This window comes from Oryctolagus cuniculus, chromosome 1 (genome assembly GCF_964237555.1).
Source record: "Oryctolagus cuniculus chromosome 1, mOryCun1.1, whole genome shotgun sequence".
In the NCBI taxonomy this organism is placed as follows: Eukaryota; Metazoa; Chordata; class Mammalia; order Lagomorpha; family Leporidae; genus Oryctolagus; species Oryctolagus cuniculus.
In genome coordinates, this window is record NC_091432.1 from 7,645,651 (window position 1) to 7,714,587 (window position 68,937).

The 68,937-nt window shown below is 51.7% G+C and overlaps 3 protein-coding genes and 3 long non-coding RNA genes across 10 annotated transcripts in view; 2 read left to right on the forward strand and 4 right to left on the reverse strand.

Annotated features, from left to right (window-relative positions):
• Positions 1–5,118: 5,118 nt before the first annotated feature.
• Positions 5,119–9,136, reverse strand: LOC138848649 (uncharacterized). The gene is made up of 2 exons (XR_011386729.1): positions 8,865–9,136; positions 5,119–5,377 (listed from the first exon to the last, which is right to left on the reverse strand). It is a non-coding gene; the product is annotated as an uncharacterized lncRNA (long non-coding RNA).
• Positions 9,137–16,136: 7,000 nt separating this feature from the next.
• Positions 16,137–18,949, reverse strand: LOC138848650 (uncharacterized). Its single transcript, XR_011386730.1, has 3 exons — positions 18,017–18,949; positions 16,774–16,927; positions 16,137–16,391 (listed from the first exon to the last, which is right to left on the reverse strand). It is a non-coding gene; the product is annotated as an uncharacterized lncRNA (long non-coding RNA).
• Positions 18,950–20,959: 2,010 nt separating this feature from the next.
• On the forward strand, positions 20,960–35,706 carry LOC100358731 (phospholipase A and acyltransferase 4). 3 transcript variants are annotated; one of them, XM_051833163.2, is made up of 7 exons: positions 20,960–21,360; positions 23,256–23,349; positions 26,862–26,967; positions 27,816–28,084; positions 30,926–31,034; positions 33,459–33,733; positions 35,203–35,706. In XM_051833163.2, the coding sequence occupies exons 2-7, from the start codon at positions 23,341–23,343 to the stop codon at positions 35,266–35,268; spliced, it is 834 nt and encodes a 277-aa protein (XP_051689123.2). In that variant the 5' UTR covers positions 20,960–21,360; positions 23,256–23,340; the 3' UTR covers positions 35,269–35,706. The 3 variants fall into 3 exon arrangements, with proteins under 3 accessions (XP_051689123.2, XP_051689122.2, XP_069925403.1); XM_051833162.2 differs by lacking the exon at positions 20,960–21,360 and adding an exon at positions 22,832–22,891; XM_070069302.1 differs by lacking the exons at positions 20,960–21,360; positions 23,256–23,349 and adding an exon at positions 24,776–24,883.
• A 3,912-nt stretch (positions 35,707–39,618) lies between these two features.
• On the reverse strand, positions 39,619–41,473 carry LOC138848651 (uncharacterized). The gene is made up of 2 exons (XR_011386733.1): positions 41,348–41,473; positions 39,619–40,598 (listed from the first exon to the last, which is right to left on the reverse strand). It is a non-coding gene; the product is annotated as an uncharacterized lncRNA (long non-coding RNA).
• Positions 41,474–46,435: 4,962 nt separating this feature from the next.
• Positions 46,436–53,384, reverse strand: LGALS12 (galectin 12). 2 transcript variants are annotated; one of them, XM_008274339.4, is made up of 9 exons: positions 52,932–53,384; positions 51,558–51,646; positions 51,258–51,471; positions 50,544–50,663; positions 50,102–50,140; positions 49,460–49,486; positions 48,888–48,976; positions 47,074–47,224; positions 46,436–46,690 (listed from the first exon to the last, which is right to left on the reverse strand). In XM_008274339.4, the coding sequence occupies exons 1-9, from the start codon at positions 52,998–53,000 to the stop codon at positions 46,544–46,546; spliced, it is 945 nt and encodes a 314-aa protein (XP_008272561.4). In that variant the 5' UTR covers positions 53,001–53,384; the 3' UTR covers positions 46,436–46,543. The 2 variants fall into 2 exon arrangements, with proteins under 2 accessions (XP_008272561.4, XP_051689120.2); XM_051833160.2 differs by having other exon boundaries at positions 53,130–53,269.
• An 8,903-nt stretch (positions 53,385–62,287) lies between these two features.
• The window catches only part of PLAAT5 (phospholipase A and acyltransferase 5), a 21,630-nt gene continuing 14,980 nt past the window's right edge, over positions 62,288–68,937 (forward strand). For both annotated transcript variants that reach the window (XM_002721037.5, XM_008274340.4), the window contains exons 1-3: positions 62,288–62,532; positions 63,054–63,141; positions 64,644–64,752. In XM_002721037.5, coding sequence (XP_002721083.1) covers positions 62,385–62,532; positions 63,054–63,141; positions 64,644–64,752 — 345 coding nt within the window. In that variant the 5' untranslated portion in view covers positions 62,288–62,384. The remainder of the gene's footprint in view (positions 62,533–63,053; positions 63,142–64,643; positions 64,753–68,937) is intronic.

The window sequence follows — 68,937 nt, forward strand, 5'->3', positions numbered from 1 at the left end:
GGACTGACCATCCTTGCAGCCAAAGACTGTTGTTTGAAAACAATTTATGTAGGGACCGACACTGTGGCGTAGCGGGTAAAGCTGCCACCTGCAGTGCCAGCATCCTGTATGAGCGCTGGTTCGATTCCCGGCTGCTCCACTTCCCATCCAGCTCTCTGCTGTGGCCCGGGAAGGCAGTGGAGGATGGCCCAAGTGCGTGGGCCCTGCACTGGTGTGGGAGACTGGGAGGAAGCTCCTGGCTCCTGGCTTCAGATTGGCCCAGCTCTGGGCTTTGTGGCCATTTGGGGAGTGAACCATTGGATAGAAGATCTCTCTCTCTCTCTCTTTGCCTCTGCCTCTCTGTAACTTTGCCTTCGAAATAAATGTATCTTAAAAATGTAAAAAAGTTTATGTAACTTCCTACTTTTTGCCTTTAAAAACTTCCCTTTGGTTCTTTCTCCTTAGATATGTATGTATTTACCATGTCACACGTGTTCCCAATGCAATGCGGCACCACAATAAGCTTTCCCCATTGTTATTTAGTCAAATATTTGTATAAGATAATGTCCACCGCATTCCACTGGTTAGAGTATCTCAGGTCAGCCTAGGTGCAAGGGTGGGCTATCTCTTGGTTGGGAATAGCAGGACAAGGAGTCTGAAAAGACTATTCTCAAGACTTAAGTTAATGTTATTAATTTTAAAGAAACATCCAAATTTTTATTTATTTATTTTAGGGGAGAGGGAGAAAGAGAGAATGCTTCCATTCACTGGCTTACTTCCCAAATGCCTACAATGGCCAGGGCTGGGCCAGAGCCAATGCTGGGAGCCAGGGACACAATCCAGATCTCCTCTGTGGGTGTCAGGAATCTGATTAACTGAGCCATCATTGCTGCCTCCAAAGGCCTGCATTGTCAGGAGCCAGAGCTGAGAATCAAACCAGGCACACTGATGTGGGACATGGGCGTCTTGACTGACAACCACTAGATTAATGCTAACCCCCAAATCAACATTATTAATGTTAACTATGGTTCTAGCTGCCTCCTGGTGGCTCTTCAAGGAGGCAGCCCTTATACCTGTGACTCAGGAGGCATGAATGGGGACTCTCTGCAGGGCTCCCAGCCTCGCTGCAGCCCTGCCAGGCTTCTTTGAGATTTGAGCACCTTGGAAAGCTAGGTAGAGGTAGCTGTGTCCCTGGAGCTTGTGTCCACTGTGTCTGGGAGGAGATGGCATTGGGAGGACACAATCTGGGTTTACTGCTGGTGCCCTCCAGATGGCTGGCTGCTGTGGCTCATACCACACCTGGGCCCGCTGGAGCCACACCTAGGGTGCAGAGTGCTGCTGTGGAATGCAGGGAGCACCAGCAGGGGGGTCCTTATTTTGGGCAATTTTGTCTCCTAGGACGTGGCACTCTGGGCCTGCAGTGGGAGTGGCAGCACCGGTGGTCTCTGCCTTCAGGGTCATTCTTCCATTGTTTTGGTGAATAGTCCTTGGCTACGAACTTCCTCATCAAACAGTCACTTGGCCACACTGCTGGTGTTTTCTCTTCCAAAATTATTTTTTATTATTTGAAATACAGGCAGGTTAGGTGCCAGTGCTGTGTTGTAGTGGGTAAAGCGGCCACCTGCAGTGCCAGCATTGCATATGGGCGCTGGTTTGAGTCCCGGCTACTCTGCTTCTGATCCAGCCCTCTGCTGTGGCCTGGGAATGCAGTAGAAGATGGCCCAAGTCCTCGGGCCCCTGCACCGGCGTGGGAGACCTAGAAGAAACTCCTGGCTCCTGGCTTTGGATTGATGCAGCTCTGGCCATTGTAGGCATCTGAGGAGTGAACCAGCGGATGGAAGACCCCCCTCCTCCCCGCCTCTCCTTCTTTCTCTGTGTAACTCTGACTTTCAAACAAATAAATAAATCTTTAAAAAAAAAAAGAAATAAGGGCAGGCTGAGAATTTTCCAAATCTTTTTCCTGCTTCCCTTTTGATTATAAGTTCTGTCCTTAAATCATTTCAGTGCGGCAGGAGAGATCCAAGATGGCTGAATAGTGAGAAGCCACACTGACCTCAGCTGCCGGAAAATACCAGAGGAACTAAGGAAGGACCACACCCCAGGGGACTGAGAGGAAATCCCAGGGGAGGAGTGACAGGCTAGAACAGAGACCCAGGGAGCAGAGAGCAGAGAGGACAGGCACCTGCTGCCCCTGGTTGCTGCCCGCCAGCCGTGCATCTCCAAGGTAGGAAGAAGTTGCTGTGGTCTACTGCTTTACCCTCTACACCACAGAGCTGACCCCCCCCCCCCCAACAGCTTTGTTTATTTATTTGAGAGGTAGAGTTACAGACAGTGAGAGGGAGAGACAGAGAGAAAGGTCTTCCATCTACTGGTTCACTCCCCAAATGGCCACAACAGCCGGAGCTGTGCCAATCCAAAGCCAGGAGCCGGGAGTTTCTTCTGGGTCTCCCATGCAGGTACAGGGGTCCAAGGACTTGGGCCATCTTCTACTGTTTTCCCAGGACATAGCAGAGAGCCGGATGGGAAGAGGAGCAGCCGGGACTAGAACCGGCGCCCACATGGGATGCTGGTGCCGCAGTCGGAGGATTAACCCACTGCGCCACAGCTCCGGCCCTTAGCAGCAGCTTTAACTGAGGGAGAATTCTACAGTCCCCCAGTGACTTCAGCTCCAGCCTGGGGAGCTGACTGGAGGCTGAGAGACTACTTTGCTCTGAACAGGAGAGCCACATTGCCTCCCTCCCCTCTGCCACATTCCCAAAGCTCCAGACGCACTAGGGTGGTAGAGCTGCTGCTGAACACACTGCTACCAGAAGCAACCAGAGCAGGAGTCGGGGCAGTGACAGGGTGGAGAGCAGAGTCCTGCAGCCGTGGGCGTTCTGGGCATAAGCCCTGGAGCTGTGTCACTCACTCAGTGTGATCCCGGGGTACCTGGCACCAGCAGTATCCCGTAAGAAATCTGGATCTGACCTGAGGAAGTTCCCTTTGCACCTTCTAGCTCGTGGTGGCGAGAGCTATTGCGTGCCATTGAGACCTGCGGGCAGGTTTATCCATGCATTGTGGAACTGGGAGAGTTGATGTTGGTATTCGAATCTCTGGAGTCACTTGAACTCACTCATTCAGAAATAGGAAACTCAAAGGATCCTAAGCAGACTCAGCCGAAAAAGGATCTCCAAGACATAGTGTAGTCAAGTTGTCTAAAGTTAAGGGCAAGGAGAGAATACTAAAGACAGTAAAAGAAAAGCAACGAATTATGTGTTAATAAAAACCAATGAAGTGAACAGCAGATTTCTCAGAAGAAACCCTAAGGCCAGAAGAGAGTGGGATAATATATTCAAGGTATTAAAAACAAGAGCCCCTTTTTTTTTTTTTTTTTTTTTTGACAGGCAGAGTGGACAGTGAGAGAGAGAGACAGAGAGAAAGGTCTTCCTTTGCCGTTGGTTCACCCTCCAATGGCCGCCGCAGCCCGCGTGCTGCAGCCGGCATACTGCGCTGATCTGATGGCAGGAGCCAGGTGCTTCTCCTGGTCTCCCATGGGGTGCAGGGCCCAAGCACTTGGGCCATCCTCCACTGCCTTCCCGGGCCACAGCAGAGAGCTGGACTGGAAGAGGAGCAACCAGGACAGAATCCAGTGCCCCGACCGGGACTAGAACCTGGCGCCACAGGCGGAAGATTAGCCTAGTGAGCCGTGGTGCCGGCCCTGGAGGAGAATTTCTGTAAGACTGTGGCCCTGGAGAAGAATCCACCTGGTAGTTTGTTGTGGGGTTAAATGGGTGAGAAGGACTTCTGAAAGCTGGGAACTGTGCTCAAATCAGAGCCTCTGTTCCTGACAGTTGCGTCTCCTCCAATCCCAGTGGAGATGATCAGTGCCAGTATCTCTTATCTCCATTCTGCAGAAGAGGCTTAGAGCACAGAAACCTTTACTGTGGGGTGGACGGGTCCCACCCCCTCCTTCCTGCCCCCGATGTGCACTCAGAGACAGCAGCATCTCATCCAGCCCTGGTGCTCTCGCTGCCCGGGTCCCTCCCAGGTACTGAGCTGGCTGTGGTTCGAGAAGACCTGAACTTGAATCACGGATCAGTCTCTAGCCTCTGAGTGTCAGGCAGGGTGCTCCCCGACTCTGGGCCCTTTTCCCTTGGGGGCAGGCTGAGGGGTTCAATAGGGAGCCTCTGAGGGTGTGGGGGTCCTGAGCATCTCTGAGTTGTCTGGACGGACCTCAGCTCAGCCAAGATTCCTTCTTCCCCAGGGGAGCTCCTGGGTCCTCTGCAGAGGGAGAAGTTCCTGGGGGCACAGGCAGTTCCTTCCTGGTGGCAGAGTTGCCGAGATGGACAGAAGAATGGATGTCTTTGTGTGGTTTGAGAGGGAGAGGACCAGTCATGTCTGCCCTTTGGTTCTGAGTGTGCCCTGTTCTACTTTGCAGAGTAACCAAGTTCTCAGGACTGGAGTTCTGGGTGTTCTGGGTGGACTGGCGGCCTCAATCATCTGAGTACACTTACCCAAAGCCACAGCTGCATGAAGAAGCAATGCAAATCCTGAAGTTAGAGGCTGCTGCACAGAATAGCACTTCCTCTGTGCACCTGCTTCTCTCTCACTGGCAATTGCAAGGACTGACTCTAACAAGACTGTGAGCTTCTTGAAGAATTGGGCGGCTGACCCCAGTGAGCCCTTCATGAAATATTCCTCCTGCTCAATTGTAGGCTCATGAATCATCGGAAAAGAGGCGAGTCCTCCCTGAGCACTTCCAACAGCACAACTTTCAAAAGATCCCTGAATCCAGGTTTCAGTTTCTTCATTTTTCATATGGGAGCAACAGTAATTTCTTCACCATGTATTGTTGAGGTTTAATGAAATGGCGTATACAAAATGTTTTCACACAATTTCCGGCTTGTAGCAGATGCTTAGTAAATTTGCTCACTGCATTTCACTGCTGTCTTGCTGAGTTTTATTCTTGGGGTGGGTGAGGGCCCACAGTTCCTGACTAATCCCCAGATCTTCCCACGAGTGCACATTCACGACAGAAGAGCGTTACCCACCATCCCTCAGTGCTCCTTTTGGGTCAGCCTTCTTTGTTGTAATAAATGTTTGTCTCTGACAGAGTTTGGGTGTTAAATACCTGTGACTTTTGAGTGAAGTCACAGCTACTTTTTTTTTTTATAAAGATTTATTTATTTGAAAGAGTTACACAGAGAGAAGGAGAGGCAGAGAGAGAGAGAGAGAGAAAGGTCTTCTATTCGCTGGTTCATTGCGCAGATGGCCGCAATGGCCAGAATTGTGCTGATCTGAAGCCAGGAGCCAGGAACCAGGAGCCAGGAGCTGGGAGCCTCCTTCCGGTCTCCACACTGGTGCAGGGGCCCAAGGCCTTGCGCTATCTTCTACTGTTTTTCCAGGCCATAGCAGAGAGCTGGATCGGAAATGGAACAGCTGGGTTTTAAACTGGTGCCCATCTGGGATGCTGGCATTACAGGCAGTATCTTTACCCACTATGCCACAGTGCCGGCCCCCATCACAGCCACTTTTTATGCCCAAACTCTGTGGGGTCAGGCTTTGATTTCAGTGAGATATCCGTCATCACATGTCTCCTGGCTGTCTTCCTGCACGGATCAGGTGTTAGCACTCTATGCTCCTCTTCCTTGTAGCACTCACCACATTTGCAGCTTGATTTTTACGGTGTGTGCTTGTGTGATTCCTATCCACAGATTTTCGTACAATAATTGTCATTGTGCAACCAGGTACCGTGATGCCTTTCCTTCAGCACTGTCGGCCTGGAATTTCTCACAACGTCTTATATAGAAGATATTCCCATGAGAAAGGTCTAGAAAGGCTGAAGGTATGTGCAAATGCACTCAAAAGAAAGATCAGAGAAAAAAAGAGGGGAAACCCAAGTGCCAGGAATGAAAAAGAAAGTTAAAAGTTGAAGTGGTTGGGATGGAGGTGTATGGCTAATAGTTTAGATATTGACCCTAAGGATCTGGAACTAGGATTTCATTGCCCACATAGGGAAAGGCACACCAGATGTAGAGCAAGAGACATACGAGTGAGAACTGAGATCTCTGTGTGAAGCTGACTGTACGAGAAATAACCCTTAAGAGAAAGAGAAAGATGAAAAATTGTGCCTACCTATGTTTCTGGATAAAAAATTTTCAAAGTCTCTTACAGAAATAGCAAATGTAAGCCTTTTATATGCACAAACAGAAAGTCTGCATTTTCCCTACTCACTTGTAGAGTTGCCCTGTTAAACTGGTGAGGCCTCTCAGTCATCCTGTGGAGTGAGTGCCGGGCATACCAGACCCTGACAGAGAAATCATTACCCATGCATATTAACTCACATGGAGAAATTGCAAACCACATGGGCATGCAACTTGTCAGGAATGGCAGACAGTAGACACAATCAGTGGGACAAGATTCAGTTGGGATATACAGAGAAACCACAGGTGGGCTCCTAGGTGGATTAGTTAGTATAGATCCCACCAGGGATCTATGTGATATTCCATCCACTGATTCACCCCCAAATGCCTACGAAGGCCAGGGTGCAGCCAGGCTGAAGTCAGGAGCTAAGGACTCTCTCTGGATCTCCTCCATAGGTTTCAGGGACCCAGTTACTTGAGACATCACCTGCTGCCTCCCAGTGTGCACACCAGCAGGAAGCCTGATCAGAGTGGGGCCAGACCTGGCACCAGGTGCTGATATGGGATGTGGGCATCCCAAGAAGTGTCTTTAAAAAAAAAAAACCAACTTTATTGCCTGTTGTCTACTGTCCATTATCCCTTCCTTCCTCTCCCTGACACCTATGCACTTTTTAAAAAAAAAAAAATTTATTCATTCGCTTGAAAGTTAGAGTTACACAGAGTGAGGAGAGGTAGAGAAGAGAGAGGAGAGAGAGAGAGAGAGAGGTCTTCCATCCGATGGCCCGCCCCACAACTGGCCACAACAGCTGGAGCTGCACCAACCTGAAGCCAGGAGCCAGGAGCCTCCCCTGGGTCTCCCACGCGGGTGCAGGGGCCCAAGGACCTGGGTCATCCTCCACTGCCCTCTCAGACAACAGCAGAGAGCTGGATAGGAAGTGTAACAGCCGGGTCTCGAACCGGTGCCCACATGAGATGCTGGCGCTTCAGACCACCACGACAACTCACTGCGCCACAGCGCCAGCCCCTCAAGAAGTGTCTTAACCACTGTGCCAAACCTCTGCCCCGGATAGTTTTTTATTGGGTTGGGTATATCTTCCATTTTTCCATGAATATTTTTGATCTTTTGAGTCATGGAATTTGAAAGTCTTGGCTTGCTTACTCAAATATTCGGTTTGGTCTGAGTCTGCCCTGTGGATGGTTTTATTCTTGGATTATCAATCAGCCTTCCCTTCTTTGCTTATCCAGTGAATTTTTATTCTGTGGTAAAGACTGTGTGGTATACAGTAGGCTGTCTGGATTGAAGAAGAGTAAATTTGGGGGGCAGGTGTTGTGGTACAGTGGGATAAGCTAACCACTTATGTTCCCAGCATCCCATGTCCGAGTCCTGGTTTGAGTCTTGGCTGCTCTGACTCTAATCCAATTTCCTGATAATGTGCTTGGCAAGACAGTGGAAGATGGCCCAAGTTCCTGGCCCCTGCCACCCACATGGGAGACCTGGGTGGAGTTCCTGGCTCTTGACTTTGGCCTGGCCAGATCTGGCTGTTGTGGCCATTTGGGGAGAAAACCAGCAGACAGATCTTTGTCTCTCTGCCTTTCAAATACATTCATTCATACATACATATATTTTTAAACAGATTTACTTATTTGAAAGTCAGAGTTGGAGAGGGAGCTGGAGACACACAGAATCTTCTCTCTACTGGTTCACTCCCCCAGATGGCTGCAATGGCCAGTGCTGGGCCAGGCTGAAGTCAGGAGCCAGGAACTTCATCTGGGCCTTCCACATGGGTGGCAGGGGCCCAAAAACTTGATCCGTCTTCCACTGCTTTTCCCAGGCCTTGAGCAGGGATCTGGATCAGAAGTGGAGCATCCAAGACACAAGCCAGTGCTCACATGGGATTCTGGCATCACAGATGGTAGCTGTACCAGTTTTGTCACAACGCCAGCCTGCCATATGTACATCTTTGAAAATGTTAAATTACTGGTGGATCTTCTTGGCCCTATGGAAGCTTGATTGTAGGCTTTGGTTGGGCAGGAAAATCTCAGTTCTACTGTTGCTCCTTGAGCATAGCTTTTCCTTTCTTTTTTTTTTTTTTAAGATTTTATTTATTTACTTGAAAGAGTTACACAGAGAGAGAGAAGGAGAGAGAGAGAGAGAGAGAGAGAGAGAGGTCCTCCATCCGCTGGCTCACTCCCCAGAGCCTCCTCCGGGTCTCCCATGTGGGTGCAGGGACCCAAGGACCCAGACATCCTCCACCACTTTTCCAGGCCACAGCGGAGAGCTGGACTGGAAGTGGAGCAGCCGGGACCGGAACCTGCGCCCACATGGGATACCAGCACTGCAGGTGGCAGCCCACCCGCTACACCACAGTGTCGGCCCTGAGCCTTGCTTTTCTTACAGAGGGCAGAGTATGGGATTTCTAACTCCACATAATCACTTCAATCAATTTCTCATAATTTGTCTCCTTATCTCTCTATATAAACACAATATATACAATATATTGTCTACATAGGCTTGGTGTCAACACCTTCGGAGCACACACACAGTGCAACTGTCCATGCATAACGGCATCCTGCACGTGTGCACACAGCAACACTCACCCAGATTAACCTCCTCTCTCCCATCCCATAGCTTGTATCAAAAGCTTGGTCCCTGTCTCCAGCACCAAATCAAAATAATGAGAACAAAGTTTGAGGGTAAAGAAAAGAAAAAGTTTAATCTGTCAACAGATGAGGGAGGTAGCACACATGAGTCTCAAGGCTTACCTCCCCAGCTGCGATGTGGGGCTCCATGGGATGCGCAGCCATGGAGCCCCCACGTCAAGGTCGGTCTGATAGCTGTTGCTGTGTCTTTATCACAAGGCGGATGTTGCTAGTTTCGGTTAGGGCAATGCTTTCCCACGGTCGGGACTTTGCAGAGGAGTTGAGAATGTTGTCAACAACAAGATGGCGCCGAGGACCGCGCGGTGAGCCGGCCTGCTGTGTGACACCTCATCTGATTGGCCTGAGGACGCGTGCACACTGCGTCAACAGACAGCGGATTGGAGTGTTCCGTGCATGGACTTGAGCCCGCTTGCAATTGGCCGGATTTTGTATATAAGCTATGTGCTGAGGAAGGAAGGGGCTTTCCTGTCCACTCTCCTCCCTTCATTCTTTCTCTGTCCCTGTTATTTTCCCATTAAAAGTCTGCTGAAGACCGATAAGCTGTGAACAGTGTCGTTCCTTTGCGGGCAAGGGAGCGGCACTGCATGAGGAGGCTTTGCGGTTTTTAAAGAGGCTATGAGAAGGGGGAGGTCAGGAGGAACAGAAGACAGGGGCAGCTGTGTGTTGGCCTCTGTCCAGGTGATGAGGGCTGCTTGGAGTCAGAGTGGTTATCTGGTTTGCTTACATGTTCAGCTCATGTCCACGTTCCAGGTTGGTCAGCAACACCACCTTTTCAGGGAACGTTTCAGATGGGGCTTTTCAGTGGGCTTCAGTGCTTTTTGCCCTGTCCAGACCTGGATTTCCCTTAAATGAAACCCCTTGAGACAATAGCAGCCATCCAGGTGTCATCAGGTTATGACCTTGTAAAGCCAGAGGCACCACTCCCTTAATTCAATGAGTTCATCTAAGGGAGGGAGGTTCCGAGACTGGGGCCTGATGGTATCCACATTAAATGTTTAGAGGCTCAGTTTCAAAGTCCTAAACAGGCTTCCATGTATGCCGGGGGTGGGGAAAAACTGGAACCAGGGCTAAGAGGGGACCCCAAAAGTCCTTCAAGGTCCTCATCATGAGCAGAGACGCCATCAGTCACCCTGTGAGCCTTCTTCTCATTTCTGTCTCTGGAGCTCTCCCTCCTCTTACTCTTCCCAGCTCAGGGCCTCTGGGGTGGGGCTGGCTGTTCCCACAAGGGTGGCTTCTCTTGGCTGCTCTGTCTGAGCACTGCAGAGAAGGCTCTGCGCAAAGGTGACCATGTGACAGCTGAAGTTCCACCCGGGGCTAATCGCCAAGCTGTGTGCCTGACATGGATCCACACAGGAGGCCAGAGTGGCTGGAGCACAGGGACGAGTGTGGGAGGGAGCCAGGGACATGACGAGGACTCTGTGTTCCGGAAGCAGACAGGAAGCGGGATGGTTCTAAGAATGCATTTCCAAGTTTCTATGCCCCTGAATGAGATGAGAACTCAAAGTACAGGCGTAAGTCAGGTGCATAAATGAGAGTAGGATTTATTTAAAGTGAGGACAGGAGTACACATTCAGACGTGAGCGTGGGCAGCCCCACAGGGAGAGATATTTGCCATGAGAGAGCTGGAAACCTGTGCAAGAGGAGGGAGTGCATGAGAAGCAAGAGAGGGAAGCCAAAAGGGCCACCCCCATGTCAACAGTGGTGACTTAATTGAAAATACAAATGGGGAGTTAGTTGGGTGGGGCTTAGTGTACATGAAGTTTTTGGGGAGCATCATGGATTTTCCACATGGAATTTAGCTTCCATGTGTTCATAATGGCATCTCCTCTATCCCATTTCAGGATGAGAGACAGGTGCACCATGGGAAAGTGGGCATACTGGATTGGCATGTTGGGAGGTGGAGCTCAAGTGCAGGGCAGTGAGACAGAAATTATGGGAAAATCTTCCAGCTCATTCCCGCCCCCCCAACCCCTGCCTATGCTGGGCCCTATGTCAGGATATCAGGCATGACTAGGGATTGCATGCAGGGAGCTGTAGAAAGAGAGTCCAGTGGACTCTAGGTCTTTGCCTGAGCAATCGATGGAAGGCAGCCCTAGGGAAGTCTGGATGAGGATCAGGGCTTCTTGGGTGGGGAGGGGTCAAGTTGCTTTTTTTCCCCAAAGATTTATTTATTTAATCGAAGGATGGAGTTACAGAGAGAGGGAGAGACACAGAGAGGGAGATCTTCTATCTGCTGGTTCATTTCCCAATGGCAGCAATGGCCGAGGTTGGGCCAGGCTGAAGCCAACAGTCTGGAACTCCATCTGTGTCTCTCACGTCGGTGGGAGTTATCTGTATCAGGTTAGACCCTGATAACAAATCCATTTCTTTGCTGGGTCACCCCATCATGAGGCATCCAAGTCAAGCAGCCCAACCTATGAACACAAGCTTGTGATTTGTATGTATGTTTGTGTCTTATTCTTGAATGAAAACAAACTAAAAATTGCCAGACAAGTGAGGAAATACTCTAAATTTTTGAAAAGATTTATTTTATTTATTTGAAAGACAGAATTACAGAGAGAGGTAGAGAGAGAGAGAGAGAGAGGAGAGAGAGGTCTTCCATCCGGTGGTTCACTCCCCAAATGCCAGCAACGGCTGGAGCTGTGCCGATCCGAAGCCAGGAGCCAAGAGCTTCTTCCAGGTCTCCCACGTGGGTGCAGGGACCCAAGCCCTTGGGCCATCCTTTACTGCTATCCCAGGCCATAGCAGAGAGCTGGATTGGAAGAGGAGTAGCTGGGACTAAAACCGGTGCCATATATGATGCTGGCGCTTCAGGCCAGGGCTTTAACCCACTGCGCCACAGCGCCAGCCCCAAATCTTCTAATTTGAAATGCAGACAACAAAACAGATGACTAACAAACTTCACGAAAACAAAGTGAATATGGTAAGCAGAAGAAACACAAATGTCATTGAAAAGATAAGAGGAAATGCATTCATGAAACAAGAATAGGAGGCTAGGGGCCAGTGCTGTGGCATAGTGGGTAAAGCTGCTGCCTGCAGTGCCAACATTCCATATGGGCACTGGTTTGAGTCCCGGCAGCTCCACTTCAGGTCCAGCTCTCTGCTATGGCCTGGGAAAGCAGTAGAAGATGGCCCAAATCCTTGGGCCCCTGCACCCGCGTGGGAGACCCGGAAGAAGCCCCTGGCTCCTGGCTTTGGATCGGCGCAGCCCCTGCCATTGCGGCCAACTGGGGAGTGAACCAGCAGATGGAAGACCTCTCTCTCTCTGCCTCTCCTTCTCTCTCTGTGCAATTCTGACTTTTAAATAAATAAATAAATAAATAAATCCTTAAAAAAAACAGGAGGGCTATAAAAAGGGAGCATTCAGAGAAAAAGATAAAAATTTTTGTATTCTTGCTAGAAAATTGAAACAAATCTGATCAAATCTCTACACTTAAGGAAATTCAGGAGATGGAGGAATGGTTGACAGTTCCCCGGGGACTAGTCAACACGACTCAGGCTCTCCAGGGACTAGTCAACACGACTCAGGCTCTCCAGGGACTAGTCAACACGACTCAGGCTCTCCAGGGACTAGTCAACACGACTCAGGCTCTCAGGAGATGGAGGAATGGTTGACAGTTCCCCAGGGATTCGTCAACACGACTCAGGCTCTCAGAAGCTCTATGAGAATAAAGACATCCACCCCTCAGCAGCCTCGCAACAAATAAACTACAAGAATACAAGAGAGGGAGGGCAGAACTTGCAGATTTAGCAAAGGCACACACACACACACACACACACATATATCTATGAATTGGTGACCTTGAGTAGAAGGAGACAATACAGAATTTCAGGCTAATGTAGAATGGGTATAGGCATGAGAAAAATTAGAAGCCAGCTTAATTTATGACCACAGTACAAAAATAGTAATATCAGACAATGAAATGTACAATATTTTCATTAAAAATTCATCAGTGTGAAGTAACTTTTATCCCAGGAAATTTTAAGAATGCAAAATGTTAGAAAGCCTATTATTTATCTCATTTAGAAATTAAAGAAGAAAAAAACAAATACAATGGTATCAATAAATGATGAAGACACTGAAAAACTTGACATTCCTTATTAAAAAAAAAAAGAAAAAAATCTCTTGGCAAACTAATAGAAAGTAAAAATTTCCTTACCTAGAAATGGTGTCTATCTTCAACCTGCCGCTTTCATCATCTTTGAAGATGAATACGTGGTAGCATTTCCGCAGTGGCAAGAAACAGCCAAGGATGCCTGTTAACAGCTTTGGTACAACAGGAACTCCTGGCCAATGAACACATTGGAGAGAGGAAGAGGAGAGAGAGTGACTGGAAAGGAAGAAACCAGAAGTCAGATTATCATTTGTATGTGTTCTGATTGCTTATTTGAACAAATAAAATAATTCAGCAACTTTGCTGGAAAGAAGACCAATAGGTGTACATCCTACCACTGTCAACCAGCTGTCCTTTCTAAAACGACTGCAATGACAACCAGCATAGAAAGCTATAAGGTGCCTGTCACCACCTGGATAATTGTTCAGGTGCATTCTAAAGCACATGTGCTGAAAGCTTGGCCCCCACAGTCTTATGTCAATGGTTGACAGTTACTGCGAACCATAAATGGCTTAAGGCTGGAGACTTGATCCAATCATGGTGTCTAGTAGGTGGACACAGTGAGGTCTTTAGGACATTGAGAATGTGTGCTCGGGAGGCAGTCCTTACTACAGGGTTGGTCTCATAAGGCTGAAATAAGCGCTCTCTCTGACTCCTGGCTTGCTGTGGCCCACCGCCCACGACCCCGATCCGATGCTGGGTCCATGTGGCTGCCTCATTTGGACTGTGCACCTCTACAGCTGTGCGGGAAACGAAACCTTTGCCTTTGCGAGTTAGCTGCTCCCAGGTGTTTCACAGTGGTGGAGGGACCTAGTGTACAGCGCACAGACACCGAGCGAGAGAACAACTGAGTAAACACCCCGCCCAGGCAGCCGAGTGCCCAAGAGAACAGCCTCCCCAGTCACTGCGCTCCTGTGTGTGGCCCACAGGCAGATTCCAATTCTTAGCGAGACAGGACTCAATTTCCTCTACTGGGAGGAGCCAGATATATTTTTTTAAGTAATTTTTTTTGACAGGCAGAGTGGACAGTGAGAGAGAGAGACAGAGAGAAAGGTCTTCCTTTGCCGTTGGTTCACCTTCCAATGGCCGCCGCGGCCGGCGCACCGCGCTGATCCAATGGCAGGAGCTAGGTGCTTCTCCTGGTCTCCCATGGGGTGCAGGGCCCAAGCACTTGGGCCATCCTCCACTGCACTCCTGGGCCACAGCAGAGAGCTGGACAGGAAGAGGGGCAACCGGGACTGAATTCGGCGCCCCGACCGGGACTAGAACCTGGTGTGCCGGCGCCACTAGGCGGAGGATTAGCCTAGTGAGCCGCGGCGCCGGCCAGATATTTGGTTTTAATCTTCTGTTTATCAATTTTTGTGAATCTAAATATAATATATAGATATAAAACATACAGGTATGGTATATACTATTATATGGTAATGATATAATATGCTGCTGGGTATTGCAGTCCCCTGTCTCAGTCCACTCAGGCTGCTAGGATGACATTCCTTAGCCTGCGTAATGTAGAAGCAACAGAAATTTCTCTCTCACAGTCCTGGGGGCTGGGGCCTCCCGGCTCAAGGCGCTGGCACCTTCCGAGTTTGCCGAGGGTCCTCTTCTTGCTGCATCCGGCCGTGGCGGGAGAGCTCCTTAGGCGTTAGGATCTGAATATACGAATTCGGAGGGTGGAGGACACAAAATTTCATTCTGGAGCATGTATTACTGTATCATGCATGCTGTGTAGCACATGCATGTCATAGTGTTCCATATCGTATTATTTTCTTATGTAACCTTTCCGTTTCCTCCATGGTGTCCCCTTCTTGTCCATGTCTGTACTTCTCAATCTGTGAGTTGTTGTTCCGAAGCCTGCAGCTCCCAGAATCACCTTTATCGGAGAGTTCTTGTGTGTGTGTGTGTGTGTGTGTGTGTACACAACAGTGCGATGGTTACAGGCCACACACTCTGCAGGTAGAATCCCTGGGTTCTAATCCTGGCACCCCCACTTTTTTTTTGACAGGTGGAGTTAGATTGTGAGAGGGAGAGACAGAGAGAAAGGTCTTCCTTCTGTTGGTCCACCCCCAAAATGGCCCGCTATGGCCGGTGTGCTGTGCCGATCCGAAGTCAGGAGCCAGGTGCTTTCTCCTGGTCTCCCATGCGGGTACAGGGCCCAAGCACTTGGGCCATCCTCCACTGCACTCCCGGGCCACAGCAGAGAGCTGGACTAGAAGAGGAGCAACCAGGACAGAATCTGGTGCCCTGACCGGGACTAGAACCCGGGGAACCGGGGCCGGAGGAGGATTAACCTAGTGAGCCGCGGCGCCGGCCCACCCCCACTTTCTAACTGGGTGAATTTGGGAAATTATTTAGCCTTTCTGGGCCTCAGCGTCCTACTTTACAAAACGAGGCTGTTAGGGACCGGTGCTGTGGCATAGTAGGCTAAGCCTCCACCCTCGGCACCAGCATCCCATGTGGGTGCCGGTTCAAGCCCTGGCTGCTGCACTTCTGATCCAGCTCCCTGCTATTGTGCCTGGGAAAGCAAAGGAAGGTGACATAATTTCTTGGGCCCCTGAACCCATGAAGGAGACCCAGAAGAAGCTCCTGGCTTCAGACCAGACCAGCTCCAGCCATTGTGGCCATTAGGGGAGTGAACCGTGGATGAAGACATCTTTGTCTCTTCCTCTCTCTCTCTTTCTCTCTAATTCTGACTTTCAAATAAATAAATAAATCTGTTTTTTTTAAAGTTGCTGACCTTAACATTAAAAAATATTTAAAATGAGGCTGTTAACAGCATCTATTTGTCTCAGAGCCTGGCTATCCACCAGAATCACTCTCCGTCTTTCACAGAGACAGCACTGTGGCCAGGCACGTGGCTTTCCCGCTGGAGAACATTGCCAGCCTCCCTTGTGGATGGTGTGGCCCTCTGAGCAGGACTCAGAGGGCCAGTGTACGTGGTGTGTGTTGATCCTGGGCCTGGGGCTTATGGAACCAGGGGTGTCTCATCCATATTCGCCAATGCAGACAGTGGCAGTGCCCTGGGACAGGGGCCTCCGGGTCTAGGATATGCCCTGAATGTGCACAGGGCACAGAGCTGCCCCACCGGCCTGGGCCATTTTCTCAGAATTGCTGAGTGCGAGACTAAATGTCTGCATTCTCTAAGCCACCGTGTTCTTGGCATCCTAGGCTACAGACCTGCCTCCATGAACGTCTGCCCAGGGTCCCGACGTCCTGCAGACCCAGGCCCGTGAAGCCGGATGAAGCAGGCCTGACAGAACGGTGACAGGTGCAGAGTTTAATGAAGGGAGCAGGTGGGGCACACTGGGTGGGGGGCCCTGGGCGAGTGCTGGCCCCCAGTCTCCTCTGCCTGGGGTCTCCCTGGTCCTCTTCAGTAATGGACACAGTAGAGCTGGACGCTGCCGCTGATCCGGAGCTCCCGCAGCTGCTCCAGGGTCTGCTGGCCCAGGCTGGTGGCCCCCAGCCCCTGCCCATTGAGGGCCAGCTTCAGCCCTCCCTCCTGGCACAGGAGCAGCACCTGCAAGACGGGGGCGTGAGTGGCCGGTGGGCTTCCAGTCCTCCTTCTCCACCTGGCACTCTTCCTGGAAGACCCTCCTCCCCGCAGTGGACACAAGGGCGGGACTCAGAGGGGTCCAGCTCACAGCCAGCCCTTGGTGGACTTTGATCAGCCCTGGGGCTCAGCTTCCAGGATTCCTGGGGAGCCACTGAACAGAGCTGATGCTGGGGTCTCTGTATTCACTGCTTCTGAGTTCTTGGGTGCGGAACCCCTGGCGCCAGCATAGTGTTGAGGGCTGCCCTGTGGGTGTCTCTGGCTTCCCAGCCCCGTGGTGTTGGCCCTGCCCACCTCCCCCAGGCATGCCCCACCCCCAGGCTCTGCACCCATCCTGGCTCTGACCCACCTCGAAGAACCGCTGGGGGTAAAAGAGGAAGGGGGCTGAGATGGGCGTCTTCCGTCCCCAAGGGGAGATCCAGGCCAGGCTTCTGTCTGCAAAGGACGCCCTAAGCGTCACAGGCACGCGGGCAGCCTCGTCCCTCAGGCTTAGAGTGAAGCTGCTGGGGGCGGGCGGGAAAAGGGGGTCAGCTTCCAAGGCCCTCAGGGAGGTGGAGAGCAGCTGGAACACTGGGTAGGATCCTCCTCCAGAAAGCAGGGCTCAGGGCTGGACGCCCGGGTACGTGACAGCCCAGAGGGTGGGGAGACCTGAGTCTGCAGCTACCCACTAGAGGACCACAGGGGCGGGGCGGGGCGCCCACCTGGTCGTGAGGGCTCCTGGCTCATGCATCCAGCTCTGGGGCCTCTGGCTGCGATGCATGAGCCAGGAGTTGTGATTCAGATTTGCAGGGTAGGGAGGAGCGGCCTCTGCGGATTTATTTTCTCTGAATGCATTCCTTCTGGTTGCGAGTTTGTATTCTGTCTTCTCTCTGTTCTGCACCTCTTCTCCTAACATTTTGGTGACCCACGTGAGGTGGCACCAATCCGCACTCTTTTCCCAACACAGGCTGTTCTCGTCACGTGTGTCCTGTGAGCACAGTGTGGCCCCACACAGCACACTGTGGACACAGCGTCCGCAAGCAGCTCATCTCACCCAGCAAGGGCCAAAATGAGGAGCGGCAGGTGCTTCCTGTCATTTGTCTCTTTTCTCGGGGAGTAGAGCTTCTCCCAGACTCCCCTGGCTGACTCGCTCCCACCCTGCACTGGCCAGAACCAGGGACATTTCTACCCCAAACCAATCATGGGCAAGGGGAAGGGGCTACCCTGAGAGGCTCAAACCTCCCACAGGGCATCACCTGGATCTGTGAAAGAGGCTCCTACTGCCCATGGACCCCAGGGCTCTGTGGGCTCAGAAGGAGGTGACAGTGGGGTGTGTGTGTGTGTGTGTGTGTGTACGTGTAGGTAGCTATTGGTCAAGCAACCAAAACATAAGATACACACCTACTCCCCCCCCCCCCCCCAACAGGTTCATTATAAGGCTACAAAGAGAGTACAGCTGGCTCTCGATCACACTGCTCCTCTACAGGATGCAGAGGAACAAGTGGAGTCAGGCGTCTCATGGGGGTGTTGGATGGGGGCGGGGGGCAGTGTACTGGAAGAGACATCAGCAGGCCCATGCGTCTGGCCACTTCCCCAGCAGAAGGAGCCCACACCTGAGACTCCAGAAGGGCTCAGCTCCTCCACACCTCTGTCGCTCTCCAGGCCCTGGACAAGCGTGCTAACGCCCATTGGCCTTCATTCTCAGACCCGCTGTGAGACGAGACGCCCTGGCCCAAGTTGTGTTGTTCTTGAGGTTTCTGGCAAAGGTTTTCGGGCCGGCAGCTGCAGATGGAGATCTTCTGAAGCCTCTCCCTGAGTGTGCAGCCGGGATGAAGACCTCTGCTTCAGGCCCTGAGGATTCTGGGGTGTGCCCAGGCCCCTTCCCAGGAGCGACTGTCCCTCAGCTGTGCCTCATGCCACAGCCAGTTCAGCTCCTGGCGGGGGGTAGTAACCACCTGCTGAGCGCTGGGCACTGAAGGATGGGACGATTGTAAAAGAGGAGAGCACATGAGCATGTGGGGAGGACTCACATGAGGGAGCAAGACCCTGGTGCATACCGAGGGCAGGCGGGACAGTGCAGAGTGCGCAGGTGCACAGTGATGGGAGCCACGCTGGTGAACCTTAGGTGAATCACGTGCCCTCTCTGAGCCTCTGCAGCATGGGGGCACAAAGTGCTTGCTTTGGCCACCCTCAGAATTAAGAGAGGAACAAATGTTTACAAACAGCAGCTCACCTTTGAACAGAGATTCCCGGCTTTACACATTTTCCCTCCCATTTAATTTTCAAAAGAACCCTGTGATTTGGAGCAGACTGGGGTCACCCGCCCCTTATTTCTGCATGAGAAAACTGACTCTCAAATGGGTCAGGTGGCTTGAAGAAGGTGTCCCCACTGGTGGGCGGCAGTGTGAGAGCCACAACGGGCTGTGCAGACGTGGAGGGCGCCAGCACCGGGCTCCCCAGCCACTCCCATGCGGATGACTCTCTGGGATACTTCTCCAAACTGCAAGGTGCTCTCTGTGGGTGTGCTACCCCTGCTTTCCTCCTCATCTAATGTTGACAAACTGGACAAGCGACCTAAAACTCTGTGAGCCCAGATCTCCATGAGCAGCCGAAGGGAATGTCAAGTTCATTGTCAGGACTTAAGGAGCAACGAGCTTTTAAATGCCTGCTACTGCAGCATCAGGGTGCAAAATCACAATGATGTCTCCACGTTGTGGCTTCTCAGAACTCTGCAACAGAAAAACCTAGACAGGATAGAAGGGGCCACAGCCCAGGCCCTGGCTGGGAGCCCCTGTCAGTGTCCATTATCCGGTGAGAACCAGGGAGGATGGAGCTTATGTCCACCTTGAAATCCCCTGCCCTGCGGTCACTTTGTGAGGCTCCCATAGAGGGGACTGGAGCCTGGAGAAAAAGACCTTGTGGGGTGGACAGGAGGAGGCTGGTCTGGGCGACCGTGTGTTCTGTGCACACGTGGAGGATGCAGGTGTGCATGGACAGATGCACCGTGTACGTGTTCCTGAGGGTGGGGACACCAAGGCTGTGTGCATAAGCAGCTTGGCTGAGGTTGGCAGCTATACTGGGTGGGGGAGGGGGAGTCTTGACCCCTCTCCCCTTCCCATACCCCTGGGCTCCTTGTCACCCTCCTGCCCCGTGCCTGTCCATGGCCTCGCCGGGCACCTCCTCCTTGACCCTGCACCCACCCGGTATCTGGACAGCCATCCCTTGGAGAGGACGGGCTGGGAGACAGGAGCTGGCAGCATCCTGCTGGGACCTGAACTTGCAGTGGGTCTTGAGGAGCCAGCTGGCCCCCAGCACGGAGTGGGGCTGCTCCATCACAGAGCAGGGCTCTGCCGGGCACTTGTCCCAGGATAACCACAACCCTCCCAACAGCCCAGGGGAAGGCGCAATGGTCCCATTGCACAGGTGGGGAAATGGAGGATCTGAGAGGCAGAGGGACCGGCCTAGCATCGCTCAGCTGGGAAGACGCAGCTGGACTCCCTGGGGCTCTTTTGTGAAGAAACTAATTCCGCTGATGAAGGTGCAGCCAGTCACCCTCAGGCGCTGTCTCTGTAACACCATTGCATTGGGATCAGTTTGCAGCCAGTTTGAGGCTGCTGCAGACTTCTGGGGGCATGCAAACATGTATCCCACAGCTTGCTCCAAAGCATACTTGGGACAGATGTACCTGATGTTAGTAAAATGGTACCATCTTCCTAAGAAGCCCAGCCTGGCTTACTGGAAGTCAGGTGACCAGATGGCCCAATCACAAGTGTCAGCTCCACCCCACCCTCACAGGATCTCCCACATCCTCATCTCTGCTGGGCTGTAGAAGAGCTGCTCTCCCGCAGGCTGCTGCTCTCTGTGCACGGGGAGTTGGCCTGTTGGGTTTCCCCCACCCGACAACAAACCTCCCTTACTCCGGTGTTTGGTGTGTTTTGTGGTGGCCTTTCAAATGACACTTAGCAGAATCTCTGTATTTATTATCTTTTTTGTTAAATTAAGATTTATTTATTTGAGAGTTACACAGAGAGAGGAGAGGCACAGAGAGAGAGAGAGAGAGAGAGAGAGAGAGAGAGGGAGAGAGGTCTTCCATCCACTGGTTCACTCCCCAGTTGGCTGCAACAGCCATAGCTGCATGGATCCGAAGCCAGGAACCTAGTCCGGGTCTCCCACATGGGTGCAGGGACCCAAGGACTTGGGCATCTTCCACTGCTTTCCCAGGCCCTAGCAGAGAGCTGGAGTGGAAGTGGAGCTGCCGGGTCTCAAACCAGTGCCCATATGGGATGCCGGCACTGCAGATGGCGGCTTTACCTGCTATGCCACAGCACTGGCCCCGTATTATCTTTGAAACTTTTTTTTTTTGCTTTTATGCAGAAAAGTCAATTGAAAGGAATTGGAATTTCCCGGCATGATAAAGGAAGCCACAAAACAATGCTGCACAGCCAGCCTGTTTCCTCTGTGACTCACAACCCAGCAGGGCTTCCTGAGGGCCAAACAGGGTCAGGACCCAAGTCACTGGGCACATAGTTGTGACCCTTCATGGGGAGGCAGGATTTGTGGGAACTGTCCAAATGTGAAAGGAATGACAGCAGAATGTGGACGGGGGGAGCACCTGGTACAAATAGTCCCTTTGCTAGAAATAAGCATGAAAAAAATACATGAAATAACCATTCTGAGATGTTGGACAACAGTCAGCACGGGAGCTGAAAACCTGAGGAACAAGTGGCATAAGCTCCAGGAGGAGCCTGTGGCACTTTCCGGACCGTGGTTTGGGGAAGGAGGACTAACGCGGGCCGAGGCACCCCGGATATTTTGGACAGGACAAAGAATGAAACCAGAGGGAAGTTTTTGGAGTTGATTTCTTCTGAGAGGATTCGTTCTGAGAGGGGGAGCGTGGTAGGGGGAAGAGCCCGGAGTCACCACACAGCCCTGGGTGTCGGGTGAAAGCAGGCCAGAGGTGAGCAGCCCCCAGACTTGCTTATTTCAGTTGCTACAGCTGCTTATATAGCCAAGGCAGTCAATCCGGTCAAGGGGCGGTCTATGCCACAACCAATCACAGCCTGTTGCCAGGCAGGCTCTGTTGTCATGTGGTTTCCGAAGCCATCCAATCACGGCCTGTTGTCAGTGGCCTTCTTGGCATGACCTTCTCACCCCACCACATTGAACTTCTCACCCTGTTACCAGACAAATTGGAGGGCTCTTGTCTTCGCACAGGAAAGAATTCAGGCGTGAGACAGAGAGTGGAAAGTAAAAGTAGCAAAGTTTATTAAGGAAGGGACATCCGCAAGAATGGATGGGCACCTCTCCAGACAGGACCTGAGAGAGAGTGCAGTCGCTGGGACTGGGGGGAGGGAGGGAGGGAGCGAAGTTACATGCTTGAGTGGAGAGAGTACACCTGGCCAGACCAGGCCGGCGGCTTAGCAGAGAGGCAGAGGGCTGAGCCTGCAGTCCCGCAGTCCCCTTGAGGCCAGGGGTTTTTAAGGAGGTGGGTCTTGCTTCCCCACCTCTGCTCCTCTTTGAACAAAGGGCTATTTGGTATGCAACAAAGGACTTTATGGATGCAAATGTTATCAGGCAGGAGGAAGGGAGCAGGGTGTTTGAGATGCAGATACTGGCTGCACCTGGGAGATTGTGGAAGACTGTCAGGCAGAAGGGGTGGGGACCTCCACCTGGCAGGTTTCAGGTAGAAGGGGGCAGGGCAGGGCAGGATGTGAATACCGGGCTGCCCCTGAAACACCATCAGGATGACTTTGAGATGCAGCATATGCTGGACATAGATGTCTTCCCTTTAGGCCTTCTGTTGCACACACATAAGCTCATAACTGACTTTCCTACCTAACAACCCCACCACATTGATGTTCTCACCCCACCACATTGACCTTCTCACCCTACCACAGAAAGTGAGTAGCCCTCCACGGACCCACCCGTCCCTGCCTCTAAATGTCTCATCTTCTTGGAACAAAAGTGGTTGCCTAGGGTTCTTTTAGAGGAGACTTTTGATGCTTTTTTTTTTTTTTAAAGGTGGATTTATTTATTGGAAAGTCAGAGTGACAGAGAATGGGAGAGACAGTGATCTTCCATCTATTGGTTCACTTCCCATATGATTGTCACGGCTAGGGATGGGCTGGGGAAGCCAGGAGGCAGGAACTCGATCCAGGACCCATGTGGGTGCAGGGGCCCAAGGACTTGGGCCATCTCTGCAGCTTTCCCAGTCCATAGGAGAGAGCTGGATCAGAAGTGGAGCAGGCGGGACGTGAATGGGCGCCCACATGGGATGCTGGTGTTGCAGGTGAAGGGTTAACCTGTTATGCCACAAGGTCAACCCGAGACCCTTGATTTCTTTAAGCTTGGAGAGAAACTCAGGAAGTGGCCCTCCTCTGGGTGTTTCTGGGAGGTCTTCAAGCCTCAGTGCTTCCCGGCTTTGAGGCAGGGAAATCACGATGTCACCATTGCACAACCAACATTATCCTTGCCGAGCAGAGCGATTTGTAAGAGATTTGTATTGATTTATTTCAGAGGTAGAGTTAGTTACAGACAGAGAGGGGGAGAGACAGAAGGTTCCCCCAGCTGCTGGTTTCACTCCCCAAATGGCCACGGCGGCTGGAGCTGGGCCGATCTGAAGCCTGGAGTAAGAGCTCCTTCTGGGTCTCCCACGCGGTTGTGGGGTCCAAGGACTAAGCCACTGCTGCACAGTGTCCTCACTGGCAGACGGCTGTGGTCAGTAGCGGAGCTGGCACTCAGATCTTAGCACTGGGATACGGGATATGTGTGTCCCGAGAAACATGTTTACTGCTGAGCCAGATGCTTATCCTGATGTTTTATTTTTAAATGGTTGGCTACACGGGATGTAAGAAAGAAACTGAAAGTGGAATTTCAGACCCGTGTATAAGAGCTACCACTGGAGCAGTTGAACTACAGATGCTGCCTTGCCTTCACGATGAATCAGGTAAGTCCCCCAGGATTTTCCAGAACTGACTCTGTAGTGGGGGTGTGCAGACTCCTCCCAGCCTTGGGGACACTTTGCTCTGGACCTTATTTTTATTTTTTTAAAAATGATTATTTTTAAGAAATGTCTATATTTATTTGAAAGCAGAGTTACACACAGAGAGAAGGGGAGAGACAGAGAGAGAAAGGTCTTCCATCCTCGGGTTCACTCCCCAAACTGTGTAATGGCCAGAGCTGGAGAAGACCAAGCCGGACTCTCACCATGATCCGAGGTCAAGTGCTGTGGGAAAAGGGCTCTCGCAGCCTGTGGAAGGGCAGGTGTCAGCCCAGAGCAGCGGGACGCTGTCCATCCCAGGGCCGGCATCTTGCCGCTTCTCCCAGACAGACCCCAGCTGTTACTTTGGCTTCCCGACTGTGGTCTCAGACATTTCAGGACAAAACGGATTCCCCCTTCTGTACTTCAGGGGGAAGCCACAGCTGCTGCCAACAGGGCCTCTGCCATGGTTGTAGACACTGTGTTTTAGATCACCCATTTTAGTCTCCACAGGAAATAACCATTGTGTTTTGAGCTCAGAATGTTTTATGGGTAATATCTCTAAACTAGTTCTATTATATGAAACTTGTTCACTTTTTTTTTGTGCACTAAGATTGTATGATTGGCTGATGTTTTAAAATAATTATTTTTGAGAGAGAGAGAGAGAGAGAGAGAGAGAGAGAGCAAGCGCACTCCCATCTTTCCATTTGTTGGGTCATTTCCTGAATGGCCAGGAATGGGCAGGCTGAAGCCAAGGGCCAGGAACTTGAGCCAAGCACCCCATCTGGGTGGCAGGGACCTTATGACTTCAGCCATCACTCTGCCGTCCAGGGTCTGCATTAGCAGGAAGCTGGAGTTAGTAGCCAGAGTCAGGCATTGAACCCAAGTGCTCAGATATGGGATGCAGTCATTCTAACTGGCACCTGAGCTGCTAGGCTGAACTCCATTCCAGCAAATCAATTTTTTTGTGTGTGGAAAAATCTTAGTGATTGAATTCAAAAATCAGAAATTCTTCTGGCTCCTCTTAGCCCCATGCTTGCTTCGGACAGTTACAGGACCACGTCCTGGGGGCACTGGCCTCTCCCTGCCTCTGAGTCCTGCCCTTCCCGGGGTGGGAACAGCTGCCCAGGGGGCCGGTTAGGAGAGACATTCGGCTCCTCAAGCGGGGACAGGAAGGCAGGGCTCCTCCGGCTGTTCCTATGGTGGCTTCAACCACCAGTGAGGCAGTGGTGCAGGCCGGCGGCCATCTTCCCATTTCCGGGAAACACCCAGTTGATAAGGGCTGGCTTCCCTTTAGAAATGATTCCCATTTAAGTTTCTATGAATAGGATCGAAAGGAAACCAAAAGTGAAATTCCTGTCCTTGGAATAGAAGCTGCCCTGTGAGCCGTGGGGTCCCAGGCGCCGCCTTGGCCCGGGAGGTGTCCGGGAGTCTCCCACTGCTGCTTGGCCGACGGTGCCATTCGAAAGCCTGGTTGTTTTTCATCTTGCTGGACTCTGAGGTCTGCAGGGCAGAGCGGGCCTCCTCTCTGAGGGTGGCACAGCGGGGTCCACAGCCCTGCACGTGGGAGGGAGCTGGGGAGGGGTCTCCAGGAGCTGCACCTGCTGGAGCCAGGGGCCCTGCTCTCCAGACGCAGCTGGGGAGGGAGCCCCGGGTCTCTGGAAAGTGAGGGGTCCCCCACATTGTCTGCCTCTGCTGCTGACTGGGGTTCTGTCTCAACCCCAAACAGGCCGTTCTCCCTCCTCCTTCTCCATGGCATTTGTCCTAACTTAAGAAATGCCATGGGGGCCAGGGTCAGGGCATGGAGGGTGGGGCTGCCGCCTGGGAGGCCAGCATCCCATATGGGTGCTGGTTCAGGTCCCGGCTGCTCCACTTCCCATCCAGCTCCCTGATAACAGCCTGGGAACGGCAGTGAATATGGCCAAGTGCTTAGGCCCCTGCACCCGTGTGGGAGACAAGGACGAAACTCCTGGCTCCATCCTAGTGCAGCCCTGGTCTTCTGGGGAATGAGACAGTAGACAGAAGTTTCTCTCTCTCTCTCTCTCTCTAACTGCCTTTCAAATAAATTTTTTTTAAAGATTTATAATATTTATTTGAAAGACAGAGATACAGAGAGAAATAGAGACAGAGAGAGATCTTCCAACCACTGGTTAACTCCCCAGATGGCCGCAACGGCCAGAGCTGTGCTGATCCGAAGCCAGGAGCCAGGAGCTTCTTCTGGGTCTCCCACGTGGGTGCAGGGGCCCAAGGACTTGGGCCATCTTCTACTGCTTTCCCAGGCCATAGCAGAGAGCTGGATCGGAAGAGGAGCAGCCAGACTCGAATCGGTGCCCATATGGGATGCTGGTGCTTCAGGCCAGGGCATTAACCCCCTGTGCCACAGTGCCGACCCCTCAAATAAAATGTTTAGAGAAATGACATGTGTGCGCCTCCCCTGCCATCAGCCACGTGTGCAGATCTGCAGAAGCTCCGGGCAGTGCAGCAGCTGAAAGGGAAGAGCTGGGCTCAGGCGTGGCCTGGAAAAGAGCTGATCCTGGGAGGGCAGCCGCAGGTTCCTGGGGAGCGGCCCCGTGGGCGTCCGTCGCCTGGTTCAGGGAGGAGACGTATTGCTGCCCAAGCAAACCAGGGCTCTGCTAACCAGAGACGTTTCCTTACCCTCGTGGTTCTGAGCTCATATTTTGTGGGCCACTGGCTGCGGTGACAGTGTCCTGACCCTGCTTCACAATGCCCTCCTGGTCCCCTAATAAAGCCCCCTCCCCACCTGGTGTAGCTCCCAACCTCAGCCAAGCTGCTGGTGCACACAGCCTTGGTGTCCCCGCCCTCAGTAACACATGCACAGTGCATCTGTCCACACACACCTGCATCCTCCATGTGTACACAGAACACTCACATACTCCCAGACCAGCCTCCTCCTGTCCACCCTACAAGGTCTTTTTCTCCAGGCTCCAGTCCCCTCTATGGGAGCCTCACAAAGTGACTGCAGGGCAGGGGATTTCAAGGTGGACATATGGGCCGGCGCCGCGGCTCACTAGGCTAATCCTCCGCCTAGCGGCGCCGGCACACCGGGTTCTAGTCCCGGTCGGGGCACCGGATTCTGTCCCGGTTGCCCCTCTTCCAAGCCAGCCCTCTGCTGTGGCCAGGGAGTGCAGTGGAGGATGGCCCAGGTGCTTGGGCCCTGCACCCCATGGGAGACCAGGAAAAGCACCTGGCTCCTGGCTCCTGCCATCGGATCAGCGCGGTGCGCCGGCCGCAGCGCGCCGGCCGCGGCGGCCATTGGAGGGTGAACCAACGGCAAAGGAAGACCTTTCTCTCTGTCTCTCTCTCTCACTGTCCACTCTGCCTGTCAAGAAAAAAAAAAAAAAAGGTGGACATAAGCTCCATCCTCCCTGGTTCTCACCGGGTAATGGACACTGACAGGGGCTCCCAGCCAGGGCCTGGGCTGTGGCCCCTTCTACCCTGTCTTGGTTTTTCTGTTGCAGAGTTCTGAGAAGCCACAACGTGGAGACATCATTGTGATTTTGCACCTTCGCTATATGGATTGGGCCGTCTATGTGGGAGGAGGTAATGTGGTCCATCTGACTTCAGGTAAGGACGGTGGAAAAAGTGATTTTCAAGATGTTTGTTAAGGCCGGCGCCGTGGCTCAACAGGCTAATCCACCACCTTGCGGCGCCGGCACACTGGGTTCTAGTCCCGGCCGGGGCGCCGGGTTCTGTCCCAGTTGCCCCTCTTCCAGGCCAGCTCTCTGCTGTGGCCCGGGAGTGCAGTGGAGGATGGCCCAAGTGCTTGGGCCCTGCACCCCATGGGAGACCTGGAGAAGCACCTGGCTCCTGGCTTCGGATCAGCGTGGTGCGCCGGCCCCAGTGGCCATTGGAGGGTGAACCAACAGCAAAAGAATGACCTTTCTCTCTGTCTCTCTCTCTCACTGTCCACTCTGCCTGTCAAAAAAAAAAAAAAAAAAAAAGATGTTTGTTAAAGGGCTGGTGTTGTAGCATCCAGGTAAAACTGCCGTCTGCAACGCCAGTATCCCGTAGGGAAGTGGAGTAGCTGGGTCCTGAACTGGTGATCCAATATGGGTTGCCAGTATCACAAGCAGTGTCTTAACCCTTTATACTGCAATGCCAGCCTCATTACGTATAATGGATACAAGTTTTGAACCATGGAAATGTCCCAATAGTAGGGGATCAATGGGGTAAATTAACTACACACTTATAGTGCAATGTGATGACATTGTCATCCGATGCAGCCATTGCAAACAGCATTTATGACATGTAAAATACATCTTGGTAAGCAAGGAGAGCAAAATCTGTGAGTCCCTCACTCTCGTGTGAAAGTTCACATCGAGTCTCAGTGATCGGTGACTGTCATCTTTGTTTTTCCCTCCTGCCTCTGCCTCCCTTCCTCCCTGCCCTCGCTTCCTCTCTGGGACTCCCAGGTAAGAGTTCCACTATAGGGCTCTCTAACTTCTTCACGTATCTGTGGGGTGATACCGAGGCCACCAAGGAGCCCTTAAAGGATGCGGCGTTGGGGAGAGTCCCCTGGGTCTACAACCACCTGGACCACGAGTACAGACCTCGGCCTGTGGATGAGATCATCGCGGCTGCAGAGAAGATGGCTAGCGACAGGAAGAAGTATGGAGCCCCCATTCAGAACTCTGAGAGATTTGTCAATGAGCTGAGATACGGCCAGATCCCCCGCAAGTGGGTAAGGTCCCCTTTGGGGTGTCCTCTCTCTTTTGGGGTTTTCCTCGGCTGGGACTACAGGCGGGAGAAGCTGCTGCCGTACTTTCATAGCATTTCTCATGTTGGTACTACACACTAATAACGCGATATTTATAGCACTGAGAGTATTTGCATGGTGATGCTGCAGTAGCAGGCATTTAAAAGCTCGTTGCTCCTTAAGTCCTGACAATGAACTTGACATTCCCTTCGGCTGCTCGTGGAGATCTGGGCTCACAGAGTTTTAGGTCGCTTGTCCAGTTTGTCAACATAAGATGAGGAGGAAAGCAGGGGTAGCACACCCACAGAGAGCACCTTGCAGTTTGGAGAAGTATCCCAGAGAGTCATCCGCATGGGAGTGGCTGGGGAGCCCGGTGCTGGCGCCCTCCACGTCTGCACAGCCTGTTATGGCTCTCACACTGCCGCCCACCAGTGGGGACACCTTCTTCAAGTCACCTGACCCATTTGAGAGTCAGTTTTCTCATGCAGAAATAAGGGGACACCTGCTTGCTCTATTTTGTTGCAAATGACTGGATTTCAACATTTTTTAATGCTGTGTAGTATTTCATAGTATGCATCTCTCACAATTTCTTTATGCAGTCTTCAGCTGATGGGCATTTAGGTGGATTCCATGTCTTAGCTATTGTGAATTGAGCTTCAATAAACATGGAGGTGCAGACAGCTCTTTTGTTTACTGATTTCACATCTCTTGGGTAAATTCCCAGGAGTGGGATGGCTGGGTCATATGGTAGGTCTGTACTCAGATTTTTGAGGTATTTCCTTACTGACTTCCATAGTGGCTTTACCAGTTTGCATTCCCACCAACAGTGGGTTAGGGTACCCTTTCCCCCACATCCTCTCCAGCATTTGTTGTTGGTAGATTTCTGTATGTGAGTCTCTCTAACTGGGGTGAGGTGAAATCTCATTGTGGTTTTAACTTGCATTTCCCCGACAGCTAGAGATCCTGAACATTTTTTCATGTGTCTCTTGGCCATTTGGATGTCCTCTTTTGAAAAATGTCTGCTTAAGTCCTTGGCCCGTCTCTTAACTGGGTTGTTTGTTTTGTTGTTGTGGAGTTTCTTGATCTCTTTGTAGATTCTGGTTCTTAATCCTTTATCAGTTGCGTGGTTTGCAAATAATGACTTCCATTCTGTCAGTTGAGGCTGGGCCCTTTTATAACTTCGGTGGGCTGGGGGTGGGGGCAGCAGGTGGCGATGAGCTAGGTTCTCCATACTGGTTCTTGAACTTTACCACTGGCTTCCAAACCTGGGGAAGAATGCAGGGGGTGGGACAATACAGGGTATGAGATGGAACTGATCTCCTGAAAGAAGGAGCAGTAACAACCTAGAGTGGATGACGCTTATGTCCTTGTTCCATCAGTCTGTGTCGCTGGCGGTTTGGCAAGCTGTTGAATGGAATCCGAGTCCTCCTGCTGAGGAGACAGTGAATTTCTGGGTTGTTGACACTGTTCTTGGTGGTTGGATGGGGAGCAAAGGACGTCCCCCCACTCCCCAGGCATCCAAGTGAGCCAGCAGAGCTGAGTGCTGGGTTGGCAGGTGCCAGGCATGCAGGACAGGACTCCAGAAACAGGGGAAACAGAGAGGACAGAGCAGGCAGGCTCCGTTGCAGGGGCACTGGCTGCAGTCTGGGGCGTGGCACTCCCAGTCCTGGGAAGGGAGGGGAATGTGGAGAAAGCAATGGCTGTGGAGGGAGCAGTGTGTGGAGCCGGCAGAGAGAACTGCTTTGTGGCTGAGGGCTTTGGCAAGAGTCCTCTAACCTGGCAAGGTGCGATAGCAGCACCAGTGAGTGGGACATCTCCTCAGCCTTGCGGGACCGATGAACGACTGCACACAGGGAGGGAGTCTCTGCCACTGCCCAGTGCTGTCGCCCTTGGTGGTGGCTGAGTGTTTGCCACACCATTTTCATTGGTCCCGCTGTGAGGAGTCACATGGGTTAACAGGCGGTCAGGGTGGTGAAACACTGGAGTTAAAGAAGTTTATTGTCGGGTGGGGGAAACCCAACAGGCTCCCTCCCCGTGAACAGAGAACAGCAGCCTCATGGGGCAAGTCGGGGAGGGGCAGTGGGCCAAGGCCTTCATTGAGCCTCAGAGATGAACAAGTGGGGCAGGGTAAGCACATTTGGGATTAGCTTGCTGAAGTAATTTCTAGGCTATAGAGGACCCATCCCTAGTTGGCTGGTTCTGACCCTGGGGTGATCAGTGGTGGTGGACACGGAGGGTGGTCTGGAATGTGAGAATCCAGGAAAGCAAGTGTTGCCTATGAATTGGTTCCTTTGCTTTAGAAAAGTGTGCTTGTGGGAGAGTGGTTTGTCCTCTCTGGGAGGTTGGTAGCTCTGGGAGGAGTAGTCTGTGCAGGGTCGAAACCTGGGAGTAGCAATACACCATTGCCAGGGCCTGACTCCCAGTCTCAGCAGAGAGTTCAGTAGGCAGTATTCACATTTTGCCCTGGCTGGGCCTGCTTATCTACCATGGAGGATCCCACTCGTGCAGCTGGGCGTGTGGATGAAGCCTGTGGGGCACTTGTGCCTCACGTACGTGTGCACAATGCGATCAGATGCACACATACACACACCAGTGCATACCAGGAGCAAACCCTGTCCCAGTGCCCCTCCTAGGGGATCCTCTGAGAGGGACGGGTGTGGGTGTGTGTGTGTGTGTGTGTCTTCTGCCTGGGTTATAAGTGGGTGTTACAGGGCAGTGAGCACTTGTGTAGCTGAGCTGCAGCCCCCTCCCTCCCCTCCCCCCCATGCCAGGTGCCTGGTGTTTCCTGGAAGCCTGGCTACACTCGCTCTGCTTTTTGTGTTGCAGTCAAATGAAGACCCACAACCTGGAGACCTGATTGAGATTTCTCGCAGTGTCTTTGCGCACTGGGCTGTCTATGTAGGAGATGGTTACGTGGTCCATCTGCTTGGTTCAGGTAAAAACGAATTGTGAAAGCAGCAGTTTTGAGTTGAGAACTAGGAACAAAAGCACCATTCATTACCGGACTTCCTGGCTTCTGTTCTTGTCTGTATTACAATACCCCAGTTTTTATTCACTAACGAATGGCATGTGGACCCCACCTGTTGACAATTCTGTGTGTCCATCTTGTAAGAGTCCAGAACCATGCCAGGTGACAGGAAGTAGGAAAATGACAAGGGGCCAGCGCTGTGGCACAGCGGGTTAAAGCCCAGCCTATAGTGCCAGCATCCCATTTGGGCACCTGTTGAAGTCCTGGCTGCTCCACTTCTGATCCAGCTCTCTGCTATGGCCTGGGAAAGCAGCGGAAAATGGCCCAAGTCCTTTGGCTCCTGCACCCATGTGGGAGACCCAGGTGAAGCTCCTGGCTCCTTGCTTTGGATCAGCTCAGCTCTGGCTGTGGTCATTTGGGGAGTGAACCAGCAGATGAAAGACCTATCTCTCTCTGTCTCTGTAACTCTTTCAAATAAAAAAATGACAACAATATTTTTTTTACCATTGAGTTACAAAGTTTCCACATGGCAGTGCACAAATTGCCAGGCTTTTGGAGCTGATTCAGAACTTTGTGCCACGACTTTCAGACCATGAGTAAGCTAAGCAAAAGCTTAGCTTTTCTGACTGAAATTGAAACCATTTTGCTTATCAATATTTCCCAAAATTAATGAGCTATGTGGGCTCTTACCATGTATTCAGAGAAGGATTCTGAATACTGGCTCAAATAGACCAGGCAACATGGTAAGTGTTTTTTTTTTTTTTTTTTGGACAGGTAGAGTTATAGACAGTGAGAGAGACAGAGAGAAAGGTCTTCCTTCCATTGGTTCACTCCCCAAATGGTCGCCACAGCCAGCGCTGTGCTGATCCGAAGCCCGGAGCCAGGTGCTTCCTCCTGGTCTCCCATGCATGCGGGTGCAGGGCCCAAGCACCTGGGCCATCCTCCACTGCACTCCTGGGCCACAGCAGAGAGCTGGACTGGAATTGGGGCAACTGGGACAGAATCTGGCACCCCAACCGGGACTAGAACCTGGGGTGCTGGCGCCACAGGCAGAGGATTAACCAAGTGAGCCACGGTGCCAGCTCCCAACATGGTAAGTTTTTAAGCTTTTGGTTTAGTGAGATATATGCATAGGACATTGAGGGCTCTATCTAAGGGAGAGAGAAAAATCTAGAAAGCTGGGTCCGTACCAAGTTGAGAGCAGACCAGGAGCCACGTGCAGCAAGTGTTTGGTTATGAGCAGCCACAAGAAGCTTATCACGGGTGGTTAAGCAGAGACAGAGAGAGCGGACGAAGGGTAATAAGGGCGGAAAAGGGAAGAAGGGCTGGGCCCACTGGGTTCCAGGCCTTTTATCCACTTCCAAGGTGGAGTGGCTATGCAGCCTTATTGGCAGGTGGGCGTACAGGTGAGGTCAGGTATGGGCACGGGATCACTGAGGGGGTGTGGTGGGGGCATGGTCTTCCAGCTCACAAATCCAATCAATTTGTCCTATCTGCCTGCCTACATCAAAATGAGTTTTGTAAATTGGAGAGACTTTCTTTGTCACCGGGAAGGGATTATACAAAGACAGAGTGAGACTTCTTCCTAGGAGATATTTAAAAAAGTCAAAAATTTATTTAGTCACATGTGCTCAAAGACATATAAGAGGTAAGTATGTCTCTAATATCATTGCCTAGTGGCACGGAATAAGCTTCAACTACATAGATGCGTAACAACAGGAGATTTGTCAAATTAAGGTGTGTGCATGAGGTGGAATACCATGGGAACCATTCATCCTTATAAAATATGCTACATTTGTTGCTATGGGAACATATCGACACACCGTTAAACATTTAGTTCATAAAAGTGTTGTGTACTGGGCCGGCGCCGTGGCTCAATAGGCTAATCCTCCACCTTGCGGCGCCGGCACACCGGGTTCTAGTCCCGGTCGGGGCGCCGGATTCTGTCTCGGTTGCCCCTCTTCCAGGCCAGCTCTCTGCTATGGCCAGGGAGTGCAGTGGAGGATGGCCCAGGTGCTTGGGCCCTGCACCCCATGGGAGACCAGGAAAAGCACCTGGATCCTGGCTCCTGCCATCGGATCAGCGCGGTGCGCCGGCTGCAGCGGCGGCCATTGGAGGGTGAACCAACGGCAAAGGAAGACCTTTCTCTCTCTGTCTCTCTCTCACACTGTCCACTCTGCCTATCAAAAATTAAAAAAAAAAAAGTGTTGTGTACCAAATCATTGCACCCGTGTTAAATTTCACATGTAAAAAGAGCAAACGAGAAGAGAAGGAGGGAAAGTCAGACTCAGAGGTCAAGAGAAGAGTTGTGGCTCCTCCTCCTTTCCTTCCTTCCCACCCTTGTACCTCCGGCTCTGCAGCAGCTGAACGTGTGTCTGTCTGTGACCCCAGATCTGCCCTTGCTTGGCTCCTGCAGCAGCAGCCCATGTAGCAGCCCATGTGAAGACAGGAATGGCGAAGTGAAACGTGAGCGCCTGAGGGATGTGGTGGGAGGAGACACGTACCGCGTCAACAATTATCTGGACTACAAGTTCCCTCCACGGCCTGTCCAAGCGATCATTCAGCTGGCAGAGGAGAGAGTAGGACCTTGCTATTACAATGTTCTGTGGGCAAACTGCGAGCACTTTGCCACTGACCTGAGATACGGCAAGCGCTATAGCAAGCAGGTCAGACCCCAGGGTGGGGAGCATCTGGGAGTGTGTTTTCAGAAGGGAGGGGCAACTGTGGGCAAATACGAAGGGGATCGACGCTGAGAGCTTGCTTCAGACTTTGAACACACTTGCTTTGACTCCACAATCAGTGCTGTGTCTGCTGGATCCCACTTTAAAAATTTTCTTAAAAAAAATTTGTTTTATTTGTTTGAAAGGTAGATCTACAGAGAAAGGGAGGGAGGGAGAGATAGAGATAGAGATAGAGACAGACACAGAGATAGAGATGAGAGATCGAGAGAGCAAGAGCGAGAAAGAGAGAGAGAGAGAGAGAGAGAGAGAGCGTGCTTCCATCCATTGGCCCATCCCTAAATGGCTGCAATGGCCAGGGCTGGCCCAGACTGAAGCCAGGAGCCAGGGGCTCCATTCAGGTCTCCCACGTGGGTGCAGGGACTCAAGCACTCAGGCCATCCTCCACCGCTTTCCCAAGCACATGAGCAGGGAGCTGGAGGAGTGAGGAGTCTAAGCGGCACTCTGATACGGGATGCTGGCATTGTAGGTGGCAGCTAACTTGCTGCACCCCAATATTGCCTCCTATTCTCCCCTTTGATGAGCACTTTCTAATGGGGAAACCCTTCCCAAGGCTCCTCATCACGGTTGGGGGTGGGCTTGCTGTCTGGCCCTTCAGGAGTAACTGGCTCAGATTCTGCGAGCAACGCTGACCAGGCTGGGGACCGTTTACAAAACCACTGTTCTGACTTGAGATGTGGTTTTCCCACGCGGAGCTGCTGTGAGTGCCTTTATCCCATCCACCTGGTAGTTTGTTGTGGGGTTAAATGGGTGAGAAGGACTTCTGAAAGCTGGGAACTGTGCTCAAATCAGAGCCTCTGTTCCTGACAGTTGCGTCTCCTCCAATCCCAGTGGAGATGATCAGTGCCAGTATCTCTTATCTCCATTCTGCAGAAGAGGCTTAGAGCACAGAAACCTTTACTGTGGGGTGGACGGGTCCCACCCCCTCCTTCCTGCCCCCGATGTGCACTCAGAGACAGCAGCATCTCATCCAGCCCTGGTGCTCTCGCTGCCCGGGTCCCTCCCAGGTACTGAGCTGGCTGTGGTTCGAGAAGACCTGAACTTGAATCACGGATCAGTCTCTAGCCTCTGAGTGTCAGGCAGGGTGCTCCCCGACTCTGGGCCCTTTTCCCTTGGGGGCAGGCTGAGGGGTTCAATAGGGAGCCTCTGAGGGTGTGGGGGTCCTGAGCATCTCTGAGTTGTCTGGACGGACCTCAGCTCAGCCAAGATTCCTTCTTCCCCAGGGGAGCTCCTGGGTCCTCTGCAGAGGGAGAAGTTCCTGGGGGCACAGGCAGTTCCTTCCTGGTGGCAGAGTTGCCGAGATGGACAGAAGAATGGATGTCTTTGTGTGGTTTGAGAGGGAGAGGACCAGTCATGTCTGCCCTTTGGTTCTGAGTGTGCCCTGTTCTACTTTGCAGAGTAACCAAGTTCTCAGGACTGGAGTTCTGGGTGTTCTGGGTGGACTGGCGGCCTCAATCATCTGAGTACACTTACCCAAAGCCACAGCTGCATGAAGAAGCAATGCAAATCCTGAAGTTAGAGGCTGCTGCACAGAATAGCACTTCCTCTGTGCACCTGCTTCTCTCTCACTGGCAATTGCAAGGACTGACTCTAACAAGACTGTGAGCTTCTTGAAGAATTGGGCGGCTGACCCCAGTGAGCCCTTCATGAAATATTCCTCCTGCTCAATTGTAGGCTCATGAATCATCGGAAAAGAGGCGAGTCCTCCCTGAGCACTTCCAACAGCACAACTTTCAAAAGATCCCTGAATCCAGGTTTCAGTTTCTTCATTTTTCATATGGGAGCAACAGTAATTTCTTCACCATGTATTGTTGAGGTTTAATGAAATGGCGTATACAAAATGTTTTCACACAACTTCCGGCTTGTAGCAGATGCTTAGTAAATTTGCTCACTGCATTTCACTGCTGTCTTGCTGAGTTTTATTCTTGGGGTGGGTGAGGGCCCACAGTTCCTGACTAATCCCCAGATCTTCCCACGAGTGCACATTCACGACAGAAGAGCGTTACCCACCATCCCTCAGTGCTCCTTTTGGGTCAGCCTTCTTTGTTGTAATAAATGTTTGTCTCTGACAGAGTTTGGGTGTTAAATACCTGTGACTTTTGAGTGAAGTCACAGCTACTTTTTTTTTTTATAAAGATTTATTTATTTGAAAGAGTTACACAGAAAGAATGAGAGGCAGAGAGAGAGAGAGAGAGAGAGAGAAGAGAGAGAGAAGAGAGAGAGAAGAGAGAGAGAGAAAGGTCTTCTATTTGCTGGTTCATTGTGCAGATGGCCGCAATGGCCAGAATTGTGCTGATCTGAAGCCAGTAGCCAGGAGCCAGGAGCTGGGAGCCTCCTTCCGGTCTCCACACTGGTGCAGGGGCCCAAGGCCTTGCACTATCTTCTACTGTTTTTCCAGGCCATAGCAGAGAGCTGGATCGGAAATGGAACAGCTGGGTTTTAAACTGGTGCCCATCTGGGATGCTGGCATTACAGGCAGTATCTTTACCCACTATGCCACAGTGCCGGCCCCCATCACAGCCACTTTTTATGCCCAAACTCTGTGGGGTCAGGCTTTGATTTCAGTGAGGTATCCGTCATCACATGTCTCCTGGCTGTCTTCCTGAACGGATCAGGTGTTAGCACTCTATGCTCCTCTTCCTTGTAGCACTCACCACATTTGCAGCTTGATTTTTACGGTGTGTGCTTGTGTGATTCCTATCCACAGATTTTCGTACAATAATTGTCATAGTGCAACCAGGTACCGTGATGCCTTTCCTTCAGCACTGTCGGCCTGGAATTTCTCACAACGTCTTATATAGAAGATATTCCCATGAGAAAGGTCTAGAAAGGCTGAAGGTATGTGCAAATGCACTCAAAAGAAAGATCAGAGAAAAAAAGAGGGGAAACCCAAGTGCCAGGAATGAAAAAGAAAGTTAAAAGTTGAAGTGGTTGGGATGGAGGTGTATGGCTAATAGTTTAGATATTGACCCTAAGGATCTGGAACTAGGATTTCATTGCCCACATAGGGAAAGGCACACCAGATGTAGAGCAAGAGACATACGAGTGAGAACTGAGATCTCTGTGTGAAGCTGACTGTACAAGAAATAACCCTTAAGACAAAGAGAAAGATGAAAAATTATGCCTACCTATGTTTCTGGATAAAAAATTTTCAAAGTCTCTTACAGAAATAGCAAATGTAAGCCTTTTATATGCACAAACAGAAAGTCTGCATTTTCCCTACTCACTTGTAGAGTTGCCCTGTTAAACTGGTGAGGCCTCTCAGTCATCCTGGGAGTGAGTGCCGGGCATACCAGACCCCGACAGAGAAATCATTACCCATGCATATTAACTCACATGGAGAAATTGCAAACCACATGGGCATGCAACTTGTCAGGAATGGCAGACAGTAGACACAATCAGTGGGACAAGATTCAGTTGGGATATACAGAGAAACCACAGGTGGGCTCCTAGGTGGATTAGTTAGTATAGATCCCACCAGGGATCTATGTGATATTCCATCTACTGATTCACCCCCAAATGCCTACGAAGGCCAGGGTGCGGCCAGGCTGAAGTCAGGAGCTAAGCACTCTCTCTGGATCTCCTCCACAGGTTTCAGGGACCCAGGTACTTGAGACATCACCTGCTGCCTCCCAGTGTGCACACCAGGAGAAAGCCTGATCGGAGTGGGGCCAGACCTGGCACCAGGTGCTGATATGGGATGTGGGCATCCCAAGAAGTGTCTTTAAAAAAAAAAAAACCAACTTTATTGCCTGTTGTCTACTGTCCATTATCCCTTCCTTCCTCTCCCTGACACCTATGCATTTTTTTTTTTTAAAAAAAGATTTATTCATTCGCTTGAAAGTTAGAGTTACACAGAGTGAGGAGAGGTAGAGAGGAGAGAGAGAGAGAGGTCTTCCATTCGATGGCCCGCCCCACAACTGGCCACAATAGCTAGAACTGCATCGACCTGAAGCCAGGAGCCAGGAGCCTCCCCTGGGTCTCCCACGCGGGTGCAGGGGCCCAAGGACCTGGGCCATCCTCCACTGCCCTCTCAGACAACAACAGAGAGCTGGATAGGAAGTGTAACAGCCGGGTCTCGAACCGGTGCCCACATGAGATGCTGGCGCTTCAGGCCACCGCGACAACTCACTGCACCACAGCGCCAGCCCCTCAAGAAGTGTCTTAACCACTGTGCCAAACCTCTGCCCCGGATAGTTTTTTATTGGGTTGGGTATATCTTCCATTTTTCCATGAATATTTTTGATCTTTTGAGTCATGGAATTTGCAAGTCTTGGCTTGCTTACTCAAATATTCGGTTTGGTCTGAGTCTGCCCTGTGGATGGTTTTATTCTTGGATTATCAATCAGCCTTCCCTTCTTTGCTTATCCAGTGAATTTTTATTCTGTGGTAAAGACTGTGTGGTATACAGTAGGCTGTCTGGATTGAAGAAGAGTAAATTTGGGGGGCAGGTGTTGTGGTACAGTGGGATAAGCTAACCACTTATGTTCCCAGCATCCCATGTCCGAGTCCTGGTTTGAGTCTTGGCTGCTCTGACTCTAATCCAATTTCCTGATAATGTGCTTGGCAAGACAGTGGAAGATGCCCAAGTTCCTGGCCCCTGCCACCCACATGGGAGACCTGGGTGGAGTTCCTGGCTCTTGACTTTGGCCTGGCCAGATCTGGCTGTTGTGGCCATTTGGGGAGAAAACCAGCAGACAGATCTTTGTCTCTCTGCCTTTCAAATACATTCATTCATACATACATATATTTTTAAACAGATTTACTTATTTGAAAGTCAGAGTTGGAGAGGGAGCTGGAGACACACAGAATCTTCTCTCTACTGGTTCACTCCCCCAGATGGCTGCAATGGCCAGTGCTGGGCCAGGCTGAAGTCGGGAGCCAGGAACTTTATCTGGGCCTTCCACATGGGTGTCAGGGGCCCAAAAACTTGATCCGTCTTCCACTGCTTTTCCCAGGCCTTGAGCAGGGATCTGGATCAGAAGTGGAGCATCCAAGACACAAGCCAGTGCTCACGTGGGATTCTGGCATCACAGATGGTAGCTGTACCAGTTTTGTCACAACGCCAGCCTGCCATATGTACATCTTTGAAAATGTTAAATTACTGGTGGATCTTCTTGGCCCTATGGAAGCTTGATTGTAGGCTTTGGTTGGGCAGGAATATCTCAGTTCTACTGTTGCTCCTTGAGCATAGCTTTTCCTTTCTTTCTTTTTTTTTTTTTTAAGATTTTATTTATTTACTTGAAAGAGTTACACAGAGAGAGAGAAGGAGAGAGAGAGAGGGAGAGAGAGAGGTCCTCCATCCGCTGGCTCACTCCCCAGAGCCTCCTCCGGGTCTCCCATGTGGGTGCAGGGACCCAAGGACCCAGACATCTTCCACCGCTTTTCCAGGCCACAGCGGAGAGCTGGACTGGAAGTGGAGCAGCCGGGACCGGAACCTGCGCCCACATGGGATACCAGCACTGCAGGTGGCAGCCCACCCGCTACACCACAGTGTCGGCCCTGAGCCTTGCTTTTCTTACAGAGGGCAGAGTATGGGATTTCTAACTCCACATAATCACTTCAATCAATTTCTCATAATTTGTCTCCATATCTCTCTATATAAACACAATATATACAATGTATTGTCAACATAGGCTTGGTGTCAACACCTTCGGGGCACACACACAGTGCACCTGTCCATGCATAACGGCATCCTGCACGTGTGCACACAGCAACACTCACCCAGATTAACTTCCTCTCTCCCATCCCATAGCTTGTATCAAAAGCTTGGTCCCTGTCTCCAGCACCAAATCAAAATAATGAGAACAAAGTTTGAGGGTAAAGAAAAGAAAAAGTTTAATCTGTCAACAGATATGGGAGGTAGCACACATGAGTCTCAAGGCTTACCTCCCCAGCTGCATGAGGAGGCTTTGCAGTTTTTAAAGAGGCTATGAGAAGGGGGAGGTCAGGACGAACAGAAGACAAGGGCAGCTGTGTGTTGGCCTCTGTCCAGGTGATGAGGGCTGCTTGGAGTCAGAGTGGTTATCTGGTTTGTGTTCAGCTCATGTCCACATTCCAGGTTGGTCAGCAATACCACCTTTTCAGGGAACGTTTCAGATGGGGCTTTTCAGTGGGGCTTCAGTGCTTTTTGCCCTGTCCAGACCTGGATTTCCCTTAAATGAAACCCCTTGAGACAATAGCAGCCATCCAGGTGTCATCAGGTTATGACCTTGTAAAGCCAGAGGCACCACTCCCTTAATTCAATGAGTTCATGTAAGGGAGGGAGGTTCCGAGACTGGGGCCTGATGGTATCCACATTAAATGTTTAGAGGCTCAGTTTCAAAGTCCCAAACAGGCTTCCATGTATGCCTGGAGGGGGGGGCAACTGGAACCAGGGCTAAGAGGGGACCCCAAAAGTCCTTCAAGGTCCTCATCATGAGCAGAGACCCCATCAGTCACCCCGTGAGCCTTCTTCTCATTTCTGTCTCTGGAGCTCTCCCTCCTCTTACTCTTCCCAGCTCAGGGCCTCTGGGGTGGGGCTGGCTGTTCCCACAAGGGTGGCTTCTCTTGGCTGCTCTGTCTGAGCACTGCAGAGAAGGCTCTGCGCAAAGGTGACCATGTGACAGCTGAAGTTCCACCCGGGGCTAATCGCCAAGCTGTGTGCCTGACATGGATCCACACAGGAGGCCAGAGTGGCTGGAGCACAGGGACGAGTGTGGGAGGGAGCCAGGGACATGACGAGGACTCTGTGTTCCGGAAGCAGACAGGAAGCGGGATGGTTCTAAGAATGCGTTTCCAAGTTTCTATGCCCCTGAATGAGATGAGAACTCAAAGTACAGGCGTAAGTCAGGTGCATAAATGAGAGTAGGATTTATTTAAAGTGAGGACAGGAGTACACATTCAGACGTGAGCGTGGGCAGCCCCACAGGGAGAGATATTTGCCATGAGAGAGCTGGAAACCTGTGCAAGAGGAGGGAGTGCATGAGAAGCAAGAGAGGGAAGCCAAAAGGGCCACCCCCATGTCAACAGTGGTGACTTAATTGAAAATACAAATGGGGAGTTAGTTGGGTGGGGCTTAGTGTACATGAAGTTTTTGGGGAGCATCATGGATTTTCCACATGGAATTTAGCTTCCATGTGTCCATAATGGCATCTCCTCTATCCCATTTCAGGATGAGAGACAGGTGCACCATGGGAAAGTGGGCATACTGGATTGGCATGTTGGGAGGTGGAGCTCAAGTGCAGGGCAGTGAGACAGAAATTATGGGAAAATCTTCCAGCTCATTCCCGCCCCCCCAACCCCCGCCTATGCTGGGCCCTATGTCAGGATATCAGGCATGACTAGGGATTGCATGCAGGGAGCTGTAGAAAGAGAGTCCAGTGGACTCTAGGTCTTTGCCTGAGCAATCGATGGAAGGCAGCCCTAGGGAAGTCTGGATGAGGATCAGGGCTTCTTGGGTGGGGAGGGGTCAAGTTGCTTTTTTTCCCCAAAGATTTATTTATTTAATCGAAGGATGGAGTTACAGAGAGAGGGAGAGACACAGAGAGGGAGATCTTCTACCTGCTGGTTCATTTCCCAATGGCAGCAATGGCCGAGGTTGGGCCAGGCTGAAGCCGACAGTCTGGAACTCCATCTGTGTCTCTCACGTCGGTGGGAGTTATCTATATCAGGTTAGACTCTGATAACAAATCCATTTCTTTGCTGGGTCACCCCATCATGAGGCATCCAAGTCAAGCAGCCCAACCTATGAACACAAGCTTGTGATTTGTATGTATGTTTGTGTCTTATTCTTGAATGAAAACAAACTAAAAATTGCCAGACAAGTGAGGAAATATTCAAATTTTTGAAAAGATTTATTTTATTTATTTGAAAGACAGAATTACAGAGAGAGGTAGAGAGAGGTAGAGAGAGAGAGAGGAGAGAGAGGTCTTCCATCCGATGGTTCACTCCCCAAATGCCAGCAACGGCTGGAGCTGTGCCGATCCGAAGCCAGGAGCCAAGAGCTTCTTCCGGGTCTCCCACATGGGTGCAGGGACCCAAGCCCTTGGGCCATCCTTTACTGCTATCCCAGGCCATAGCAGAGAGCTGGATTGGAAGAGGAGTAGCTGGGACTAAAACGGGTGCCATATATGATGCCGGCGCTTCAGGCCAGGGCTTTAACCCACTGCGCCACAGCGCCAGCCCCAAATCTTCTAATTTGAAATGCAGACAACAAAACAGATGACTAACAAACTTCACGAAAACAAAGTAAATATGGTAAGCAGAAGAAACACAAATGTCATTGAAAAGATAAGAGGAAATGCATTCATGAAACAAGAATAGGAGGCTAGGGGCCAGCGCTGTGGCATAGTGGGTAAAGCTGCTGCCTGCAGTGCCAACATTCCATATGGGCACTGGTTTGAGTCCCGGCAGCTCCACTTCAGGTCGAGCTCTCTGCTATGGCCTGGGAAAGCAGTAGAAGATGGCCCAGGTCCTTGGGCCCCTGCACCCACATGGGAGACCCGGAAGAAGCCCCTAGCTCCTGGCTTTGGATCGGTGCAGCTCTGGCCATTGCGGCCAACTGGGGAGTGAACCAGCAGATGGAAGACCTCTCTCTCTCTGCCTCTCCTTCTCTCTCTGTGCTATTCTGACTTTTAAATAAATAAATAAATCCTTAAAAAAAAACAGGAGGGCTATAAAAAGGGAGCATTCAGAGAAAAAGATAAAAATTTTTGTATTTTTGCTAGAAAAGTGAAACAAATCTGATCAAATCTCTACACTTAAGGAAATTCAGGAGATGGAGGAATGGTTGACAGTTCCCCAGGGACTAGTCAACACAACTCAGGCTCTCCAGGGACTAGTCAACACGACTCAGGCTCTCCAGGGACTAGTCAACACGACTCAGGCTCTCCAGGGATTCGTCAACACGACTCAGGCTCTCAGAAGCTCTATGAGAATAAAGACATCCACCCCTCAGCAGCCTTGCAACAAATAAACTACAAGAAAAAAGAGAGGGAGGACAGAACTTGCAGATTTAGCAAAGGCACACACACACACACACACACACACATATATATCTATGAATTGGTGACCTTGAGTAGAAGGAGACAATCCAGAATTTCAGGCTAATGTAGAATGGGTATAGGCACGAGAAAAATTAGAAGCCAGCTTAATTTATGACCACAGTACAAAAATAGTAATATCAGACAATGAAATGTACAATATTTTCATTAAAAATTCATCACTGTGAAGTAACTTTTATCCCAGGAAATTTTAAGAATGCATAATGTTAGAAAGCCTATTATTTATCTCATTTAGAAATTAAAGATGAAAAAAACAAACATAATGGTATCAATAGATGATGAAGACACTGAAAAACTTGACATTCCTTATTAAAAAAAAAAAAGAAAAAAATCTCTTGGCAAACTAATAGAAAGTAAAAATTTCCTTACCTAGAAATGGTGTCTATCTTCAACCTGCCACTTTCATCATATTTGAAGATGAATACGTGGTAGCATTTCCGCAGTGTCAAGAAACAGCCAAGGATGCCTGTTAACAGCTTTGGTACAACAGGAACTCCTGGCCAATGAACACATTGGAGAGAGGAGGAGGAGAGAGTGACTGGAAAGGAAGAAACCAGAAGTCAGATTATCATTTGTATGTGTTCTGATTGCTTATTTGAACAAATAAAATAATTCAGCAACTTTGCTGGAAAGAAGACCAATAGGTGTACATCTGGCGCATTCTCCTACCACTGTCAACCAGCTGTCCTTTCTAAAACGACTGCAATGACAACCAGCATAGAAAGCTATAAGGTGCCTGTCACCACCTGGATAATTGTTCAGGTGCATTCTAAAGCACATGTGCTGAAAGCTTGGCCCCCACAGTCTTATGTCAATGGTTGACAGTTACTGCGAACCATAAATGGCTTAAGGCTGGAGACTTGATCCAATCAGGTGTCTAGTAGGTGGACACAGTGAGGTCTTTAGGACATTGAGAATGTGTGCTCGGGAGGCAGTCCTTACTACAGGGTTGGTCTCATAAGGCTGAAATAAGCGCTCTCTCTGACTCCTGGCTTGCTGTGGCCCACCGCCCACGACCCCGATCCGATGCCGGGTCCATGTGGCTGCCTCATTTGGACTGTGCACCTCTCCAGCTGTGCGGGAAACGAAACCTTTGCCTTTGTGAGTTAGCTGCTCCCAGGTGTTTCACAGTGGTGGAGGGACCTAGTGTGCAGCGCACAGACACCGAGCGAGAGAACGACTGAGTAAACACCCCACCCAAGAGACAGCCTTCCGAGTCACTGCGCTCCTGTGTGTGGCCCACAGGTAGATTCCGTTTCTTAGTGAGACAGGACTCAATTTCCTCTACTGGGAGGAGCCAGATATATTTTTTTAAGTAATTTTTTTTTGACAGGCAGAGTGGACAGTGAGAGAGAGAGACAGAGAGAAAGGTCTTCCTTTGCCGTTGGTTCACCTTCCAATGGCCGCCGCGGCCGGCGCGCTGCGACCGGCACACCGCACTGATCCGATGGCAGGAGCCAGGTGCTTCTCCTGGTCTCCCATGGGGTGCAGGGCCCAAGCACCTGGGCCATCCTCCACTGCACTCCCAGGCCACAGCAGAGGGCTGGCCTGGAAGAGGGGCAACCGGGACAGAATCTGGCGCCCCGACTGGGACTAGAACCCGGTGTGCCGGCGCCGCAAGGCGGAGGATTAGCCTAGTGAGCCACAGCGCCGGCCAGATGTTTGGTTTTAATCTTCTGTTTATCAATTCTTGTGAGTCTAAATATAATATATAGATATAAAACATACAGGTATGGTATATACTATTATATGGTAATGATATAATATGCTGCTGGGTATTGCAGTCCACTGTCTCAGTCCACTCAGGCTGCTAGGATGACATTCCTTAGCCTGCGTAATGTAGAAGCAACAGAAATTTCTCTCTCACAGTCCTGGGGGCTGGGGCCTCCCAGCTCAAGGCGCTGGCACCTTCCGAGTTTGCCGAGGGTCCTCTTCTTGCTGCATCCGGCCGTGGCGGGAGAGCTCCTTAGGCATTAGGATTTGAATATACGAATTCGGAGGGTGGAGGACACAAAATTTCATTCTGGAGCATGTATTACTGTATCATGCATGCTGTGTAGCACATGCATGTCATAGTGTTCCATATCGTATTATTTTCTTAATTAACCTTTCCGTTTCCTCCATGGTGTCCCCTTCTTGTCCATGTCTGTACTTCTCAATCTGTGAGTTGTTGTTCCGAAGCCTGCAGCTCCCAGAATCACCTTTATCGGGGAGTTCGTGTGTGTGTGTGTGTGTGTGTGTACACAACAGTGCAATGGTTACAGGCCGCACACTCTGCAGGTAGAATCCCTGGGTTCTGATCCTGGCACCCCCACTTTTTTTTTGACAGGTGGAGTTAGATAGTGAGAGGGAGAGACAGAGAGAAAGGTCTTCCTTCTGTTGGTCCACCCCCAAAATGGCCCGCTGTGGCTGGTGTGCTGCGCCGATCCGAAGCCAGGAGCCAGGTGCTTTCTCCTGGTCTCCCATGGGGTGCAGGGCCCAAGCACTTGGGCCATCCTCCACTGCACTCCTGGGCCACAGCAGAGAGCTGGACTAGAAGAGGAGCAACCAGGACAGAATCTGGTGCCCCGACCGGGACTAGAACCCGGGGTACTGGGGCCACAGGAGGAGGATTAACCTAGTGAGCTGCGGCGCCAGCCACCCCCACTTTCTAACTGGGTGATCTTGGGAAATTCTTTAGCCTTTCTGGGCCTCAGCATCCTACTTTACAAAACGAGGTTGTTAGGGACCGGTGCTGTGGCATAGTAGGCTAAGTCTCCACCCTCGGCACCAGCATCCCATGTGGGTGCCGGTTCAAGCCCTGGCTGCTGCACTTCTGATCCAGCTCCCTGCTATTGTGCCAGGGAAAGCAAAGGAAGGTGACATAATTTCTTGGGCCCCTGAACCCATAAAGGAGACCCAGAAGAAGCTCCTGGCTTCAGACCAGACCAGCTCCAGCCATTGTGGCCATTAGGGGAGTGAACCGTGGATGAAGACATCTTTGTCTCTCCCTCTCTCTCTCTTTCTCTCTAACTCTGACTTTCAAATAAATAAATAAATCTGTTTTTTTAAAGTTGCTGACCTTAACATTAAAAAATATTTAAAATGAGGCTGTTAACAGCATCTATTTGTCTCAGAGCCTGGCTATCCACCAGAATCACTCTCCGTCTTTCACAGAGACAGCACTGTGGCCAGGCACGTGGCTTTCCCGCTGGAGAACATTGCCAGCCTCCCTTGCGGATGGTGTGGCCCTCTGAGCAGGACTCAGAGTGCCAGTGTACGTGGTGTGTGTTGATCCTGGGCCTGGGGCTTATGGAACCAGGGGTGTCTCATCCATATTCGCCAATGCAGACAGTGGCAGTGCCCTGGGACAGGGGCCTCCGGGTCTAGGATATGCCCTGAATGTGCACAGGGCACAGAGCTGCCCCACCGGCCTGGGCCATTTTCTCAGAATTGCTGAGTGCGAGACTAAATGTCTGCATTCTCTAAGCCACTGTGTTCTTGGCATCCTAGGCTACAGACCTGCCTCCATGAACGTCTGCCCAGGGTCCCGACGTCCTGCAGACCCAGGCCCGTGAAGCCGGATGAAGCAGGCCTGACAGAACAGTGACAGGTGCAGAATTTAATGAAGGGAGCAGGTGGGGCACACTGGGTGGGGGGCCCTGGGCGAGTGCTGGCCCCCAGTCTCCTCTGCCTGGGGTCTCCCTGGTCCTCTTCAGTAATGGACACAGTAGAGCTGGACGCTGCCGCTGATCCGGAGCTCCCGCAGCTGCTCCAGGGTCTGCTGGCCCAGGCTGGTGGCCCCCAGCCCCTGCCCATTGAGGGCCAGCTTCAGCCCTCCCTCCTGGCACAGGAGCAGCACCTGCAAGACGGGGGGCGTGAGTGGCCGGTGGGCTTCCAGTCCTCCTTCTCCACCTGGCACTCTTCCTGGAAGACCCTCCTCCCCGCAGTGGACACAAGGGCGGGACTCAGAGGGGTCCAGCTCACAGCCAGCCCTTGGTGGACTTTGATCAGCCCTGGGGCTCAGCTTCCAGGATTCCTGGGGAGCCACTGAACAGAGCTGATGCTGGGGTCTCTGTATTCACTGCTTCTGAGTTCTTGGGTGCGGAACCCCTGGCGCCAGCATAGTGTTGAGGGCTGCCATGTGGGTGTCTCTGGCTTCCCAGCCCCGTGGTGTTGGCCCTGCCCACCTCCCCCAGGCATGCCCCACCCCCAGGCTCTGCACCCATCCTGGCTCTGACCCACCTCGAAGAACCGCTGGGGGTAAAAGAGGAAGGGGGCTGAGATGGGCGTCTTCCGTCCCCAAGGGGAGATCCAGGCCAGGCTTCTGTCCGCAAAGGACGCCCTAAGCGTCACAGGCACGCGGGCAGCCTCGTCCCTCAGGCTCAGAGTGAAGCTGTGGCGGGTGGGTGGGAGAAGGGGGTCAGCTTCCACGGCCCTCAGGGAGGTGGAGAGCGGCTGGAACACTGGGCAGGATCCTCCTCCAGAAAGCAGGGCTCAGGGCTGGACGCCCGGGTACGTGACAGCCCAGAGGGTGGGGAGACCTGAGTCTGCAGCTACCCACTAGAGGACCACAGGGGCGGGGCGGGGCGCCCACCTGGTCATGAGGGCTCCTGGCTCATGCATCCAGCTCTGGGGCCTCCGGCTGCGATGCATGAGCCAGGAGTTGTGATTCAGATTTGCGGTGGTGGGGAGGAGCGCTTCTGTCACTGGGCACCTGCCTCTCAGAAGGGGCAGGCTGGTTCTGTTTCTTGTCTTCACCCCTGGGATAGCTCTGGCTGACTGGCCAGGGGAGGCAGCTGTGGGTAAGCGGGACGGAGTCGGGGTCCTGGGAATTGCGGTGGATGTGGCTACACAAACTTCCCGCATTGGGAAGGACGTGGTGGGCTCCACTCTGGGAAAGGGATGAAGGCAGGGACCCTGGGGAGGGGACCATACAGCAGCCCCCAACCCCATTCCCTACCTCTAGAGAGGGCAGTTAAGTTGTCTGCCAGGTCACTAATGCCCTGGCAACTTTGGATTATAGCACACGAACCTGGACTCACGCCTCCAGATTTTGCGAGGCAGAAGTGCACTTTTTAAAAAATTATTATTTTTGACAGACAGAGTGGACAGTGAGAGAGAGAGAGAGAGAGAGACAGAGAGAAAGGTCTTCCTTTTCCATTGGTTCACCCCCCAATGGCTGCTGCGGCTGGCGCACTGCGCTGATCCGAAGCCAGGAGCCAGGTGCTTCCTCCTGGTCTCCCATGAGGTGCAGGGCCCAAGCACTTGGGCCATCCTCCACTGCCCTCCCAGGCCACAGCAGAGAGCTGGCCTGGAAGAGGAGCAACTGGGACAGAACTGGCGCCCTAACCGGGACTAGAACCTGATGTGCCAGTGCCACAGGCGGAGGATTAGCCTAGTGAGCCGCAGTGCCAGCCGAGAAGTGCACTTCTGATCACAGAGCAACTTTCCGTTTTCTCTACCAGGTTGGGACACCCAGGCTCAGAGAGGTATAGTGAGTGACCCAAGACCACGCAGCTCATAAAAGACAACACCAGGAAGCCAATCCCGTCCTGCCTGGCCTTGGAGGCCCAATGCCAGCCATGCTGGGCTCCCACCTGTGCCTAGGATTCACAGGCCTGGCTAGGAGCTCGCTGGACAGGCTTTAGTCACAAACAGACACACAAACAGAGCAAGGAGAACAGAGCGTGGCTCGCTCCCTGCCTCTACTGAGGCCATTCTAACACCACCCACATCCGTGGGCGCTGCCCGTGGTGGCACAGAGAGGAAGAGTAACAGCCCTAAGCATGCACAGGTAGCAACCTGGCCTGGAAAAGTCATAAAACCCAATGCCTTTCCTCAAGGCAGGCAGCTGGGCAGGTCCACCCTGGCTAATGGATTTGCCCTGCAGATGTGTTTTGAGCGCCCCCTGTGGGATATGTTAAGGCACAGCATCCACTTGGTAATGGCGTCCCCTCTCTGGCGAAGTCCTCACTGGTACCTCGGGGATTGGATGCTGGTGCTGGGTGAGGACAAGAGGTGATGTTTACAAAGCTTGAGCAGGGCCGGGTACTCACTCCTTGGGCTCCTGCAGGACCAGCCCCCGCACTATGATGACCTGGCCAGGCCAGAGGCCCCGGGGAAGAGCACGCGAGCAGGGTACCTCCTGAAGGGACACAGGAAACAAAGGTGAGGCTGGAGAGTGCTCAGGGAGGGGCCGCACCCAGGAGCGGGCAGGCCCCTTTATGTCCCCGGACGCGAGGCCAGGAGTCTCATCTCCGCAGGCCTGGCCACCTGTGTGCCTCCCCTGTGTCCTTACCTCTCCCACACTGCCACTCCCTGGACCCTAGTGGCCCTTGGGAGGCCTGTACCCTCCCAGCAACTGGAGGACCGGCACCTCCTGCTACCCTGGCGCCTGGCACTGGGCCCGGCACAGAAGAGCATAAAATCACTTTTTGCAGAAGTGGCGAGAAGGCAGCGTGGAGCTGGGGATTCAGCCTGAAGCTGCCCGGCCCTCCCCCAGCCTGCAAGGAAGGGGAACCCTGAGATTGATGGAGTTTCCAGCCTCCCACCCAGCTGCCCCCCAGCCCCGAGGAGGCGGACCAGGCACCAGATCTCCTGGGAGACTGGAGGGGTGGGCTTCACTCACCAGCCTGCGGCTCGTCAGCAGGAAGGGCTGTCGGGAAAGAGGGGGCACGGGGAGGCCGTCGGTGTTTGCTCAGGGAAAGGGACCGCTCGCATGAGTCTTACAAAGTGGGTGTCACCGGGTTTGTCTCTCATGGTGGCTTGGGAGTCGCAGGAGCCCCACTGGGGCAGACCTGGATGGTGGATGTACCGTCCACTCACTGTGCAGCCTGGGCCCAGGATGTAGGCCCTTCAACAAGTTCACAGGAAATGCAGGTTATGAAAAAAAAAAGCATGGATTTCACATATTTCTGTACCAAAGTAAACTGAAGCTCCATTTGTCCGTGAACTTTCTGAAGCACCCTGGAACCCGGGCCCCATCTCCCCTGTGTCCCAGGAGGCCAGCCACCTGGCGCGGTTGCTCTGAGAATTGTCAGCAGAGCCAGAGTCCTCCCCCCAGCCCACCCCATCCATCTTCCCCAATGCAGGCTCTCCAGGGACTGACGGGAGCCCCTGTATCCATGGTGACTGCAGCAGAGAGGCGAGGGACAGCTGGGCCTTATGCAGTGGGCAGGTCACCTGGGGGAGGGGGGAAGCAGCTGGCTCCGCTGGTGGCCAGCTTGTCCCACCACAAGGTCCAGCCGTGCTCCCAACCCAAGAGACTCACGTGCCCAACGGGGTACTCTTGGCTGCCCTCCGCAAATGGCTGTTCAGGGGAAGAAAACAGAGCCAGCGGCACTCAGGACCATGCAAGCCCTGAGGCCGTGTCTTTGGCCCCCACCTCCCCTGCCGGGGCACGGCAGGTGGGCAGAGGCCGGGCTTTGGCCTTTGAGGCTCCCGCTGTGTCCCACGTGGCTTGGTTGTCCTTCAGCCGCAGCCAGCCACAGCTGTGCCCGAGGCACTGTGCCCAATTGGCTATTACTTTTCAGTGTTAGCCAGTGTAACCACAGCCAGCACAGACTCCCGCCCACGGCTACCAGGCCCCTCTGTCATCACTTTCTCTTCCTCCCCCCACGGCTTCTACAAGGGGACAAGGGGCCTCCTCTGTCTGTTGGGCTGGGCTAGGGGTGAGGTCCCAGCCAGGGGAGGTCAGTCCCAGGAGCTCTTACGTTAACGTTCAGGAATCCAACGGCCTTCACCAAGATGTCACCGAATATGCCCAGCGTGTCCACGCGAGACAGCGGGAGCCGGTAGCGGTAGTGGAGGAAGTGCTGTCCGTTCACACTCACCTAGGGGCACAGGCAGAGGCTGAGGGTCCACTCTCGGGAAGCGCCGTCCTCACCTGACCGCTGGCCCAGCCCCTGAGCTACGGCATTTTCAAGAGGAGGAGGAGCTCCAGTCTGGGGAGCTTCAGGGACCTTGTCAAGGCTCCAGAGCTGGCCTGGGGCCCAAGGCCCCTTCCAAGGCCCCTTCTGCCCTGACAGAGCTCAGACCCGTGACATCATCATGAATCAAAGTGGAGGAAACTGGCTGAGGGCCCCCAAATCCCTCCCACCCTCCAGGGGGCGCTCAGCTGTGAGCCAGGGATAAGGAAAGTGTCCACCCATGGGGCTGTTGCGAGGATTCAATGAGCAGGTTATACGTCAAAGGCTAAGAGTCTGAGTATACAGCAAGGGCTCTTTAAGTGCTTGCTATGACAATAACAGTGGACCCTTCACTCTCTTGCCCCAGGACAGCCTGGAACTCCTTGGTTCTCTCTGTGCCTGACCCCCTCCCTCTCCCCACTAAATGCTGCTCAGCACCATGGCCTGGGGAACTGACTAGGGAAGGAAGGGTAGACGGACACAAACTCTAGGCCACCCACGGCCGTCCCTCATGCTCACCTTCACCTCCTCATTACCAAAGAGGAAGAGGAGGAGGAAGGCGGCTCCTCTCTGCAGGGCCAGGCGGGGCCACCGTGCCTCCACGCCCCAGCAGCCACCATGCAGGGTGTTGCAGATGACGTGGGGCCGCGTGGTGTGGAAGCGAGGGTTGAAGTGGATGGCGATGTCTGGCGGGGGGCACAGGCTGCAGCCACACTGGAAGTCCACCTGAAACCTGGCCGGAGGTGAGGCTCTCACGGTGCAGCCTGACACCCCTGGAGACCCCAGAGGCAGAGAGGCACCCACCAAGGGTGCCCTTACCTGCGAGCCTTTAGAGGGACCACGCCTTGCAGCATGACCATCTTGCCCGCGTGCAGACCACCAAAGATTGTCGTGACATACGGAACCACCTGAGCGAGGGGAGACACGGGGGAGGAACGGGCTGGGGGACCACCACGTCCAGGCGGTACAGAGAGCAGAACGAGGAAACGCAGCTTTCCCTCCTCACACAGGACACATCAGTCTGCTCTGGGAAGTGCTCTTCTGCTTCTCTGCCTTTCTGAGACTTTATACGTCAAGGCCAAGGCCACGTCACCCCTGGGGGGGGGGGGAAGCAGCACGTGCCCACGCAGACCAGCCAGCTAGCTGCCCCCAGCTCCTGGGGCACACAACGCACTGCTGTGTCCCCAGCGAGGTGAACCAGGGGGCAGGAGGAGTGACTCAGCTGGGAGCCTGGAGGTGACCCTGAGGGACATGCCCCGAGGGACAATATGGGTGGTCCAGCTCCAGCTCCCTTTGTGGGCTTGTCTAACACACTTTGCAGTTTTGCAGCTCCCAGCCATTTCTGGGGCATCGTCCGGGTGGGTGCCTCCCTTATTCCTCCCTCCCCTGGGACCCCAGAACGCTTTGTTCCTATGGCTGGTTTGGCCCCTGGTCCCTGGCTGCCGGGGGCTGGGGGGCTGGCTGTTTTCCCTGGGCTGTGCATGGATGTTTGTGGGATGGGCAGCAGGTATGCACAGGGTGGTACCATAGGCTGAGCCTTCTTCCTGTGTTGCCCTCCAGCTCCCAGCAGGCTTCGGCAGCCGGAAACACCCGAGAAAGAGCAGAGACCCCACCCACCAGGTGGCTCCGCCCTCTGGAAAGCCCACGGTAACCCGGGCAGCTGCCTCAAGCCTTCACTCAGGCACCTGGGTGCCTAGCCCCACCTGTCAGAGCCTGCGGGCAGCTCAGCCAGGCTCGGCGGGTCAGTCCCTTCCATTCCCCAGGCTCCTGCCTGTAATTACGTGAAACATTGCCTGGCACCAGGAACCCTCCCGGGACTGAGCAGGAAGAGGGAAAAAGGATCCCGTCCGCTCACCTGGCCTTCCTGGTAATCACTGTCCTCTTCAATGATCCAACCCACCCCCCCATCCTCCCTGCCACCCACCCCAGTGAGGGCACAGCACCGGCTCCAGGCTTCACCACTTTTACAATGCAAGGACCCTGGGAGTCCAGCAGTCACTCACACTCAAGTGAGAATTAGCTGACTGGTCACTTTGCTAAGCTCAGGAGGGCCTTGCCGAAGCCTGGGCAGGTCCCTGGGAAAGCAGGGTCCGAGGGTGAAGTCCTGTCCACCCCGGCCCTCGGGAGTCTGGGCCCAGCTCGGAGGGAGGAGCCCCGAGACCTACAAAGTTCTGGGCCAAAGCGCCTGCTCACCGGGTGGAAGACTGGTGGCTGCAGGATGAAGCTGTCGGGAATTGGGTCCAGTTTTTCTCCGGGTGACATAGTGGGTGTGGCAACTCAGAGCAGGGCTGCAGATCCTGGTTCCAGGAGCCCTGCCACCTCCACACAGACTCGCCTGCCCCAGCCAGGGTCCTCAGGGTCTGGGGAAGCTCCCCCAGCTGCCGGTCTCACCTGCACCCTGCAGGATCCTCACCCCTCCTGGGGCAGTCCAGGGAGGGCAGAGAGCCCCTCCCAGCCCCACACTGGCCACAGCTCCTGTGTTGCACAGCACAGCTGGTAGCTCTGGCTGGGCTGTGGCTGGCTGCCCAAACTGCGCCTGGGGGCGGGAAGCTCACGGTCATGGCAGAGGGAAGCCCCGGGCTGGCTCCTCTGGAAAGGAGAAGGCTTGTGGTTTCCGGCGTGACCTGAGCCCTCCCAGGGCTGGAGGAAGGGGTGGTGGTACACGTGTGCAGGTTCCCGGAGAAGCCCCGCCCCCAGTGTCTGGACAGCCCAAGCTGAGCTGAGCTGTCGGCCTCCCATTCGTTCCTCCCCTCATTTCCCTTCCCTCTTTCCCCACTTTTCTTCTTTGCCAAGTTTCACAGTCCCCTGAGGCTCCATTTCAGCACTGGCTGGGAACGCCTGGGCACAGCTGGGATCACAAGAAGGCAGAGAAGGCAGGGAGGGGGCGGATATAGGTGGGAGAGCCCAGCAGGGAGCCCACAGTGCAGGGGAAGGGGACCTGGTTTCTGCTCAGCCTCTGCTGTGTGCCCCTGGGAAAGCTGCCTCCCCTCTCTGAGCCTTCCTGTGTTCATCTGGACCGTGAGAGGGGCTCACATCAGTGTGTCTTGCACAGGGAGGTGGGCACCTGGCGGTGCACCCAGACAGCTGTGTCTTACCAGAATCTTTCCAGTTCTGGTTCAGATTCCCCTAAGGTTTCTCCCTCTAGAGACACTGCAGCCTCTCAACTTTAGCCCGAGTGGGGACTCGGGGGATCTGATCACGGTGTTGGACTGAGCAGCAAGGAATGCCTGGCAGGACAGGCTGGGCACAGGGTCAAGTGCACGGGGCACTGGGGGAAGAGTGAGCGGCTATTGATTGCAGCCACAGGGCTCGGGGATCCTGGTGCACCGTATCCCAGCCAGGTGACTCAAGCTGTGCTGCCTGGACGCTCGTTAGAAAGGCAGACTTGAGGGCTCTGCCCCAGAACTGCTGAAGAGGGCTCTCTGGGAGCAAGGCCCAGGGCTCTGCATTTCAACGCCTCCCCCTCCCCGCCCCGTCCCCCTTCCCAGGTGCTTCCGGCACAAGCCTGTATTTGAGAAGCCAGGGCTGTAGGGACTGAGCCAGGAATTTATTCAGATCTTGCTGGGCAGGTAGACCTGGGTTGCTGACCTTGCTTTTGTGGGGAAATTTGATCTCGGGTGTGCTGGGAAGAGTGGTGGGCAGAGGAGCTGTGGGCACCCAGAGCCCTGCCCGGGTCTGTGGTCAGAGGCCAGTGGTGCCCTGCCCCTCACTCGCCTCAGTTCCTCTTTCAAACAAGTTCATGGGAAATGCAGCTAAACGGTAAGTTTGGTGCACACACACACACACACACATGCAAAAACCCCCAAACCCTGAAATCCACGCATTTTTCCATGAACTCTGAAAATCCATCATATGCATGGGTTTCAAATCTTTTCAGTAAGATAAACTTCTATGCTCACGCGCTTTTGGAGATAATGTGCGTTTGCTGCTGCTGCAGACCCCCACGAAGGTGCCTTCCATAGCAGAAATCCGTTTTCTCACGGCTCTGAGTCCAGGAGGCTGGGGTCACGGCGTCGGCCTGTCTCCTGGGCTTGCAGGCGGCCACCTCCTCACTGTGGCCCCTGAGCCCGTGTCCGGATCTCCTCCCCTTACAAGGAACCAGTCGTATTGCAGTGGGTCCACCCACGTGGCCTCGCTGCTCTGCTTCGAGGGCCCTATTCCCAGATTCAGTCCCACTCTGAGCCACGGGTGTGTGTGTGGGGTGAGGGATTCAACCTAGGATGGGGTGTGTGTGGGGGGTGAGGGATTCAACCTAGGACTTTCAGAGGGTCCCAGTGCAGTGGCATCGGAGGAGGAGCAGTAACTGCTCTCTTCCGGGAACCCCGAAGCCGTCAGAGTTGGGGGCTGACAGGGCCTGCAGTGGGGGAAGTCTAGGACCCTCTCTGCCGCCCAGGATCCCCTCAGAGAGGCACCCGGGTCTCCCTCAGGGCCCTTCCTCCTCCCGCCTCCGGCCCGGCCTCGCTGCCTGAGCAGCCCCCATGGCTGTGGCACCTCCGCGGCATGCCACAGGAAGCTCCGAGGCCCTCACGTGGGCACCGTGAGAGCCAGGGGGTGACAGCAATAGGCCCTCACCGTGGGAGTTTGAGGGCCGGGGGTGATAGCAACAGACCCGCACCATGGGAGTTTGAGGGCTGGGGGTGACAGCAACAAACCCGCACCATGGGAGTTTGAGGGCTCTCTGTATTCCAGGGAGAAGACAGGAGTCTCAGGGGGCAGGCTTGAGATACAAGAAGGAAGGCTGAACAGAGGTGGTGGCAAACGCACCAGCAGCTCTTACAGGACGTCTGCACGGCAGGATGATGGTAATGACGTGAACTTGGGATTGAAAAAGGGCAGAGCGGAAGCAGCAGGCAAAGATGGGGGTGGTGGAGTTCTAAGGACCTTGCGTTGTTTCAAATCGGTGCTCAAGACATTGATTTTTTTTTTAAGATTTATTTGAAAAGCAGAGTGACAGAGAGAGGGAAAGAGGGAGGAGGAGAGAGATCTTCCATATACTGGTTCATTCACCAAATGCCTGCAACAGCTGGAGCCAGGAAACAGGGACTCCATCCGGGTCTCCCACGTGGGTGGTAAGGACCCACTTGGGCCATCTTCTGCTGCCTCCCAGTGTATTAGCAGGGAGCTGGATCAGGAGTGCGGAGTAGCCTGCACTTGCATCAGGCATCCAGTATGGGATGCTGGTGAGAGCAACGGCTGGGCCACAACACCCATCCCTGTTGGATGTTAATTTTGGATTTTAAGGGTGAATGTTAAAATTTCAAGGGCATTAAGTAAAAGAATAGAGAGTAAATTTTCAAACAAGTAGAGAGAAAATGTAGACTGGATCCTAACAATATTAGAAGACTTCATTGAAAGCTGTTAAAGACTCAATAAACAGAGATCTATGATATTTAATGAATTGGAAGACTCAATTTTGCAAACACGTCAGAATTGCCAAGCTGATTTATTGATTCAATATTATGCCAATCCAAATACTGAAGCAGCATTTTGAGAGCAACTCAATAAGGTAATTCGGAAATTCCTATGGGAATGTAAAGGCCTAGGAATAGTTGGGAAGCTTAAAGAAAAAATAAAAAGGGAGGGTCTTGTGTCTGAGCGAGCACCACACACTGATAAGTGCCCGTGGTGGAGAATGGGCTCATGTCCTGAAGAACTCTCCACCCCAAGCTTAAAGCAACAGGCTTTATAAAGGCAAAACCCACAAGGAGGGGATGGGGAATACATGGTTGCTAGGGTCAGGCTGACCTAGGGCCTATGTGAAACCACTGTCAATTACAATCTTGACAACAGACAAATTATAATCTTATCATTAATGCAGGTGCAGCCTATCTATTTTAAGCTTGAGCGATCGTGCTAGGGGGTTTCTATGCTCGCCACATGGGATGCAGTGGACTGCTGTCGTCTGAGTTTTAGCTCAGAGTTTCAGACCAGAATCTCACGATGTGTGTGTGGGGTGCTTTCTCAAGATGGAGTTCCGAGTGCCCTAAAGTGGTGTCCCTATTGTCAGGGTGTTGCTTCAATCTCATAATGTCCATACATTAAGATTTAGCACAGGGGCCGACACTGTGGCATAGCAGGTAAAGCCGCCACCTGCAGTGGCGGCATCCCATATGGGTGCCAGTTTGAGGCTAATCCTCCGCCTGTGGCGCCGGCACCCCGGGTTCTAGTCCTGGTCGGGGCGCCGGATTCTGTCCCGGTTGCCCCTCTTCCAGTCCAGCTCTCTGCTGTGGCCAGGGAGTGCAGTGGAGGATGGCCCAAGTGCTTGGGCCCTGCACCCACATGGGAGAAAAGTACCTGGCTCCTGCCATCAGATCAGCACGGTGTGCCAGCCGCAGCGCGCTGGCCATGGCAGCCATTGGAGGGTGAACCAATGGCAAAAGGAAGACCTTTCTCTCTGTCTCTCTCTCTCACTGTCTAACTCTGCCTGTCAAAAAAAAAAAAAAAAAAAAAAAAAAAAACCCAGGGAGCTGACCACCAGAGACTGATACATTTTACTTCATTTAAGTTAATGATTTCTCCTTTCTTTTTTCTTTGATGGGCAGAGTGGACAGTGAGAGAGAGAAAGACAGAGAGAAAGGTCTTCCTTTTGCCATTGGTTCACCCCCCAATGGCCGCTGTGGCCAGTGCACCTCACTGATCTGAAGCCAGGAGTCAGGTGCTTCTCCTGGTCTCCCATGTGGGTACAGGGCCTAAGGACTTGGGCCATCCTCCATTGCATTCCCGGGCCACAGCAGAGAGCTGGACTGGAAGAGGGGCAACTGGGACAGACTCTGGTGCCCCGACCGGGACTAGAACCCGGGGTGCTGGTGCCGCAGGTGGAGGATTAGCCTATTGAGCTGCGGCGCCAGCCCAAGTTAATGATTTCTTTCCACCAAAAGAAAGACAAGCCAAGAAGGTGGAAAGCACAGTTGCTCCTCCACATCCATGGAGTTTACTCTCAAAATCCCTTGTAGATACCAAAATCGCAGATGTTCAAGTTCATTATAGAGATGGTTCACATATCTGCACATAACCTGCACATCTGCCCATATATTTTAATTTTTAAAGATTTATTCAATATTATTTATTTGGTTCACCCCCCAAATGCCTCCACAGCCAGAGCTGTGCCTGGCCAAAGCCAGGAGGCAGGAACTCCATCTGGTCTCCCGCATGGGTGGTGGGGACCCGAACCATCACCTGCTGCCCCCCAGGGTGTGTATGTGCAGGAAGCTGGAGTGGCGAGTAGGGCTACTCCAGGCACTCAGACATGGAATGTGGACGTCCCAAGTGCTGGATTGATGGCTGCACCAAATGCCTGCCCCTCCCCCCACAGACATTTACAATAATCTGTAGATTACTTATAATACCTAATACAATGTAAATGCTATGTAAACCTTGTTAGGCGGTGTTGTTTAGGGAATATTGATAAGAAAAGAAAGTGCACAAGTAATTTTTTAAAAGATTTATTTATTTATTTGAAAGGCAGAGTTACAGAGAGAGGAGAAGAAACGGAGAGATCTTCTATCTACTGGTTCACTCCTCAGAGGGCTGCAATGAACAGGGCTGGGCAAGGCTGAAGCCAGGAGCATCTTCCAGAGTCACCCACGTGGGTGCAGGGGCTCAAGCACTTGGGTCATCCTCCTCTGCTTTCCCAGGTGCATTAGCAGGGAGCTGGATCAGAAGTGGAGCAGCTGGGACTCAGAAAGGTACCCATATGGCATGTGGGTGCTGCAGGCTGGGTCTTAACCTGCTGTGCCACAGCACCGGCCCTCGATGTAAATTCTTTTTTCCAAAAGTTTTTTTTTTTTTTATTTGGGGTTGGTTGAATCTGTGGATGGGAACCTGCAGATGTGGAGGGCCAACTTGGTACAAACACGTCCGTGACTCAAGATGAATGTCAGATACCCAGAGAGCTCCTACATAAGCCAATAAGAAAACTGCAAAGACAAATGGGCAAAAGAGTGAGCATTTTGTTTAAACAAGAAATCTAAATGACTGATATGCGACAACGTCCTAACTACATTAGTGATGGAGGTTGCAAATGAACATTTAGGTGAGTACTATTTTGCATCTACTCACCTGGAAAAATGGACTTGTTGGTGAGCATGTAAACCAATGAGAATTCCTGGATGTTGCTGGGAAAAGGTGCTAGTGTTTACTGTAGCGCTGAACACTTGCATACCCTTCCTTCTGGGCAGTTAATCCTACAGCCTCTCTCTCATCCATAGGCCAGGGCACAACTGTGTTTTTTTGATAGTTTCCAATCCCAACCTGGAGAAGAACCCAGGTGGCTTTATCACTGTATCAATAAATTGTGGTACAGTGACAGCGTGGGGTATTTTACAGCAGTGAAAATGCATTTCAGGTCTATACAGCGACACAGATGCATACAGAATTTTGAGAAAAGCAAGTTGCAGAAGACTTGAAGATTACAAAACATGTGCATTATTTTTTAATCCATTTTCCATGAACTTTTTTCAATATGCTTTAATTTATGATTTTGAGAGGCTGACACAGACACAGGCACAAGAGCCGTCATCCACGGGTTCATTCCCCCAAATGCCCACAACAGCCCCGGACTGGGCCAGGAGGAAGCTGGGAGCCTGGAACTCAACCACGACCTCTTTCGTGCGTGGCAGGAAGCCAACCTGCTTGAGCTAACATCTTCTGCCTCCCAGTCAACTGACAGAATGGGAAAAAATATTTGCAAACTATGCTACAGATAAAGGATTAATAACCAGAATCTACAATGAGATCAAGAAGCTCCACAACAACAAAACCAACAACCCACTTAAGAGATGGGCCAAGGACCTCAACAGACATTCTTCAAAAGAGGAAATCCAAATGGCCAACAGGCACATGAAAAAATGTTCAGGATCACTAGCAATCAGGGAAATGCAAATCAAAACCACAATGAGGTTTCACCTCACCCCAGTGAGAATGGCTCACATTCAGAAATCTACCAACAACAGATGCTGGCGAGGATGTGGGGAAAAAGGGACACTAACCCACTGTTGGTAGGAATGCAAACTGGTAAAGTCATTATGGAAGTCAGTCTGGAGATTCCTCAGAAACCTGAATATAACTCTACCATTCAACCCAGCCATCCCACTCCTTGGAATCTACCCAAAGGAAATTAAATTGGCAAACAAAAAAGCTGTCTGCACCTTAATGTTTATTGCAGCTCAATTCACAATAGCTAAGACCTGCAATCAACCTAAATGCCCATCAACAGTAGACTGGATAAAGAAATTATGGGACATGTACTCTATAGAATACTATACAGCAGTCAAAACCAATGAAATCCGGTCATTTGCAACAAAATGGAGGAATCTGGAAAACATTATGCTGAGTGAAATAAGCCAGTCCCAAAGGGACAAATATCATATGTTCTCCCTGATTGGTGACAACTAACCGAGCACCAAAAAGGAAACCCGTTAAAGTGAAATGAACACTATGAGAAACGGTGACTTGATCAGCCCTTGCCCTGACTGTTGACGAACAACTTAATACGTTATCCCTCTTAGTATTTTTTTTTGTCCGTTCTACTTAATACTATTGGTTTAATTCTGTAATTAATACACAGTTATTCTTAAGTGTTGAAATTTAACTGAAAAGTGATCTCTGTTAAATATAAGAGTTGTAATAAGAGAGGGAAGAGATGTGCAATTCGGGACATGCTCAAGCTGACTTACCTCAAAGGGTAGAGTTAGAAACATACCAGGGGATTCCAATTCAATCCCATCAAGGTGGCATGTACCAATGCCATCTCACTAGTCCAAGTGATCAATTTCAGTTCACAATTGATCATAATGATAGGACTAAGAATTAAAGGGATCACATAAACAAGACTAGTGTCTGAAAATACTAACCAATAGAATAAAAAAGGGAGAGAACGATCCAACATGGGAAGCAGGATACACAGCAGACTCATAGAATGATGATGTCCTAAACAGCACTCTGGCCTCAGAATCAGCCCTTAAGGCATGTGGATCCGGCTGAAAAGCCCATGAGAGTATTTCAGGCATGGAAAGCCAAGACACTCTGGGAAAAAAAATGACCTAAATGAAAGATCTCTGCGTGTGAGATCCCAGTGGAAAGAACAGGCCATCAGAGAAGGAGGTACCCTTCTCTGAAGGGAGGAGAGAACTTCCACTTTGACTATCACCTTGTCTAAATATGATCAGAGTCGGTGAACTCAAAAGGCTTCCATAGCCTTGGAAACTCATGACTGGAGCCTAGGGAGATTACTGATGCCATAAATAAGAGGGTCAAATTGTTAAGTCAACAACAGGAGTCACTGTGCACTTACTCCTCATGTAGGATCTCTGTCCTTAATGTGCTGTACATCGTGATTTAATGCTATAGCTAGTTGTCAAACAGTATTTTTCCACTTTGTGTTTCTCTGTGGGTGCAAACTGCTGAAATCTTTACTTAATATATACTAAACTGATCTTCTGTATATAAGAGAAATGAAAATGAATCTTGATGTGAATGGAAGGGGAGAGGGAGTGGGAAAGGGGAGGGTTGCGGGTGGGAGGGAAGTTATGGGGGGGGAAGCCATTGTAATCCATAAGCTGTACTTTGGAAATTTATATTCATTAAATAAAAGTTAAAAAAAAAAACACATCTTCTGCCTCCCAGTCTGCATTAGTGGGAATGCTGGAATTGGGCCTGGAGCTTGGCCAAACCCCAGCCCTCCATGGCCCTTTGAAGTACCCTCACGACTCCATTCGTCTTTGTCCATTTGGGTTGCTACATGCAAAACACCAGTCGGAATGGTAACTGATGTTTTCCCAGGGGTGGGTGTATGCGCGCGTGGGTGGGTGTCGACCAGCTCTCTAGAATTTCATTATAGAAACTGAATCCGCATCCATGCCGGCTCCACCCTCTGACCCTGATCACACAACGGCCCCGCCTCCCACCGCCTTGGGGGTTAGGATATCAGGATCGGGGTTGAGGTGCACATAAATACCAACACCACAATTACCATATTTTAAAAACTAGTACCATTTTATGCAGTTTCACATAAGCAAAACATAACTGAAACCAAACAAAAACAACCCAAAGCATCAAAGGTGCGAAGAAGTCATTTTTTTTTAAAGAAAAGATTAAAAAAAAAATTAAGGACGGGACAGGTGCAAACTTCAGGAGAGAGGTAACTACCCCCAGGCGGTAAGGGAGGCGGCACAGGTGCAGCGCCCGGTCCGGGGATGCTCCGGTGATTTTACTCATCACAGTTCGTAACCACAGGTGCTCAGGTGCTATATGGATGACATTGGGTATATTTCTATTTTTAAATAAAACACTCGGCAGCCCTCGGGATTTCAACCCCGGAGCGCGCCTGCTCTGTGGTCTCAAGCGCCTCGCGTTGGCTCCCGCACCTTGCAGCCTCGGCGCCACCTCACACCCCACCAAGAGTCTCCGACGGCCCCTCGCCCTGCTCTGGCCATCAAAGACCCCCTACCCCCCACCAGATACCCCGGCCTTGGGGCGCCGCCATCTGCGCCCCTCGCCAAGCCGGGACGCGCCCCCTGCGCCCGCGCGCCGCCGCCACCGTTTGCCGCGCGCCCGCGACTCCGCCGTCCAGGGGCCGCGCCCACGGACCCCTCGCCGGGCGCGTCGTCCTTTGCGAGGCCCGGGGCACGGCGGGGCCGCAGCAGCGGGATGGGCCTGAGCCCCGCCGCCAGGGCCGAGTACGGGCTCCCCTTCCACAGGGTCCCAGCTTCCCGCCCCAAGCCCGTCTCGAGAACCTCCAGCTCGGAGCCCGATGACCACCAGCCTGCTCCTGGACGTTCAGCCGAGCCCCAGTCAGGTCCGCCCCCGGCATAGGGCCTCCCTGGGCACCCCCATGAAGCCGCTGCGCCGTGGCCTGGAAGCCCCCCTGGGTTTTCTCGTGGGCATTTGGTTATTGTGTTAAAGGCCTGTTAAGTGGAATGAGTGAGTACTTCAGAATGGCCGTTTGTTTCTAATTTAATCCAAGCGAGCCAGGCAGAGGCGGAGGTGGGACAGTGGTGGGGGAGCACCCCCCCCCCCCCCGGCAGGTGGGGTTAAGGGCGGCTGTGGCTCCGCAGGGGCTTGGGACAGAAGCGACAGGGAATTAGGGAATTCCTGGGTCTCAGTTTGACAGCGGACCCGAGCCCTCTGCAGCACCGAACCCCACCAAATCCCCTTCATTCCTCCGAAAATCGCTTGAGGGCGCCCCGGGGAGCCAGGCAGGGGTCTCCACCTTTGCATGGTCATCCGGGTGCTCCCTGGAATTCTCCTCTTAGAGATTCCTCCTCATCCCCACCCGGCCCAGGATTAAATAGCACCCCCCTCCCATCCTTGAATTAGAAGAATCCGTGGGATGCGAGGCGTTGGTCCAGCTCCTGCCCAGGCAGCCCCAGCAGGACACCTTGGAAGAGACGACAGTCCAGCAGGGGTAAGAGTCTGTTCCCCAGGACTGGGCTTTTGGGTGGACTCAGACGGCGTTAACCAGAGGGCAGCTGGTTACAGCTCCTGGCTGGGCGCGAGGGGGCGCCCCCGGCTGCAGGCGGGCCTGGGGCCAGGCTCCAGACCCGAATTCCTTTAGCTGGGGGCTGCCTGCGTGTGCGCCCCCAGCGCATTTCTCAGTGCACTTTCCCCAAGCACAGGATGGCTGACTTACAAGAACTTTCTTGCACCTTTCTGAGTTGCTGGAGCTTTGGAGCAGGACTGGATTGAAAAGGAGGATTTCCCCGTCTTCCCAGACCTTGCCCTTTTAGAAGAGCTAAAGCGTGGAGGAAGTTAAAGAAAAAGCCATTTTCTGGGCTGGTGCTGCACCAGGCGTGGACACCAGCTTTTGCGTTTAACCTTCAACAAGTCTGAAAGACAAATTTGTATGTGTGAATCTCAATTTTTTCTGCACCAAAAGAAGCTTATTTTTCAGTTCTGTTTTCCATGAACTTTTGAAGTCCCCTCCTATTACTGTCTCTATTTAAAAAATTGCTCAATTTGAGCTTCAGACATTTATTTACTAGCTCAAGGTTGGCCAGCAGTATCAGAGCTAAGATTCAAATCCAGGACTTTTTGGCTCCAAAATATGCCACTCTCCTCTGTGTCGGCGCGGTCTGGTATGTCCCTTGGGATGGAATGTGCTGATTGCCTTCATAGTCCTTTGAGTTACATAGTGGGGGCTTGACAAGATTTCTCAGAAATATGGAGCGAATTCTAGTTACTGGAAGAAACAGCTCAGGGGTGAGAGCTTGCCTCTGGGCAGAAGAAGTGGGGCAGAGGCCCCAAGCACTTAGGGACTGTTTATTTTTGAAATCTGTGCACAACTACCACTCTGAGATACATTTGAAAAAGATTGTTAGCACAGAAAGCAAAACAAAGCCCTTATGAAAGCTATTTGTTGCTATCATTAGCATTCTTTTTATTTATAGGAAAGATTTTAAAATTTGTTTTGACAGAGTTACAGAGAGAGAGGGAGAGGGAGAGAAAGAGATATCGCCCATCTGTTGGTTCATTCCTCAAATGGCTACAACAGCTTGGAGTGGCCAGGCCGAAGCCAGGAGCCAGGGGCTTCACTCTCCCTGGAGGGGTCGGGGCCCAAGCTCTTGGGGCTATCCTCTGCTGCTTTCCCATCAGCAGGGAGCAGGATTGCAAGTGGAACAGCCAGGACAGGAACTGGCACCCATATGGGGTGCCAGCACTGCAGGTGGCGACTTCACCTGGTTTGCCACAATGCCACCCCCCTGTCATTAGCACTTTAAACAACCATCAGAAAACCTGTAAACAGGGAGTATTTTGTGTGAAATCTCATGGCTTCTCAGAAACAGGCGAGATTTCCTGTAGTCTGAAATGGGAATGATAACTGAAGATCAACCTCTGATCTGTGATAACGATTTTCCAATAATTGTGAACCAGCGTTGTGTTGTTAACTATGATTGCAAAATCACTTAGGGAGAAGCCTGCAGTCAGTGTGGAGACCACATCGAGCCAGAAGAGAGCAGAGCTGAATCCAACACCCAAAGCTGAGAGCGAGGGCAGGTTAACCAAGCAAGCAGCCGAGGTGGGTAGACCAAGAAGGCTCGGAGGGTGTGTCTTGGACAGGTCGCCGATGTCTCTTGATACCAAATTTTATTTTGACTGTCTCAAAACATCCACACTGGTTTGGGCTGCTGGTCACACCGTTAAGTCATATTAAGGTATAACTGACACATGGTAAATTCCACTATTTAAAATGTCCAATTTGGTACATCGTGACATAGGTGTACACCAGTGACACCATGGCACAACCGTCACCTCTCCTAGGTGCAAACAGTCTTTTATGCCCCTTTGAGTCTCTTCCTCTTTCCGCCTCATCCCCAGACGTCAGCTGCTCTGCTTCATGTCTCCATAGATTAGCTTGCATCTTCTAGAGATTTATTCAAATGAACTCCTACATACGGTTTCATTGTAGGGCTGTATCTTGAGTTGTTTCCCCATTCAGGTGCTGGGACTAGAACCGGCGCCCATATGGGATGACGGTGCTTCAGGCCAGGTGTTCTGGACTTTGGCTGTTTTGAATAAAGCTGCTGTGAGCATGTGTGCACAAGGCTTTATACAGCATCTGTTTTCTTTTCTTTTGGGTGAATACCTAGGAATGAAGTGGCTAGATCATATGGCAGGTGTTTGTTTACTTAGAGTTTTCCGAAGCATAGGGGCTAGCGTTTTGGTGCCGCTGCTTGGGACACACACATCTGGTAGCTGAGTAGAGTCCAGGCTGCTCTACTTCCTATCCAGCTTCCTGCTATGTGCCTGGAACGAAGCAGACGACTGACCAGTACTTGGACTCTTACCACCCGTGTGGGAGACCCAGATGGGGCTCCTGGCTCTGGCCTGGCTTGGCTGTTGCAGCCGTTTGGGGAGTGAACCAGCATATACTAGATCTCTATCTCTCCCTCTCCCTCTCCCTCTCCCTCTCCCTCTCCCTCTCCCTCTCCTTCTCTCACACTCCCTCTCCCCCCTGTCACTCTGCCTTTCATCTTAAATTCTTACCAGGAGTATATGAGAGTTCCAGTTCCTCCACATCTCATTAACATTTGGTGTGATCAATCTTGAATCTTAACAGCTGTGTATACATCTCTCTCTGTGTGTGTGTTCAAAGATTTATTTATTATTTATTTATCTGAAAGTCAGAATTACACAGAGAGAGGAGAGACAGAGAGAGAGAGAGAGAGAGAGAGAGAGAGGTCTTGCATCTGATGGTTCACTCCCCAGATGGCTGAAACGGCCAGAACTGAGCTGATCTGAAGCCAGGAGCCAGGAGCTTCTTCCTGGTCTCCCACGTGGGTGCAGGGGCCCAAGGACTTGGGCCATCTTCTATTGCTTTCCCAGGCCACAGCAGAGAGCTGGATCGGAAGTGGAGCAGCAGGGACTAGAACCGGCGCCCATATGGGATGCCAGTGCTTCAGGCCAGGGTGTTAACCGCTGTACCACAGCGCCGGCCCCCAGTGTGTGTGTTTTTTAAAGATTTATTTATTTATATGAAAGGCAGAGTTACAGAGAAACCGAGGCAGGAGGGGGAGAGGGAGAGAGAAAGGTCTTCCATCTGCTGGTTCACCTCCCAGATGGCTGCACCGATCCAAAGCCAGGAGCCAGGAGCCAGGAGCCTCTTCTGGGTCTCCCATGGACTTGAGCCATCTTCTACCGCCCTCCCAGGTCATAGCAGAGAGCTGGATTGGTAGTGGAGCAGCCGGGACTCGAATCAGCACCCACATGGGATGCCGGCACTGCAGGTCGCGGCTTTGCCTGCTACTCCACAGCGCTGGCCCCTCACTGTGGTTTTAAAGTGCATTTCCCTAGGAATGAGTAATGATGCATCTTTCCATGTGTTTATCTTGGATCCATATCTGCACTTACTTTTCTCCTGTCTAGAGGGGGAAGTAGAGGTAAGTTACTTCAGATCTTTCTTCTGTTCCAGTTGTAGGCATCTACTGCTGTAAACTTTCCCATAAGCGTGCTTTAGCATGTCACACATCTGGGCACGTTGTGTTTTCATTTTTGTTTAATTCCAAATGCTTTTTGTTCCCTTTTGATTTATTCTTTGACCCATGGAAAAGGAAATCACTGTTATTTAATTTTCAAATGCTTGAAGGTTTTCAAGATATCTTTCTGTTATTAATTCATGTTTATTCTGTTGTGGTTAGGAATATACTTTGAATGACGTGAATCCATTTAGACTTATGAGACTTGTTTTATGGGTGCAAACAGAGCCCCCCGAGCTAATGTTCTGTTAGCTCTTGAAAGAAGGTGCATTCTGCTGCTGTTGCCTAGAATGTTCCAGAAATGTAGGTCAAGTTGACTCATGGTGTTGATCAGGTCTTCCTTTTATATTTTTCTATCAGTTACACAAGGGCTCTTCAAAGAGTTCATGGAAAATGCTTATTAAGAAAAGCTGTGTGGGGCCGGTATTGTGGTCAAGTGGGTAAAGCTGCTGCCTGCGGTGCCAGCATTCCATATGGGTGACAGCTTGAGTCCCGGCGGCTCCACTTCCCATCCAGCTTTCTGCTGTGGTCTAGGAAAGCAGTGGAACATGGCCCAAGTCCTTGGGCCCCTGCACCCATGTGGGAGACCCAAAGGAAGCTCCTAGCACCTGGCTTCAGATCAGCTCACCCTGGCTGTTGCGGCCATTTGGGGGAGTGAACCAGCAGATGGAACATCCTCTTTCTCTCTGCCTCTGCCTCTCTGTAACTTTGCTTTTCAAATAAATAAATAAAACTTCATCTTTTAAAAAATATTTATTTACTTGAAAGTCAGAGTTACACAGAGAGGAGAGGCAGAGAGAGAGAGAGAGGTCTTCCATCCACTGGTTCACTCTCCAATTGGCCGCAACGGCTGGAACTGTGCTGATCCGAAGCCAGGAGCAAGGAGCTTCTTCCACGTGCAGAGGCCCAAGACTTGGGCCATCTTCTCCTGCTTTCCCAGGCCATAGCAGAGAGCTGGATGGGAAGTGGAACGGCTGGGACTAAAAGCAGTGTCCATATGGGATGCCGGTGCTTCAGGCCAGGGCGTTAACCTGCTGTGCCACAGTGCTGTCCACAATAAATAAAACTTTAAAAAAAACTATGCAAGGATTTCAATTTTTTTTGCACCAAAATAACCATCTTTTAATTTCATTTTCCATGAACTTTCTGAGTCCATTTATATAGAAGAGTACTAAAATTTCTGACTGTAATTGTGGGTTCATTCATTTCTCCTTGCAATTTTATCTATTTATTCTCACATTAAATATGTAAACATTCAATATTCTTATTCTTGATCAACTTATTCCTTTTCATTGCAAAATTATCTTCTTTATCTTTGGTAGTATTCATTGCTTTGAAATCTGCTTGGCCTGATATTAACATACTCTGCCTTTTTTCAATTAGTGTTAGTGTAGTATATGATTTTTCCTTTCTTTTTATTTTATCTTACTTATGCATTTATATAAAATGTGCTTTTTCTCAGTAGCATAGAATTGGGTTTTGATTTTTAAATCTAATCCGTTTCTGCCTTTTAATTGGGGTATTTAATCCATGTACTTCAATGTCATTACTGACAGGGTTAGATTTAACTCTGTCATTTCACTCTTTATTTTCAATTTTATTGTTCTTTGTTTGCTTTTTCCTCTCTTTCCTGACTTCTATCAGATCGAATAGTTTTTATAATATTGTTTTACTGTATTTGTGGCTTATTGTATTTTAATCCTTGTTAGGAATTTTATATTGTACACTTTCATTATTTTAGTTTTTATTATTTTAGAAATAATCTTATCCTTTAATTCCATTTCATATGAACTTTTCTTTTTTTGTTTTTTGAAAGTTGAGAGGTAGCAAGACAGAGAGAGAAAGAGAGGGACAGGGAGAGAGAACTCTCATTTGCTGATTCTCTTCCCAAATACCTGCAACAGTCAGGGCTGGGTTGGGCCAGGAGCTGCAGACTCAGTCAGGTCTCCCACAGGGGTGGTGGGAACCCTATTGCTTGAGGCAGCACCGCTGCTTCCCAGGGTGTGCATTAGCAGGAAGTTGGAATGGGAAGTGGACCTGGGACACCACCCCAGGCACTCAGATGTTGGCTGTGGCATCCCAAGCAGTGTCCTAGCCATCGGGTCAGATGTCTGTCCTTATACTGTACATTTTAAACTGATTACAGGCTGTCCTCCAGGGATATTATGCCACTTTTATAAAGCATAAGAATCTTGTAATAGTAAGTACACCTCCACTTCTCCATATCT

Coding starts and splice junctions, on each gene's coding strand:
- LOC100358731 (XM_051833163.2), top strand. Junction 26,968..27,815: donor TGTGGTCCATCTGACTTCAG/GTAAGGACGGTG, acceptor TGGGACTCCCAG/GTAAGAGTTCCACTATAGGG. Junction 31,035..33,458: donor GGTCCATCTGCTTGGTTCAG/GTAAAAACGAAT, acceptor CTGTGACCCCAG/ATCTGCCCTTGCTTGGCTCC.
- LGALS12 (XM_008274339.4), bottom strand. CDS start 53,000: ATGTCACCCGGAGAAAAACTGGACCCAATTCCCGACAGCTTCATCCTG. Junction 49,487..50,101: donor AAGAGTACCCCGTTGGGCAC/GTGAGTCTCTTG, acceptor CTTTCCCGACAG/CCCTTCCTGCTGACGAGCCG. Junction 48,977..49,459: donor TGCTGACGAGCCGCAGGCTG/GTGAGTGAAGCC, acceptor GTGTCCCTTCAG/GAGGTACCCTGCTCGCGTGC.